This window comes from Pituophis catenifer, unplaced genomic scaffold (genome assembly GCF_029215685.1).
Source record: "Pituophis catenifer annectens isolate HBS135680 unplaced genomic scaffold, rPitCat1.0.hap2 SCAF_1, whole genome shotgun sequence".
Taxonomy (NCBI): domain Eukaryota; kingdom Metazoa; phylum Chordata; class Lepidosauria; order Squamata; family Colubridae; genus Pituophis; species Pituophis catenifer.
In genome coordinates this window covers 140,320,686-140,392,774 of record NW_027256881.1, presented here as the reverse complement: position 1 = coordinate 140,392,774, position 72,089 = coordinate 140,320,686, and the positions used below count along the sequence as shown (strand labels likewise).

At 42.0% G+C, this 72,089-nt stretch overlaps 1 protein-coding gene across 1 annotated transcript; it reads left to right on the top strand.

Annotated features, from left to right (window-relative positions):
- The first annotated feature begins 17,528 nt into the window (after positions 1-17,528).
- Positions 17,529-54,415, top strand: OSR1 (odd-skipped related transcription factor 1). The gene is made up of 3 exons (XM_070955672.1): positions 17,529-17,566; positions 48,869-49,549; positions 53,336-54,415. The coding sequence occupies exons 2-3, from the start codon at positions 48,903-48,905 to the stop codon at positions 53,469-53,471; spliced, it is 783 nt and encodes a 260-aa protein (XP_070811773.1). The 5' UTR covers positions 17,529-17,566; positions 48,869-48,902; the 3' UTR covers positions 53,472-54,415.
- Positions 54,416-72,089: the final 17,674 nt, after the last annotated feature.

Here is a 72,089-nt window from a genome sequence, read left to right as displayed (position 1 = left end):
GCTGTGGGTTTGTGGGTGAAGAACATGGGTGAAATTACTGGTTTGCTCGTTCTTCAATGTGCCAACCAGAATGAAGTTTTTCTTTGCTAAGTCTCTTGCCAATGGCATACGATAAAGAAGATATCAGTTGTTCCATCCAGACTCCTTAAACTTATTAGTTTCTCAGTAACTGTCTGGCCTTAATTTTGTGCTGCTGGGGCTCCTTCTTCATGCTCTACATATTAGTCTCAGTCATACAATGTTTTAGAACCGTCTCATGTCCAGAATTTAAAACCATGCCTAATTGGACATCTTCTTTCAAGGGCACGAATTGTTCATCAGCTATTACTTCCATGCAGTCTTGTATGGTAGTGTATATGTGTGTTTTTCTATAAAATGAGGTATAGTGACCAACATGTCTCTCACCCTGGCAATTTAACTATCATCCTCTTTCACTTATTATTTTTAAGATAGAGACACTCTGCTTCTGAAGCATTAATGGTAACCTGAACAGTGCCCAATTTTTCCTCACATTTCTCCACAAGAGGAGAAAAAATGTCATGTAAAGTTTGACTGGCTCCTGCTGTTAGGTCTGTCCATCTGCTCAGGCAGTGATAGGCAATATGTGATTCTGCAGAAGTTGAACCAAAACCAGGGGTGAAATGCTCGTGGTTCGGACCAGATTGCCTGATCCGGTAGCAATGGCGGCGGGTGGTTCGGAGAACCGGTAGCAAAAATCCCTGCCCTCCTCCCCCCCGCCCATTCCCAGCTGAGCTGCGTGATCATCAGAGGCTTTTTTTTTTTTTACTTTTAAAAGCATTTTTTCTACAACCTCTTCAGCCAAAGAGATTGTAAAAAAAATGCTTTTAAAAGGCTCTGACGATCCCAGCTGAGTTGCCTGATCATCAGAGGCTTTTTTTTTTTACTTTTAAAAGCAATGCTTTTAAAAGTAAAAAAAAAAAAAAGATTTTTTGATCACTCCCCCTCACGTGCTGTTCTACTTACTGCATGCCTCCTTTTGGCATGCACTGCGCGCACACACCTCACATTTGGTGCATGGTGCGAACTGCGCAGCCAGCAAACTGGTAGTAAACCAGTTCAGATTTCACCACTGACCAAAACCTTTCCAAGACAACCCAACAGGGTTGGGTTGAACAGGACAATACCCATGGTGAGGGACACAGAGAGTTTCCTACAACACCTACTAAGTTTAGAGCTAAGTTGGAAATGATTCATCTATTCTTTAGCAATATATAGCTAATATGCCTGGGATGGAAAGGTAGGTGACCTTGCCCTCTTTGGGGAAAGCCATGGATTGCAGGTGATTAGGCAATGAGATAAGGAGGCTGAGGCTGAATCATAGATATGGAGACTGTGATTTTGGGAAATGATGTGGACATTTTAATGAGTCATGGAAAGGGGCCGTATTCCAAAGTATCTCTTCCAAATCAAATCCAAAGCACCGTGCAGATCATTAGTTCTGGAATTTTCTCTTCGTATCTTAGCTTGTTTTCAGGATGGTCATTTTTAGAGAAAAAAATGTGTTAACTTTGTTTTAGACTATACGCTACAGTTTTTGGTGCATTTCTCTCAATGGTAGGAAAATTGTACAAATTATTTTCATTAAGAGAGCTGAAGGCTGGAAAAAATGAGGTTGTACTTGCACATGGTGCTGGATCAACAGGTTGCCTATCCCTGCCTTTCATGGACAGGAAGAGGTTATCAGTAAGTCTTATCTGTAACTGTGACTTCTCTACTGCTTATCACCCCCATATATTTGGAAGGAGAATCTCAAGAGTGATATGAAAAAAAAAATGGTCTTCAATTTAGATTCCAAATCTTTCAGGAAACTTTCACAACTACAGAAGGCAATTTCCACTACAGAAATCTGCTTTCCTAATAAGAGAGTAGTGACAAATGTGTTCTAAAGATACATTTATTTATTTATTTATTTATTTATTTATTTATTTATTTATTTTAAAATGTATTAATTGCACATATCAATTGAACTGAGATAAATTTGAGTATTTGAAACAGCAATTTAACATTGGAATAATTCAGCCCAAGTCCAAGCAGCAGAAGAAGGGATAATAGGAAGGACCCATAGGAAAGCTCTCATCCAGTCAGATCTGAGCAAATGAGAATGCTTGTAGAACCATGGGGGCGTGGTGGTTAGAATGCAGTATTGCAGGCTAACTCTGCCCATTGCCAGGAGTTCGATCCTGACCAGCTCAAGGTTGACTCAGCTTTCCATCTTTCTAAGGTCGGTAAAATGAGGACCCAGACTCATTTTGGGGGCACAATGCTGACTCTGTAAACCACTCAAAAGCACCATGGCGTGGTATAAGTTGCTACTGCATGTAAAGTACAGGGAGAAATATTGGGGAAATGTCATTTCTTCACATACTATTTATAGGTGAATGCCCTAACATGCTGGCGCAGCAGACTAAAGTGCTGTTAAGTAGGACTAGCTGCCTGCAATTACTGCAAGTTCAAATCTCACCAGGCTCAAGGTTGACTCAGCCTTCCATCCTTTCGAGGTAGGTAAAATGAGGACCTGGATTGTGGGGCCAATAAACTGACTTTGTATAAAAAGAACACCGCTTGTGGGGGCCGAAAGCCCTACTAAGCAGGTATATACAAAAATATGAAGGCTATTGCTTAAAGCATTGTAAGCCGCCCTGAGTCCCTGGAGAAGGGCAGCATATAAATCGAACAAATAAATAAATAAATAAATAAATAAATAAATAAATAAATAAATAACATAGGAGCCAGAAGCAAAAGGAGTGTGGATGGGTTAAGAAAAGCTTGATTCAAGTTCTTACACTTCCCCACAATTCACATTTCAGCTTTTCAGCCTCATACATTTCCATGACATGCCACACGGAAGAGATAAACCAGGCTTTTCTTCAAGAGAATTGTTTTTGAAAAAAAATAAACATCGTGTTCATTTGATAAGCCTGAAAAACATTTTTTTAAAAAAATCCTAAATGAACTGGTCATTTTCTATAAAGCCAGTCCTATTTCATAACTTAGTAGCTGTCTCCTACAAACAGATAAGCTTTAGGAAGTTCACCAGGAACTTCAGATGCATAGTTTTTCCTTTGCCTCATAAGCACACTGTTGACACATGGTGAATTTGGCCAAGCAACTGGATTCTGTGGAAGCGCTCTAGCCACAAGGCTGTGCCTTTATTGGACAACAGTGACTCAGAGACTATTTCATAGTGATTAATGTGGCTTATCACTCTATTAATAACTGCTGTGTTTTCTGTGGTGACCTTAGAACTGATGTAATAATTCTCGCATAATTGAATAATATTACAATGGATAACGCTGGCTGGATAACGTGTTAGTCAGGTCAATTGTGTTAGTTACTATGTCACAAGAGGAGCCAAAGAATGTCCCCAGCTTTCCGTTTTTTGTTGTCTCTGCAAAATGAGGAATTTTTGAGGAATTTTGCACCTGCTTCCAAGGAGCAGGTGTTGTATTTGCTTGGTGTTTTTATAAAAGAGTAACATTATACAAACACAAAGAAAAAGAAAATGCATGTATTTGTGTTTGCAACTAGATTTAGATGAAACAGAAGTAATACATAGGGAGGTGCTTGGATTCTTCACTAAAAGTGTTTTCTGATTCATTGGAAAATTTGTTTCCTTCCACTCCTCCCCTAATTAAATATCTGTAAATGAAACCAATATTTTGAAGGTATCTTAAATCTCTGATATGCTTTTGTCCAAAAGTTCCATAGTTTTGTACTGCAGATTGTTGGTAATTGGGCAGCATATAAATTTAAATAATAATATCACTTGAACACCATCAACATTGATAAAATCACCATCAATCAATTGCAAAAGGCAATTTTACTTGGTAAACAGCTTACATCCTGTGATGATACATTTAACAACAAACTGTGTGAGAGAAAAATTCCCTCACAGTTGCTATGCCTATTAATGGCCTTTGGCTTAGACAATTAAATAAGCCAATCAGAGAGCAGCTCCTGGCTTTGAATCTCCCGGGCTTTTCTATGCCCTCCCCTAACTGCCGCTGTGACAGTATAAAAGGAGATGCTCGCCAGCAGACATTTTGGCTTCGGGATCAGAGGCAGAGCTGAAGTCACTAAAGCCTCTTCCTTCTGAGGAAGAAAAGCCCGAACTCAAATCACATAGAGCGATTGCACCAGAGACCTGACAGGACACTTAAGAAAGAGAATGACATCTAATATTCTTTTTGAATAGACCTTGTTTTATTTTATGTAAATAAAAACAGTTTAGTGTAAACTGTTTGCGAGGCTCATTTGTTCTAGTAGATTGTAAAAGAGATAAGGTTACAGCCCATCGAGGCCCCCTCCATCATAAACTGCCTATTCCAGGTCCTTGGGAAGGACTCAACAGATGTACAAAAATGCCTAATCCAGACTAAGCATCTGGCCGACTGTGGAACAAACTACAAGAACAACAAGAACTGTAATTCTCTCTCTGGGATGATCCCACTTCTCATAAGGAAACTTTTTATTAAATCACCAAAATAAAGCATATTGATCTGCCATAGATTTTACTTCCCAGTATAAATAGAGTTTTCAAGAAACCAGAATGCATTTTATGATTGGCTTAATATATCTCTGGGCCCCCACATACCAGTTCATTCAAGACATTTTTAAAAATGGCATGTTGCAATATCCAAATAAAAATCTCTTATCAAAAGTACCCAAACCTTCTTGACTTTGATGGCCAGTTGTGAATTGGCTTTCAGATAATGTCATGACAACAATAGTCACTAAGCTCAGTAGCTCACCAATAGCTTTTATAAATGCTAGTCTTCTGATGTGAAATCTGGATTCATTATGGAATCATGTTTATTTATCCTAAAGCTACAGTTGTTTTAAGGCTGAGCCCTAATGGTTCTCTGATTCTCACTCACCTGCATTCAGTTCCTAAGCTGCAAAATGTACCTAGATTTCAGTCAGGAAGCTTCAGTGACTCCATCCAGCCACCTCATTCTCTGTCATCCCCTTCTTTTGCCCTCAGTTTTTCCCAGCCTTAGGCTCTTCTCCAGGGAGTCCTTCCTTCTCATTAGGTGGCCAAAGTATTTGAGTTTCATCTTCAGGATCTGGCCTTCTAAAGAGCAGTCAGGTTAATCTCCTCTAGGACTGACCAGTTTGATCACCTTGCAGTCCAAGGGACTTGCAGGAGTGTTCTCCAGCACCATAGTTCAAAGGCCTCAATTCTTTGGCACTAAGCTTTTCTTATGGTCCAATTTTCACAGCCACACATTGCAACTGAGAAAAACATAGCCTTGACTATACATACTTTTGTTGCCAGGGTGATGTCTCTGCTTTTTAGTATGCTGTCTAGATTTGCCATCTAGATCTGCTGTTACTAGAGGGTAAGTCAGCAATAGCCAATACTGCATTATAGCTTAAAGAAATCTTCCTGACAAATCCTAAAAACAATAATGAGGGAGGGAGGGGAGGGAGGGAGGAAGGAAAATTTTGGCTCCATGTTAAAAATAACTCCATGTTAAAAATAACAGGTGGGAATGGTATAAACGTGACTCTGGATGGAAGTGTATACAAGTAAACAAAAGGATTGTGCTGAAAATTCAGGAAAGAAATTAGCTAAGTGAAAATGTAAGCCACCCTGAGTCTCCGGAGAAGGGCGGCATATAAATCAAAAAATTTTTTTTTAAAAAAGTGAAAATTAAAGGTTTAAAGGCAGCAACAATATTCTGGCATGTAGTAACTGAACCCTCTATGACCAGCAGATGGCGCACATTCTTAAAGATTGTGATACTTGTGATACTTGAGATACCTCACTCCCTCCCACCCCTTCCTTTTTTCTTTTTACAATATGCAAATGTTCTTCTAGGGTAAATTTCTACACAACTGGTATCTTAAAGCAACCCTGAGAAAATAAATTGAAACTGCAGATATGAAGCATTTAGGCCCAGGCATTTCCTATGACTGATCACCTGGGGTCAGAGGCTAGAGGAACAAACTCTGGTAGATGACCTTTATAGGCACCGCTTCAAGCATACATGGCTATATTAAGAGTCAACTTCCTCTGCTTTTATGTGTTTCAGCTGGGATCCTAATATTATAGCCATGACTGTATCGGTGCATTTATTTTTATACTTTTGAAAAAGAATTTTCCTAGGTCTCCATCAAAAAACAGGAAATATGAAGTGATGTTACTAGGTAAATTTAGTCACGGCCTTGTTCAAATGCCTATCATTTTCAGCTCCTGGAATACTAGTAGAACCTCATTCAATCTCTTATACTCAATGGCTCCATCAGGTAAAGGATGTAGGACCAAACTCCACGGCATCACTTGGCAGACTGGGAAGAGGGCACCTAAACAATGACGATTCGGCCTACTAGATTTTGAAATAAAATTAGAACCATCAGCATTTATACCAGGGTTGAGTATGGCTAAAGTCCCAAAACATCTACCATTGTTTACACTGTACTGTGGAAAGCACAGCAGGCAAGGACAGCTCAGCAGTTACCAGGATGAGACCAGGGGTGAAATCCAACAGGTTCTGACAGGTTCTGGAGAACCAGTAGCGGAAATTTTGAATAGTTCGGAGAACTGGCAAATACCACCTCTGGCTGGCCCCAGAATGGGGTGGGAATGGAGATTTTGCAATATCCTTTCCCCAGGAGTGGGGAGGGAATGGGGATTTTGCAGTATCCTTCCCCTGCCATGCCCACCAAGACATACCCACAGAACCAGTAGTAAAAAAAATTGGATTTCACTACTGGATGAGACCCCTGGAAATGGCTACTTGCACATCAGAGAAAATGAAAATCTGTGGAGGCTTTTCAATGATTGTCCACTTGATACAATGTACAGTCAAAGAGAGTTCCCAAATTGTCCTTTGCTTTTTAAGCAGAATAAATATTCCTGTATAATTATTCCCTGGTATACAACCTTTGAGCCATTTTGTTAAAATGTCAGGATTTAAAAACACAGAATCTCTCCCCGAAACAGTGGCCTGAAAGTCTTCTTTCATTATTCTAAATTTATTTATTTATTTTTATTTATTATTGAATTTCTATACCGCCCTACTCCCGAAGGACTCAGGAGGGTTGCTCTATACATACTCTGATGCCTGCTGCTTTTAAGTCTTTAAAAAACAGCCTGATATAGCAATAGTACTTAGACTTATATATCACTTCACAGTGCTTTACAGCCCTCTCTAAGTGGTTTACAGAGTCAGCATATTGACCCCAACAATCTGGGTCCTCATTTTACCCACCCCAGAAGGATGGAAGGCTGAGTCAACCTTGAGCCTGGTGAGATTTGAACTTCCAAACTGCAGGCAGCAGGCAGTCAGCAGAAGTAGCCTGCAGTACTGCATTTTAACCACTGCGCCTCTGTGGCTCATATAAGTATAATACATAAATGAGAGAGTGAACCAATGGTGGATTTCAAAATTTTTTACTACTGGTTCTGTGGGTGTGGCTTGGTGGGCATGTCATGCTTTGGTGGGCGTGGTTTGGTGGGCGTGGCAGGGGAAGGATACTGAAAAATCTCCATTCCCACCCCACTCCAAGGGAAGGTTACTGCAAAATCCCCATTTCCTCCCGATCAGCTGGGACTCGGGAGGCAGAGAATAGGTGGGGATGGGGCCAGTCAGAGGTGATATTTACCAGTTCTCCAAACTACTCAAAATTTCTGCTACCGGTTCTCCAGAACTGATCAGAACCTGCTGAAACCCACCTATGGAGTGAACATATAACTTTCACCCATCAACCCATTAACTTTTCACTTTCTTGTTCTACTTTGAGATACAGAAATAGATTTTGTCCATCTGTGTGAAGAAGGCAAGAGTGCTTATTCTCTGCATTAGTTGTATCTGAAGATAGAAAAAAGCACTAAGTCCTAGGGAGGCATGGGACATTTAGGAAAAACAAGTCCCCTTAAGCCACTTGAGAAGAAGACTGAAAGCTTTGAGACCTTCCAGAAAAGCAGAGAGCTCACCTTCAATAGCAACTCTTTAATGGATTTATATTTCATGCTAAGCAGTTTAAATAAGAAATCCTCTTTGCAAGATAGTCTAAATTTCTAATTAGCATTACCCTTATTACGGTAAATGATTTTAAATGTGCATGCTGCTGGATCTTTTGTACTCAGTGCAACTTGCAAGGATACTAACCCCAATAAAATGCCCATAGGAAACCACATTGTGCAAAATAATTTCCCTAATCAATAAAAGAAGTAAGAAATAAAGTATAATGCAACAAGAGTATAAAATCTAGCTGCAGAACCTCTTTGAAAGAAGGGGCTTCTTATTGCCTTCGAGAAAGCTACCACTGAGAAGTACAGTGAAAAAAGAAAGAAAGAAGGAAAAAGGTTGCTCTATAGAACAGACTAGAAAGCAGTGTGGGTTATGATCAGGGGTGAAATCCAGCAGGTTCTGACAGGTTCTGGAGAACCAGTAGTGGAAATTTTGAGAAGTTTGGAGAACCAGCAAATACCACTTCTGGCTGGTCCCAGAGCGGGGTGGGAATGGAGATTTTGTAATATCCTTGTCCCAGGAGTGGGAAGAGAATGGGGATTTTGCAATATCCTTCCCCTGGAGTGGAGTGGGATAGGAGATTTTGAATATCCTTCCCCCAGGAGTGGGGTGGGAATGGAGATTTTGCAGTATCCTTCCCCTGCCACGCCCACCAAGCCACACCATGCACACCAAGCTATGCCCACAGAACTGGTAGTAAAAAAAATTGGATTTCATCACTGGTTATGTCGTCTCTACTTCACCCATTGGGGTTCTGCAAATGGCAAATTGTTGTGTTTCAGATGGTCGGAAAGAAGTTTGTTTTTAAAGCTTATTGTATTATAGACACAATAAGGACTTAGTACCACCAGAGCTTTAGCATTCCAAACATGTATGTTTAATCTGGATAATAACCAGGGCATATTTTTTTTACCCATTGCTTTGAAGTGCTTCTACTTCAGAATGTACAGAAAAGTCACAGTTATTTCAATATGCTGGCTGGCAGCACCTCCTCCCAACTCACTGAATTTTGGAACTCTAAGCAGTATCTTTATGCCACAGTATAAAGAAAAGCCCAATACATCAGGTATTTCTTGTGGCTAATTACTAGATAGGTTAGTAAAGTTCAGAGACTAAATTGACAGATAAGATTTAAAAAAAAACATAATCTGGTTATAATAGTTAACTTTTCATCCAGTTATGATTTTTCTGTTCCTTGATGAGCTCCCTGATAAATGCAGCCTGGGAAGGGGAAAGTGAACGAGTCTAATTTCTTCTTCCTACCCAGAAAGATGTCAGGATTTAAGCCCACAAAGGGGTTGCACCCTAAATGCAGGTTTAAATCACAGACAGAGGCTGTTCACCAGTGCCAATTCATACCCCACAGCTGTGACTGACATGGGAAAACCACCACCGAGGGTTTCCGATTATGGCATTAGGAAGGGTAGCTTTGTAAGATGGGAAGGTTTTGGTGGAGCTTGAAATTAAATTCTGCATAGTAGTTTTTTAAATTATTTGGTGCAACTTCCAAAGTCCCAGTGGTGGCTCTTGAAGGCATTTAAAAACATTTTTTAACTTTTGTGGTTAAAGGTTAAACCAACACTGTTAAGCAAAATTTGCTAAATATAGTATTTAAAAACAATGTGGGAGATTCAGCTTAGTTATGCTTAGACCACAACCACTGGTACTAAGTAAGGCCGTGTCTCACACCAGCATCAAACCAACCAAACTCTGTATCAGGGAGACTATTTCAGATCTGTTAAGATGCCTTCTGATATAGGAAAGCTACTTTCTTATAGTTAATGCTGAAATTTCACTTTTAATTCGACTGCCAGTCCCTTGCCAAAAAAATAAGTAGGATTCCAATTTCACTTTTTTTTGTCAGCAAAGTATCTTGGCCCAGTATTAAAATCAATTGCTTTCAGGGAATTCCTCAGGAGTCAGAATCCCATTCTAGAATCAATAATCCAATGGTGCCCTAAATTGGGATATATTTTTCCCTCATTTTTTTTCTTCCATTCAATCATGTCCAATTCTCAGAAAATGCCTGGACAAGTCCTTGCAGTTTTCTTGTCAAGGTTTTTCAGAATTAATTTGCCATTGCCTTTTTTCCTGGGTTGAGAGAGAAGGACTGGCCCAAGGTCACCCAGCTGGCTTTATATCTCAAGTGGGACTAGAACTCACAGTCTCCTGGTTTCTAGCCTGATGCCTTAATCATTACATCAAACTGGCTCTGTTCCTCATTTAGAATAAGAAAAGTATACATTTGGATTTGTGTAAATTCATTTGGCCTCAGCAAATCTTTCTTCTCTGCAATCTGCCATAAGATATAAGGAAGAGCTGTCTTACATTGCCATCCTACGTTCAAAAGAAAAATAGGGTTTGCTGACAGTTTGTTATCATTCGTCAAACTAATACAACTCTTTTCTGCGACTTGGAATAATATTACTATATGGATCTTTGATATGCGTGACTAGGAAATGAAAACTAGATATGTTTACCTTTTTTGCTAAGCAATGAACAGATTTCAAGCCAGCTTCCAGGAGCACATTCATTCCTTTCTACTCAGTTAATCTCTCTTTAGAATTAAGGAGATTAATTTTTTTTTAAAATAAAGTTGTATCTTATCTTTCTACTTTGGCAAACACTCCGGATGGCTAACAACAACCAGAACAGAATGTGAAAAGTTAAATTAATTAAATTTAAACTTAACATTTAAATTAATGCTAACCTTAATGAATACACTTAAAAGCATGGCAAAAGGGCAATTTTCTCTCCCAGGTTTTCTAAACGCTGAGAGAGGAGGAGCAATAGACAATCTCAAGAGAGCACATTCCACAGCTTGAGAGCAATCTAGGAGGAACCTTTTTTCAATGTGCTGTAAATGTAAGTTTCCAACAGTAAGGCTATCTTCAGAAGAACATTGAGTGCAGATCTTAATAGCTGGTAAGACTTGTCATGAAATACCCTTCAATGATTAAGTCCCAAGTTCTTTAGGGTTCAAAAGTCAATATCAAAAACGTTACATTTTGCCCAGTGAACAACTAGTAGATTTTTCAATGTTGTATGGGCACTGTGATTTCACAGCCTAGCTATTGCATTTTGTACTGGTTAGTACTTTTCATGGTATCATTGATTCCATTCTACTAACCAAGACATAATACAGGCAGTCCTCGACTTACAACAGTTCTGTTAGTGACCACCACTGCATCTGGTTCACATTTATGGTGGTTGCAGTGTCTCCGGGGTCAGGTGATTGCCTTTTGCAAACTTCTGACAAGCAAAGTCAATGGGGAAACCAGATTCACTTAACAACTGTGTTACTAATGCAAAACTCACTTAACAAATTTCTCTCTTAGCAACATAAATTTTGGGATCAATTGTGGTTGAAAGTTGAGGATTACCTGTACCCTCAAGTCAGGGGTGAAATCCAGCAGGTTCTGACAGGTTCTAGAGAACCGGTAGTGGAAATTTTGAGTAGTTTGGAGAAGCGGCAAATACTACCTCTGGCTGGCCACAGAGTGGGGTGGGAATGGAGATTTTGCAGTTTCCTTCCCCTGGAGTGGGGTGGGAATGGAGATTTTGCAGATCCTTCCCCTGCCATGCCCACCAAGCCATGCCCACAGAACCAGTAGTAAAAAAAATTGGATTTCACCATTGCCTCAAGTATAACTTGCACTGTTTTTAAGAGCCTTAATACAGTATGTGGCTACTAAGGCAACATTAATGATCTCTCTTTTTGCTGGATCTGTTAAGGAAATGACTGAAAGAGCCATTCAGCTGTATCTTGCCCAATAGGAGAACCTCCAACTGAACACTTCATGGAAGCCATTAAACAAGTAAACACTGGCTCAATGGAAGAGTGAGGCATGGGAGGTGAGTGGGTGGGAGGATCTTGGATCATTTGCATCTATAGTTCCTCCCGTTACTATAGCTCTTGTCTAACAACCCCTTTGGGGTATTTCTAAAGTTGGAAAACACCAGAACAGAGGCTGGTAAGAAACCATTTACTAAATTTCCTCAAGATTGGAAATAAAGGCCTAATTAGTTCTATGGTAGTTGAGTTGTCTGGCTGCAACCTAAGGTGGCAAATTTGTACATATTCACCTGGCTCAACTGAACTCAGTGTAAAGTAATTTAGCCACTGGGGAAAGTTGTGCTCTTAAACTGATTTGATCCCATAAAAGCTTTACACAGCTAACTGGATGTGGTGAATTCAGCAACAATTTAAAATGCATCATTGCTGCCCTTTGGTTTAAAGGCATTTTGAAAAGCTGGTATTTGACCTGATCAACCATAATGGCTCCAGAGAAACTACAGAGTCATTACAATCCATCATATAAATGGCTGCTTTGGGACATCTAAATCCTCAGATTATTTGACAGCTGTACAAGAACTTGGAGAAAAGAACCCCAAATCAGTATGCAAAGCATCTGCAGTCTTAAAGAAAAAAAATCTCATGCATATTCATACTATTGCACAGCCGCCTGATAGTACAGCCATTTTGATCTCAAAGGGATCCTGTTCATATTATGGATGATTTATTAGCAAACAAGAATTATTAGCAAAGGAACTCCTTAAAGAAAACAATTAGACAAAAGTGAGGTTTATAGACTGAATCTTGGGAAAAAGAAAACTTCAGATTTAATACACACTGATAGATTTTTGTCTTTTATTATTTCTTTGTTGGCGTTTATATTTTATATCCATTAAACCAAGAACTCTAAAATATACTGCACGTCGTTCCAATCACAGCATAGGCTTCTTGTAATATATAAGCAAAGGCAGAGAGGAAGGAAGGAAGGAAGATAGATTTCTGGACCCTAAGTTTGAATGTAATATTGTAGTTGACATACATTTCCAAATATATAGTATTGAACAGGAGCCATGTGAGGCATTACAGTACTGCCATTGTAACCACAGTTAGAACAATGTAGTAGCAAAATGAAAAACTCAAATCTGTTATCCTAAAGCAATGTCCAAGGTTTTGAGGACAAAGTATCTAAGGAGTAAGTCTTAAACATTTCTGCAAGAACTTGTCTCCCTGAGTTCAATAAGCATTTGCTCCTAATTTTCAGCCTGTTTGTAGTGGCTGAGAATTCTGGGAATTGCAGTCCAAAAATAGCACGAAAACACCATGTTAAAGAAGATTGTTCTTTCCTGATAGATGATGCTAATTAACCAGAACTATTTGTATGAAAGATTCAAGGTATCTAGTCAGGCTTTACAACTCTGCTTATTTCCCTTTCTTGATTTCCCATTCTCCCTATCACAATGAACTCATTTACTGTTCGAGGTTCACTGTAGGCTTTTTCTCTCAGCCAGATGGTGACTCCTAACTGATTTTGAGAAGCTTAGTTGGGTCAGATCTGGGTGGGACATCACCAGCAAATCTACAACTACAATACATCATGAATAAATAAAACCTACATAATAAACAAGAGCCTTGGTGGCGCAGCAGACTAAAGTGCTATTAAGTAGCACTAGCTGCCTGCAATTACTGCAAGTTCAAATCTCACCAGGCTCAAGGTTGACTCAGCCTTCCAACCTTTCAAGGTAGGTAAAATGAGGACCCGGATTGTGGGGGCAATAAGCTGACTTCATATAAAAAAGAACACCGCTTAGGGGGAGCCGAAAGCCCTACTAAGCAGGTATATACAAAAGTATGAAGGCTATTGCTTAACACATTGTAAGCCGCCCTGAGTCTCCAGAGAAGGGCGGCATATAAATTGAACCAATCAATCAATCAATCAATCAATAAAAAATAGATAAAACATTTTCCAAATGCCATATTTTTCAGAGTATAAGATGCACTTCCCCCCCCCAAAAGAGAGTGAAAATTTAGGTGCGTCTTATACACCAAATGTAGCCCTGCCCACCCACCAGCCCCCACCCTTTGGCCTCTGCCTCCCAGCAATTTACCTCCTTGCGGCAAACAGCAAACAGCCCGTTTCAGCTTCAGTACAGCCTGATTAGCACAAGTAGTTGATTGTCAGTTGGATCGGCCTCCCAATCCTCGGGTGTTTCAGGCTGCAAGGATTGCCATTGCCTATTGCCGTAGGGATCTCCTCTGTTTGCTGCAAGGAGGCAAACTGCTGGGAGGCGGATTTTTTTTTTCTTGTGCTAATCAGGCTGTGCTGAAAATGAAAATGAAATTAAAGTAGGCTGTTTGCTGTTTGCTGCAAGGAGGCAAATTGCTGGGAGGCAGAAGCAGATTTTTTTTTCTTTTTTTCCTCCCCAAAAAAGGTATAATCTAGAGCATCTTATACTTCGAAAAATACAGTAGTTTTGAACCTAAGTAATAAAGTGCCAGTCATGAAGGGGAGAATAGCGTATAAACATTGATTTTCAGACTTTGTTTAAATTCAGCAAGGATAACATTTCAAAGGGATTCAGCTTCAGGTACCGTAATTCTAACTAGAATAATTTCTATTTCTCCTTCTTTGGCAGCACCCAAGATGAGTGTGCAGAGAAATAGAGCTTCCAGTTGGTGTCATAATGACTAAGTCATTCCTTTAGAATGAGTATTTCTATGCAATAAAGGGGCTTGTAAATTAAAACTAACACTTTGCATTTGTAGAACAATGGGAGGGACAGTGCAGCTGAGCAAAACAGTAGTGTCACATGAAACACCCAGCAGAAGTCTAGTCAACATCTGGATATTCTGCTGCTTCTGAGTGTTCCTCAAGTCCACACAAAGCCCATTACAATAATATATTTGGAATTATTGGGAGGCAATCAGTGTGCAGTTCAGAGGCCAGGTCAGACCTACCCAGAAAGGAATGAAGTTGGCAAATGAAATGAGGATGACCAAAGAATGGCTGAGAACTCTGGACATGCACAGAGTTGAGAAGTCTCCATAAATTGCAAGCCCCTTCTTGGGGAGGGGAGCCTGTTCTAATTGAACTTGACTGGATTCTGCTTTTGTTTGTCATACCTTATCCAGACTGCAATATATCCAAAACCAGAAGACCAGAGACCCAGCATATCTGAGGTGATAAAAATGGGATGGAGATTCCTGAGCATTATCTGCATAAAAGTAGCATGCAGCACCTCATTCCTATATGGTTTCTCTGAGTAGCTTCACATAGATATTAAAGAATTTGTATTGTCCAGCAATTATTCCTGTGGTCACCTAAAATGAAAGCACTTAGTTAATACATTAAATACACTGCTCAAAAAAATAAAGGGAACACAAGCAGAAGACATCTGAGATCTGAATGAATGAAATAGTCTTATTAAATACTTTGTTCGTTACATACAGTAGTATGTACATACAGTACATATCAGTTTGATCTGAGAACAAATGTTTAAAAAATAAACATTTTTATTTATTTTTAAACAAATGTTTAAAAAATAAACATTTTCCTAATTGTTTTTTTTTTTTTTACAAATATGAGGGTTTAACATTTTATTTCATCAGTAACAATGACATTGTGAAGAAGTTTTGCAATGGGAGAATGAAGGACTTACGGCTTTAAATTGTTATTTACTGTATCAGTACCACAAACTGAGCAAAGTTTGTTGCAGATTTAGGGATAAGATGAATATGCATGTTTAATACTGCAATAATAATGAAAAGAGGAGGAGATGGAAGAAGCAATCCTTCATTCATGGATATATATCCAGCCTTATTTATTTTACTGGTTGCATTTAAAAGACGTAAAAAACCACACTGTGGCCTATGGGTGAAGGAGTTAAATTAGGGACATCCAAATACAAGCTCATCTGAGCCCTCAAAGCTCCCTTGGTGATTTCTACCCTTCGCCATCTCTCAGCCCAGCTATTTCACAGGGTTGCTGTTGAGACACAAACATCAGGAGGACTTGCTTCTCCAGGTTACAATGGCCTTAATGAAAATCTATGAGAGCCAGTTTGGTATAATGGTTAAAGCATCAGGTTAGAAATCAACTTGAAGTTCTAGTCCAGCCGTAGGTTCAGAAACCAGCTGGGTGACCCTGGGCCAGCCACTTTCTCTCAGCCCTAGGAAGGAGGCAATGGCAAAACTATTTCTGTAAAACCTTGCCAAGAAAAATGCAGGGATTTGTCCTCTGAGAATCGGACATGACTCTTTTAGAAAGAGACGCCATAGTCATACTCCATTCAGTATCAAGGATACAGCTGTAGAGATGGTCAACAGTATTAAGTATTTAGGGGCAGATAACCAACAATCTGAATTGATCTCTCCACACATCATCCTTAGTGAAACATGCAAACCAGTGTCTGCATTTCCTGCATAGGATGAGGAGAAGCAAATCTTTCTCCTTCTCTCCTGGTCACTTTCTAACAGAGGCACAATCGAGAGTGTTTTAACAAACTGCATCACTGTTTGATTTGGTGACAGCAGTGCCTCAGATAGAAAGTCCATTGAGAGAGCGGTAAGGACAGCAGAGAAAATTATAGGAAGCTTGCTTCCTGTCATTCAGGATACGGCTTATAAAGCACTATGTGCTTAGAGCTCAAAGCATTGTTAAGAGATCCCACACGCCCACTTCATGGTCTGTTTCTGGGAGGAGGTTTCAAAGTATTTCTAGCAGGACTACCAGATTCTGTAACAGCTTTGTTCCCTATGCCATTCGCCTGGTAAACTCGCAAGATTCATTTTTCTCGCCATGTACATGTATACATCCGGACTGGTCTGTTGTTTCTCTGTATCATATAATATATGTGGGTATAGGCATAATTTTGTATTCTTTCTTCTTTCTCTTTCTTTCTTTCTCTTTCTTTCTTTTCTTCCTTCCTTCTTTCTTTCTTCCTTCTTTTTCTTTCTATTCTTTCTTTCTGTTCTTTCTTTCTTTCTTTCTTTCATGGTTATGTAATATATATTGCAGGTGGTGACCCTTTGAGAGCTGTATGCAACGAAATTCCATTACCCCCATTAGTGTACATTCAACATGACAATAATGTTATTCTAAATCTAAGACTGAGCGGGAGGGGAGAGAAAATAAAAAACCTGGTTAACATTTTCCAAAGAGCTCCAAACGGCAACCGTCTGCCTTACTCTGTAACAAATAATTACCGTCTGTCCTACTCTCCCCAATCTCTCTAACTCTTAACAAATACGACAGGTAGTAGCGGATCCAGGATCACCTCCGGAGGGTCGCGGCTTAGTGGGGATTTGGGCGCCGATGGCCCTTAGAGACCGTCCGCCTCTCCGACGGTCGCCAAAAATAAAGGCAGCCTCTTCTTCTCCGAAAAGACAAGAGGAGACTGCGGGGGAGCGGGAGGGCGTAAATGGGCCGAGAGCCGAAAGGAAAGCAAGCGAGGGGGGCTCCGAAAACACGGAGGTTCCCGCTTTTCCAGATTTAAGGAGCGCCTCGGTTTAAGGGGCGCTGCCAACTCCGCCAAGGAACTCCGCCAAACTGCTTTCATTTTTGCAACGGCACCCGTTAAAGCGTGGAAGGAGAAAACGCGCTCCTTCGTGGACGGCGCCCGCCCGTCTCTCTCTGCCGCTGGCATTTTCCCGCCGTTCGTCCCAAAGCTCACGCAGCAAAGGCTATGGACTCAGCGGCTTCCCAAGGACCACAACTCCCAGGGGCAGAACTTCAGATTGGTAAAGTTAAAAGGTCATCCGTGAAGACTGCTGGGTAAGCAACCCGGGAGTTTGGCCTCGTTTGAGGTCTCCCCGGGGTTGTTCTGAGACCCCCGCGTGGTTTTGTTTCGCCTGCTCTGCCTTTCCTTTGGAGCAGCGTTTCCCAACCTTGGCAAGTTAATGGTGAATGAACTTCAACTCCCAGAATTCTCAGCAAGTCTGTACTATGGAATTCTAGAAGGTAAAATCCATATATATTTTGTAAATTGCCAAGGTTGGGAATCGCTGCTTTGGAGTGTCTGTATATGCTCATCATCAGCATATGCAGTTTCCCCACATACCTTATTAATAGCAATAGCACATAGGCTTATATGCCACTTCACAGTGCTTTACAGCCCTCTCTAATTTAGTATAATTATTTAGTATACTCTAATTTAATATAACTTTATAATCTAATTTAGTATGATTAAATAATCTAGTTTACAGAATCAACATATTGCCCCCAACAATCTGGGTCCTCATTTTACCGACCTTGGAAAGCTGGAAGGCTGAGTCAACCTTGAGCTGGTCAGGATCAAACTCCTGGCTGTGGGCAGAGTTAGCCTGCAGTACTGCATTCTAACCACTGCGCCACCAGGGCTCTCCTTTTTGTATATGCCATGTTCTCATGATGTTGCCTTTCAATTTTTCTGCAGGGGTGGGTTCTATTTACCTTTACTACCGGTTCGCAGCAGGGCTGTGCACTCTTCTGCGCATGCGCAGAAGCATTTTAGTGACATCGGGGTCAATGGGAGAAGCCTCCTGCCGGTTTTACTACCGGTTCTATAGAACCGGTGCGAACCAGGGGCAACCCACTACTGTTTTTCTGCACTGTCTTCAACCTTAAAGCCAACTTAAGAAATCCATTCCCGGATTTCAAGGGCTTCCTCCACTTTGGTCATGGTAATGGCCCCCTTCTGTCTGGGTCAGTGTTTCTTTTTTAAGTCTTCATTGCTGACTGGGGCATTCTGGGCATTGAAGTCTATGCTGAGAAACACTGGTCTAAATCATGTCTATGGATTCCTCTGTTGAGGCAATAGATGAGCCTTTTCTCTCATTTCTTACATCAATCAATAATATGCTTCCTTGTAATTCTAACCGTCAGCTGCTATCATGCCATCTGTGCAACAGGAAATAATGTGACAAGATTTTAGTTATTTGAACACACCTATCCTCTCTTCCCTCAGTTGCCTTTGTGTTGGCTATAATACCTAGTTTCTAAGTGTTCTAAATTTCAGATTCCTCGTTATTTTGATAGTTCGCCTCTGAGATCACTTTAATTTGCTATCCTTTTTGAACAGTGATGCCCAGAACTAGAATAGAATAGATTTCTTTATTGGCCAAGTGTGATTCGACACACAAGGAATTTGTCTCCGGAGAATAAGCTCTCAGTGTACATACAAATATACAGTGCACATACAAACATAAACTCTCAGTGTACATACAAAGTGATAAATCATAAATCATAAGATACAAACAACAAAGTGATAAATCATAAGATACCAATAAGAGAAGGTAATAGGAAATGTGAGAAGACAAGAAAGATGAGAAGATTAGAAAGATAATAGCAATATCGACCTATTACATGGGTAAATATCCTTAGGTATATTTACTAATATCCTGTAAGACAGTGCTGGGGGAATTAGGTGTTTAGCAGAGTGATGGCATGGAGGGAAAAAATTATCCCGTGTCTAGTTGTTTTCTCTGCAGTCCTAACTATCTGTTGGAGTCTGTACCTGTCCTGTTTGGACACAATATTCAAAGTTATTCAAACAGGAGAGATTCAAATGGAGCAATTTTTCCCATAAGCAGGAGTCTATGCTTCCAAGGTAACAGTTGACTTTTTAGTAGTAGTTTCACACTGTTGATTCATGTTAAACATGTTCAACAAGTTTACCTAGATCTTTTACACACAATGCTGCCAAGCCAGGTTTTTTCCCCCCATTCTATAAAAGCATCTGACTTTTTTTCTACTTAGGTGCAATTTTGTACATTTCTCCCTGTTTTATTCTATCCTGTTCATTTTAGACCACGGCTCAAGCCTGCTTAGATTTTTTTGCCTACAAAATATTAGCAAGTCCTCTCAACTTTGTGTCTTTTCAACTCCCTGATCCAAGTCATTGATAAAATGTTCACTAGCAAAAGGCTAAGACTGTGACTGTTCCTTCAATATAATCAATACAATACAGCCCCTCAGTCTTTACATGTGGTCATTCAGCCACCATCAGCCCATCCCACAGTATTATAATCTAGATCAGATTTTACCATTTTAGGAAAGGGAATAATGTAAGGCTTTCTATCAAAGGCTTTCTATTCTGCTAAACCTTTTGCCAAGATTTAGCAGAACAGTTGTACATACTATAAGTACCGTATTTTTCGGAGTATAAGACGCACCTTTTTCCCTCCTAAAAGGGGGTGAAAATTTAGGTGCGTCTTATACACCAAATGTAGCCCCGCCCATCCACAGGCCCCCACCCTTTGGCCTCTGCCTTGCAGCATTTACCTCCTTGCAAGCAAACAGCAAGAAAAAACAGCTCCTTTCAGCTTCAGCACATCCTAATTAGTACAAGTTGATTGGATTGGCCTCCCGACTCTCAGCTGATTTGCTCTCAGCTGTTTTGTGCAGGGCTCTGCTGCTTGCTGCAAAGAGGTAAATTGCTCAGAGGCAGATATAGATTTCTTTTTCTTCTTTTCCTCACCAAAAAAGGTAGGTGCGTGTTATACTCCGGTGCATCTTATACTCCGAAAAATATGGTATGTATGCTTTTTGAGAATAATGTAGAAAAACAGAAGCCTATTTGCAAGGAAAGAAAACTTTCAGAAATTTAGAAGATACTTTTGTATGCTTAGAAACCTGGAAAGGAATGCTGCCTCTGCTGCACAGATCAGCAATGTATTGTATTATTTAGATAATGTTCAGTTCTAATTTATCCCCTATCAAAGGCTTTCCTTGCTTCTGAGTTAAAGTATCCACCCATCCTTAAGTCATCACAAAACAATGCTGGTATGACATTTGATGTCCTGATTGCCAATTCCTATCCTATCTCTATTGTCACTGTTCTGAGTCACTGGGCTCCCTGTTCCTCATGGCCAGATATCCTCTAGTCTTTGGGCTGAAAGAAAAATATGCAGATATAAAATTTATTGCTCCGATAACCAAGTCCGCTTCTGACTCAGGAACAAGTCTGGAAAAAGTGCTCTATTATCATTTTAATGCAGGACAACTTGCATTAACAAGTTTTAAACAAGACAACTAACAACTGATAGGTTCTTTTAGCCTTGTTCCCCTTCCAACCAAGCATACATATCTTCAGGAGAAAAAAGCTAACATTTGCTTTCCTTAATGTATGTTGCATGCAGCAAGTCTAGCAAATGCAGGGCGATATCTTGAATGGTCTGGATAACAGGACACATTTTTTAACATTGCTAGCATGTGTGTCCAAAAGTAGCTAAGCTGACCAGTTGCAGACATGAGAGAGAACATGGGGTAAAATAGAGAAATATCTGATTATTGGTATTGTTAGTGACAGCAGTAATAATTTTGCAGAAGGTAATAAGTACAATAAGTAAAAAGGCAGTCATATAGCTGGGAGAGCCTTGGTAGTACAGTGGTCTAAAGCACCCTGTTATTAAGACCAGCTGCCTGCCTGCAGGTTCGAATCTCGCCAGGCTCAAGGTTGACTCAGCCTTCCATCCTTTCTAAGGTAGGTAAATTGAGGACCCAGTTTGTGGGGGCAATAAGCTGACTTTGTATAAATATACAAAAGTATGAAGGCTATTGCTTAGCACATTGTAAGCCGCCCTGAGTCTCCGGAGAAGGGCGGCATATAAATCAAATAAAAAAAAAAGAGCCACCTATTCATCAAAGACACCTGGTCCTGGGCAATGTTGACTCTGCCTCCTTAAAATTTCTTCCACCTGCCAGGATTTGTCTTCCCGCCTGCTAGGAATCCACTAGGCAGCAGCCTCACCACCTTGGCCTTGCCATCATAGTGACTTACTCTGCTCTGTGCTCCTAGATGCTTGGATTCCTCAGCTGAGTTCCCCGCTTCTTCCCTCCCCACAAAGCCCCAACGTAGTTGGTATCTTATCAGCTAAGGAGCAGTCAGTCCACACCCATTCGCAGGGCTGTCTTAATGCATGGGCCTGATAGGCACTTGCCCGTGGGCCCCAGGAGCATAGGAGCCCCATACTAATCTGTGCATATTAACCCTTCAATGCACCTTGTATCATATAAATACAGCAACATATTTATTACTTTTTACTGTTTTTTAAAATTAATACTAACAGGCAAATATATGTTTAATTTTATCAATCATTTACATTTTTATTCCTGTGAGTAGTTATCGTAGGGGCCCCAATACACTGATTTGCCCAAGGGCCCATAATGCTGTTAAAATGGCCCTGCCATTCTGCTTCCATCCTCACTAGCAACAAGGAGAAAAATACAGTCCTTGTAGAAGAGAAAAACCAATCCTACCCAGAATCAAGCACTTGGGCCAAAAGAACCAGGACTGAGAGAAGGATCCAGGTAGAACCAAAAAAAAAAACAAAAAAACCATGGAGGCTACAGCAAAACATGAAGAGGTTGTTCAGAATTTCTGGAGATCAGATAACTAAAATCCACAAGATTTCTTCCCTGCTGTGTGTGGGGGTCTTGCTTTCTCACTCACTTTCTTGTTTTGATGGTCTCGGTGACTTTTTAAAATAATTACCAACCCATATCTAGCACCATTTTTTGGGGGGGGAGATAAATCCTTGTTTTAAAACATGTTTAGTGAGCAATAAATCTAATCTATAAGAGTCAACAAGAGCTGAGAAGTACTTCAGAACACATTGGTGAGGCATTATGCAGGCAGTTATCTCAAACAGGAGGGATGCCTAGAGGAATGAGAAAATGGGAGGACTTAGGTATAGATTCCCTCTGACGGGCTGGATAGAAATACCCCTCAAAAAGCAGGCATCAGCTCTCCAGGTTCTCTTGCAGCCCAAGTCACAGTTGGTGCAGAGGTCCCTGCCCAGTGACTGGAAAGGAAGGAAGAACTTAACACTTGTTGACGAAAGGTCCTGGGTCATGTCCGTGGCAAAAATAGCACTGAGAGAAGAGAAAAATATGACTTTAAAATTTAAATCAACTTTAAACTGCTTCTGAAGTGGGCTGAAGAAGGACACATCACAAGGACCTATGATTTTAAAACAGCTACTGTGGCATGGCCATGCAGCAATTAGAGGGATTTAAGGATAAAATTACTCCAACTACTATGATGTGTATTTATTATGGCTGGCAAAGGTGGCTGGTTTTCTTTTCTGTCTTTGCTGCTACTTTTTTCAGTATATCACCAAGCATTCACCAGGCAGATCATTTGCCGCGGAAATGCAGAAAGTGGTGACTTCTTAGTTCCTATTCTGAGCTGAATTGCCTGCCTGGTCTTCTACATCCCATTTGGGCATCTCTCAAACTAAATTCATATAAGAAAATCCAGGACAGAAATTGCCTCAGTTGGGACGATAGACCTTACTATGATGGTGCTACTAGCTTGGACCTGGAAAGACTGGGAATTAAAAGTCTATGGAGATTCTCAGTCATCCAGGTTAGGGTTGTCCCAAAGGTGCTTTTTTCAAGAGGCAACTGGACTTTCTGGTTTTTCTTAGAAGACGTTTCACTTCTCATCCAAGAAGCTTCTTCAGTTCTGAAGAATTAAAGCTGACCGGCCACTTTCCGAGAGGAAAGTGACTGAGCCTGACAACCCCAGGAAAACTGACAAAGAAGCAACAAAAGCCCTATTCAACCTTCCTGCTTAGCGCCAGTGTGGTTCATTTCAGGAGAATGGTTGTCATGAACTGGACTGTCATACATGTTAGAGCTAAGCCAAAGCTGTCATGTTTCCTACTCTGCTTGGACAAGCTGGTTTATTCAGTCACAACATGAAGGAAAGCCAGAGCCCAGCCAAGAGGAATTGGGCTTTTCATGCAGAGGCAAATACAGAGCCTTGACAGAGCCTTGATTGGCTTTTTGAACAGCTTATCCAGGGAAGATGAGAGGGCTTGTGTGTGTGCATAAACTGAGTTTCTGTCTTAGCTCTAATTGGACTGAAAATACTGGGTTGTAAACATCTAATGAAGACTTTATTGATTCCCTTTTAATAGAACTTAATGTATGGAACTGTGGTTTCCTCCAAATGTACAGTATGCATCTGTGCATATTTACTTCTGTAGGACTCCGCTTAACTGTATTACATTTTCTTGGTTCTAAACAGAAGTATGGCCTGTGAGTTTAAGATTCCAGCTGGTGCCCCTTAACAAGTAAAACCTTTAAAATTATTTGCCATGTAATTGTAAAATATAATTTGTGTATTACTGACAATATCAAACAAGCACTTATTTTTTCCATGTTCACTCAAGAGGGATATCAAGTTCTATCTTGTTATATTTTTAGTTCTCTGAGTAAAAGAACCAGAGCTAAATTTTCTAACTTTTTATTATCGTGAAATACCAGCCAGCTCAAAGGGAATACTTTACATAGAATTTCTTTTTCTATCTGTCCTACATTCCAAATCTGCTGCATTTTGCAAGGGTTTCAAGTTAACTTGCATTGTTTTATTTAGAGCAGATTCCCGAATTTGTGGATACCAAGACAATGAGAAAAGTCAGTCTTGTAGAAAGGCTTGGGATTTGTAGTAGCACAGAGTTTGAGTTCTCCTGTTATATTCCCATTGTTGTGTATCATTGTGTTTTATCTTTCTTCAAGTAACTCAGTTTTTATAAAGAGGCAATTGTACATGCTCGTGTTTGATATTTCTCATTTTAAGGGCTAATTATGTCAAAATTTGACAGCCATTTTTGACAGGTAATTTAAAGCTCTGCTTTGTAATTTTCTGGACATTGCAAGGAGGAAACACGAGGCTGCTATATCTACAGGTGACAGTCAGTTTGGTGTATGGTTAAGGAGCCAGGTTAGAAAATGGGAGACTGTGAGTTCTAGTCCTGTCTTGAGCATAAAGCCAAATGGTTGACTTTGGGCCAATCCTTCTCTCTTATCCCTAGAAAGTAGGCAATGGCAAATCACTTCTGAAATCCTGCAAAAAATCCTACAAGGACTAATTTGGGCATCAAAAACTTGAGCTGAAGGCAGTTGCCTGTGTGCACGTACACACACAAAACTACAATCTAAAAATGAAGAAAAACAGTGCTCCTGTTTCTCCAAATAAAATGGTGGTAGTCTTGTCTTTTCAAAATAACTCTGAAGAAGAATTTTAACAGAAACAGGGAGGGAAAAGGTAATGGTTAGGATAGGAACTCTGGGAAGACACTAAATATGATATGGCTGTGAAGGGAAGGAGGAAAGGAATTCACTTCTGGCTTCAGCCATTCCCCTCTGGTTACACCCACACTAGATTGGCTAATCGTCTTTCCAAGTTATTGAGACAATAAGTTACAGGTTTTATACACCTGCGTTGCAATCTAGTCAAGTTGAAGGGGGAAATCCTTACAAATCTGATATCCCTAATGACAAAAGAAGGCTGCTTCTGGTCCTGGACTGGGGAGGAAAGGAGGGCAGCCCCATGGATGAAGAGCAACTTCCTCCCCCCCCCCCAAAGTGTTACTAAAAGAGTTCTTTTATAAGAGTCTTGGAGGGTTCCTGCTCCATGAAAACTTTTGAGGCTCATCTTCTGGGAGAGAGATGGTGGGGGGGAGGATTATGATGGCGAGGGATTCTTGATGCTCTCTGAGCTTGCACTACCCAAACTAGATCTGCAAATGTCTGCAAGAAAACCATCAAGCTCAGAGAATCCCTCATTTCAGCCCTGAGCTACAAATATACCTTTATCAATTATGGCTGTGCCTGGCTAGGACCCTCCTAGGTCACTTATCCAAGAAAGCAAAACACTCCCTGGAATTGTGTCCCCCTGCCACCCCCACCCCCACCCCGTGAATTTCCAGAACAATAGCAATCTCCAGATTGACAGTCACCAGGACAAGCCTCCTCAAGTCCTGAAAACCCAGGGAAAAGATGCCTCTCCCCAATGGCCTTTAAAGAGGGAGAGTTGTACCCCTGGGTAGTTTGGGCTGGTGCAGGGTTGACAAGGGTTAATTAACCCACACACCCTCTCCTCCGATGGGACTGGGTCAAAAGCCTGGGTCGGAGGTACGAAGATTCCCTACATACATAGTTTACACTCTACGAGGCAGCTGAGGATAAAAGCGCTAGGAGGGAAGGCTCGTGATAAACGCTGAATCTTGATTTATTTATTTTTTTAAATTTGATTTATATGCCACCCTTCTCCGGAGACTCAGGGCAGCTTACAATGCGTTAAGCCATAGCCTTCATACTTTTGTATATTTATACAAAGTCAGCTTATTGCCCCCACAAACCGGGTCCTCATTTTACCTACCTTAGAAAGGATGGAAGGCTGAGTCAACCTTGAGCCTGGTGAGATTCAAACTTACAGTAATTGCAGACAGCTGGTGTTAATCACAATGCTTTTAGTCTGCTGAGCTACCAGGCCCAATTGAGCGCGGTGGTCCCCAATGCTGTTCCTGTTACCTCGCGTCCATCAATACGAAATCTTCTCCGGGGCTGGAGGAAGGAGAAGTATCCATTGATCTGAACAGACGTTCTAATAAAAAAAATCTAATAATCTTGAAATCCCGCAGAATGAGAAATGAGCTGGTTTTGGGGTGGGGGTGGGGAGGGGGGAAGGGGGGGAAGCTGTCATGGACCCTTCCCGATCCGGATCCAGGGTGAGAAGGAAAAAGTGGGGAGACGCTAATGGGACGGGATCTTGTCCCCCTGCAGACAGATCCCCTCGGGAAAAAAAAATCTCTTCCATGATCCACAGCGCTCGGGCGAAACCGCCTTCGCAGCGGCTATTCAATTCAAACATTGTCATTGCACAAGATGTGTATAATGAGATTGGATAAGCCTGAAGGCCGGGCTGTGGCAAAGGACCCTCTGCCCCCTCGGTGGCTTTTCCGGGAATTCCGGTCACCCTCCAGTTCCTGGCAGTTGATTGATGGGAGGGGTCCCAAATTGTACAGCCCAGGTTGGATCAGCTGCCGACGCTTCCCGGGAGTTAATGGTTTCCACTGCTTACGAGGTAGCTCTGATTGAATTCTCCATCAACCTGTTGCTGCTAAAAGTCTCCAGACTGCTACAGACGCACCGGATGCGTAATGTGTGTGGATGCCCTGGAGGTGTTGCTTGCTTCCTAAACGCCGCTCCGCTTGCGGTCTTATGCCTTGTTGCAACGCCTGATCTTGAGGCTATAAATGCTTACATCCAGTCCCTGGTTTCAATCTGGGATGAGGGCTAAAATAAATGATTATTTCCCAAGGTGCGGGACAAATCTTTTGGGGCTAAAGAATGCATTCCGTTGGGAAGTGGGGGTTTTTGTTTTCCTTCTTTTCTTTCCCTGTTGCATATGGGAAGGCCGGCGTAGTAGCCCAACACTTAAACCTCTTGGGTTCTTGGGGCTCGTTTACAGTTTTCACTGAACGGAGTATCGGCGCTTACTTCGATGCCAACGTTTCAGGTACCAGGCTGCCGGCCACGCCTTTCTCCGGCTCAGTCTAAACAGGTGGCTTTTCAATCGGCGGCCCGATTTGCCCGCGAATTCGGACGATATTAATCACGAAAGAAAGCCCCCCCCCCTTCAATTAATTCAGGCCGCTCGTTATTGTCCCGGACAAAGATTGCGCCGCCTATCTGGGACACGGTATTTCCCAAAGAGCCAGGGAAGGATGTTGGAGGACTAAAAGACCGTCCACATCGGGAAGGGAGGGGTCGTTTTTTCCAAATGTATGACGCGGTGGCTTGTCGATCGAAAGGTTGGCAGTTCAGCGGTTCGAATCCCTAGGGCCCCGTAACGGGGTGAGCTCCTGTTACTTGTCCCAGCTTCTGCCAACCTAGCAGTTCGAAAGCACGTAAAAATTGCAAGTAGAAAAAAGGGACTACCTTTGGTGGGAAGGTAACAGCGCTCCATGTGCCTTTGGCACTTAGTCATGCCAGCCACATGACCATCGAGACGTCTTCGGACAGCACTGGCTCTTCGGCTTTGAAATGGAGATGAGCACCGCCCCCTAGAGTCGGGAACGACTAGCACATATGTGCGAGGGGAACCTATACCTTTACCCTATCACCCTCCACTCCCAAATCCACGTTTGAGCAGAGCGAACCTGCCTGCCTTTCCACCCACCCCAAAGTTATATCCAATAGAGACAACCCGATCCCCCATCATCCGTGACATATGCTCGCCTAGCCTAGCCTTGCCGCCCCTTGTTCCCCCTCTCAAAACTCTTTATCCGAGACCATCAAGGTAGAAAAACACTACAGTTGTTTTTTTTTTTTTTTAATCCTCGCTGCTCTCAAGAGGACGAGCTTCAATTCGCCCCGAGGGGCCCGGACCCTTATAACGTAACCGGAGGGGCTTTGAGGCCGCTCCGCTGCGTTTTCTTAAAGACCCGCCACTTCAAAGCAGAGAAGAGAGCGCAACGCGGTCTTTGCCCACTCCGGCTTCTCTTTCAGCCTTCTGTTTTCGTACGCGCCGGCTGGAGAACTTCAGGTGTCACCCTATTTGTGCCCCCGGGAGAAATCCCTTATGCCACTCAAACGCTCTTAGTTCGGGTGGTTGGGAGGCCTCAATACCCAGAAAGTCATGCTGCTTAATCGGCCGTCCAGAATACCAGAGGAGGTGTTGTAAGGCCCCGTTTGCTTCTATCCCAGATTCTAAACAACAATTTACATACATTTCCGCCGCGGTACGTATAACTACTAAGCAAATAATGGTTAGCCTCCGTGTGTGTGTGTGTGTGTGTGTGTGTGTGTGTGTGTGTGTGTGTGTAGGTTTATTTTTCCTTTATGGTTCTTTAAATACAAGTTCTTTCTTTTTCTTTTTCTTTTTCTTCCTTCCTTCCTTCCTTCCTTCCTTCCTTCCTTCCTCTCTCTCTCGCTCTCTTTTAATTTCCCCTTTTCTAACTTTCCATTTTTTTCTTTTCCACTTCTCTCTCCTTTTATTCCCCTTCCTTCCTTCTTTCCTTCCTTCCTTCCTTCCTTCCTTCCTTCCTTCCTTCCTTACTCTCACATTTCCCTTTTCGTTTTTTTCTTCTTCTTTCTCTTCCTTCCCTATTTTTACTTTTTCTCTCCCCCCCCCTCCTCTTCCCCTCTATCTTTCTTCTCGTGTCAGGAAGGAGAAAAGATGGTCCCGTCGTCTTCCTGGAGGCAAGCCACCGAAGTGAACCCAGTCCGAAGCCTCCTAAAACTCCTGGAAGAGTAGGAGCTTCACAGAGCAACTTTCGATTCCTTTACGACTCGGGAAGGAATTCACTCGGAATTCCTACCTAAGACTAAGCCCCACTAAATTCAGCGCGAGGGGACTGCAGCCTGCCACAGATAGTTCCCTTCCGTGCTCCGGTTACAAGCAATGCGGGCAACCCGAAGAACAACGGTTTATTTTTTAAACACTTTGGCAAGTTTCTTGTATCTCCGACTTACTAGCCATACAAGCCGCGAAGATTCCTCCGCTCTCATTCTCCAAACTGGGGACCGATTCGGTTAGCTGAGAAGGAACGAAAAAACACTGCTCTTGATTCAGTCTGGGTTTCCGAAATTTGAAAATTTTGTCTTTAAAAAAAAGGGGGGGAAATAAATTCGGTGACAACAACGGGCTCCAAATAAATGCGTTTTAGGATCAGCGCCTGTATAGATAGAGCAGGAAGTCAGGGGGTCCCTGGTGCTCTCTGAGCTTACTTGTTTTCTTGCAGACGTTTCATTACCCAAACTAGGTAACATCATCAGTGCTAGTTAAGGAGTGCAGTTTGCTGTCATTTTTTATTCTAGTGGCTTGCTCTGTCAGTGTTGGTGGGAGCAGGAGGTTCACCCCTACTTCCAATCTTAAACGCTTTTCAAATAATTCGCAGTGCAATCCTATTCAGATTTATTCAAAAGTAAGTTTCCCCCTCCCCCTCGATTCAATGGGGCTTATTTTCTAGTAAATTGGATAGGAGTGCAGGCTCAGGTATTTGGGAGGTATTTTCCTTTAGGTTCTAGCCATAAGGATACGTCACTAAAAATGAATCGAATTGAACGCAGACTTCAAACCAATTTTCACACACGGAAATTTGAATTTAGCTGGGTTATAAAGTTTAGTGCAATTTAGTTACTTTTAAATCTATGTTAGAGTTACAGTCTAACAGCCTATCCTATGCAGTCCTCCTCAGAAGTAAACAGGTATTCGATTGGCTAAATGAATTTCAGTGGCCTTTTCTTCCAAAATACTCTTATTTTCTTTTTATCTGTATTTTAGGATCTCACTATAAATCATCCTCATAAAGCATAATCTAATCTGCGTTTTTTTTTAAAAAAAAGCAAACGGCAAAATTATATGTTTGCGTTTAAAACACGTACATTATTTTAAAATAGGTTTTAGAGAGGAATCCAGGACGAAACAGGGAAATGAACACCAGCAGGTTGCAGGAGCCCCAGGTGTCTTCAGTGTGCCCTGCTCCTTCAAAGTGTTGGCATTTGCTTCTTAACAGAACAGAATAGCGGAGTTGGAAGGGATCTTTGAGGTCTTCTAGTCCAACCCCCTGCTCAGGCAGAAAGCATTATAGCAAACGTTGCGTTTCCGATTTATTATTATTATTATTATTATTATTTATAAATAATATTTATTATTAATATTATTGCGCTGGAAGAGGGAGTTAAAAGTGGGGTGATTACGGCACAGGCCAAAACTGGAGGGAAACTGGAAGTAAAACTCCTCACCCGTCCCTGTTACAATAAATTGCTACATATTGACAATTCCTGGTCAAATCCAACCTGCGCGAAACTCATTTCAACTTTCATAGCGCCGTCCCCGGCCGCGAGAGCGAAGGGAAAACTTGACGCCTTCTCCCTTTGAAAAGTTCTCGCTGGGTCCAGATCAGTGTCAACTCGTGGATTATTCAAGAGACGGCCAATCCAGCCACGGGTAGCGGGTAGCTTTCAGGCAGAGAGGGAAGGAAACGCTGCTATGCGATTCCCACCACCTTTGGAGTTTCCCCGCGGCCCGTCTTTTCTAGAGAAGCCTCTTAGGAGAAGGGACTTTTGAAAGCGGCCGGCGACTCGCTCCTCGGATGCTTTTTTGCCAATAAGGCTTCAAAGTAAACGGGCAACCGCGAGCCCCTATCTCAGGTAAGACTCTCGGCCAGGTACGTCCCCATGGAGTTGTTTCCTGGGTCGGGGTTTAAGAGAGCGAGATCTGTGCGTAACTCTCTAGAACAGAAACAAACGCTACTCCGGACTCTTGGTCGGTTGTGTTCAATGTTCTGGACAGGATGGGAAAGGTTTCGGGAGACAACAACCCCCCCCTCCCAAATACACACACTCCTCGCTTTTCTCCCCACTCCAAGGTCGGAATGTGTCATTTCGGAGCAGTTGTCAAACAGGCGACAAGTATTTGCAAAACAATAACCAGAGAACTTCGTTGAGGCTGGAGTCTCCTGTTATCAGAAGCGATCCGTCGTCACCTCCCGCTTTTAAGTAGACGTTACCTTGTTCCGAGCGGTACCATCAAGGCAGAGTAGAGCGCCTTTCGCCCGCTCTTGACGGTGGGGAACAAACAAACCGGCTGGAGGTGGGGGAGGAGGGACGGAGGTTCTTGGCTCTCCCTCTCCCTCTCTCTCTCTCTCTCTCTCTCTCTCCCTCCCGCTTAGCTTCACCTGAAAAGAAAAGAGAACATCCTTGAACCGGCGACTTCAGCGGCGATGCGGGGGAAGAGGACACGTGGGCTGAGATACTGGAATATATCCCGGTTTCCAGTCTTGGGGAAAATCCAGATTCCAGTCCGAAGGAATAGCGGAAGGGCAAATCCGGGGCCCACCGCCGGTAAAAGAGCAACGCTGCTGAGTTAGGGTGAGGATGGAAGGATGGAATCGCACCTCAGAAGGGAATATAATGCAGAGTGGGATCGCTTTCTCTCCATTCGCCCACCCTAAATCTTTCTTTTTTTTCTTTTTTTAAGCTCTAGTGGATGGAAAGGATCTCGCTCAAAAGAAACGTGACCCACTCGATTGTAGGTAGAGGGACAATCCCGAAAACGTCAAAAAGCAGAAGAACAGAAAAGTTATTCCTGGGGTGCGGGGTGATTTAGTTTTTCGAAGAGCAGAAACGGGATCTTTATTTTAGAAAGATCCGATTCCAACTTGCAGCTTCGCTTCCTCGGCATTAACGGCCGGAGGTGTGCCACGGCGATCCTTTGGGAGAGGGCATCCAATTCCAGCGGAGGGGGGGGGTAAAAAAAAGGTGAGCGATGCGAAAAAAGCGGTTTTTCCATTTCCAGGAGATACGGGAAGAGTCAGGATAGCTTCCGGGATCGTCTCGGGGATAGGAGGGACCCCCCTGCTTGTCGGAGAAGGTGCTCTTGACTTTCGCCCCCCCCCCACTCCCCTGCGGTCTTTGATCCCCCTCGGGCCCTCGGCGGAGGCGGGGTCGGGAGCACTGCCACCCGAGCGAGGTCAGGCGGGGCGGGCCGCCACCGGGATCTGAGCCGCAAAAGTGAGCGAAACTTTTTCCTCCCGCCAGTGCGCATGCCCAAGGGTGGGGAAGGCGAGCTGGGAGGGGAGAGGAGGGGGGGGAGAGGGAGGGAGTCCGGCAGGCAGGGGATTGAAATAAGGAGGCGGCCGAGGGAAGGGATCCGCTCAGTCGGCGCTCGCGTGCTCAGAGGCGCCTTCGCTCTCGCCTGGCCCTGGCGAGAGGGGGGGAGAAAAGCGACCTCTTCGGCACCTGGCGCGTCCTTTTCCTCGCTGGTCCCGACCCTCTTTCTCCCTCCCTCCCTCCCTTCCCACCCGCCTGCCTGCCTGCCTGCCTCCCTGCCTGCCTTAGGATCTTCTGCCCAGTCGGGGCAGCTCCACAGTTGAGTTCCAGGAAGATCTTTGTACTTGTCTGCGGACCAGGGGGGATCAAAGATCAAAGATTAGGTAAATATACATCCAGACATCCTTATCCTCTCTCCCACGCACCCTCCCCCCCCTCTCCGGCCCATCTGTTGGGGGAAATGGGCGCAGCGCATCTCTAACTGGCCTCTTTGCGGGTTGAGTCTCCCTCCCCGATCCCGTTGTCGGGATGCTCTGATCCTTGCTGCTTGGAAGGACAGCGGTTGAGCGGCCCCCCGTCCCGTAATAGCCCCTTTCTCCTGGTTCCTCCCGCTCGGCTCTCGGACCCGCGCTCTCCTCCGAAGCCCTTCTCATCCTTGAGATCAATGGGGGTTTGCTCTCCAAAAAATGGCGAGGAGGGGTAGTGGGGGGGGGGGGAAGAGAAGGAATGATCCCAAGGGAAACTTGCAAGGGAAAGTACCGCGGAGTGCGTTAAGCTTGGCCTTTGCAGTTCGCCAGCAGGGAAGGAGAAGGGGGGGAAAAAAGGCGCAACGAGTGAGCGCTGATCCAAACCCGGCGCTCTCTTTTGAAAGGAGCCCGTTGCCAGAACTTCGTCCCTTGAGATTAGTCTCGCATGCTTCGGTCTCTCTGGGTGGTTTTCCTGGTTGGCAGAACTACAGTCGCTCGCAGCCAGGCGGGCTTTGCTCCTGAAATGCCGCCTGATGTTGAAGGGCGTCCCCAGAAAGGAGAACAGCAAAGACCTTTTCCAGGTTTCTTTCCAGCTGCTTGAAATGCCCACCGGGAGAAGGCGGACACTGTTCCTTCCCCTGGCCAAAGGGATTGCCCGATTTTCTAGCCAGGCAACCCCACATTCTGCCCGGTTGTTCTATGAGGGGAGGGGAGGGTGAAGCAGGAGGCCGGATCCTAAAAATCTGGGGGCGGGAGATGTCTTTCGAAATATCTGCGAGGGTCTTCCAAGTGTAATAGAAAGCGGGGTGATGTGCCCGGGGAACTGTTATGTTATTTGTTATTCGCGGGGTCTGGGTTTGCAAAGGGTTAAGGTGGAAATTGCTCCGATTTCGGCACGGTTATTTAGACAGCCCTAAATTTTAAGCCCACTTATAGATCTACCTTGATTTTGTTTTCAGGTGGGAGGACCAGGAGTCTATTAAGATCTTTCTTTCTTTCTTTCTTTCTTTCTTTCTTTCTTTCTTTCTTTCTTTCTTTCTTTCTTTCTTTCTTTCTTTCTTTCTTTCTTTCTTTCTTTCTTTCTTTTTTGCAATAAGAGGGCCAGCGCTTGGTTTAACTTCTCCACAGGGGGTCTTCCAAGAGGGCTCCAGTTCTGGTATTTACAAGATGTTTCTGTCCGATGGTGATGATGATGATGACGATTGCTCTCCAATGGCTTGATTTTGCTAGGCCTGAACAAATCAGAGATGTCAGAATGTCAGATCTGCGGAGCTGAAAAGCTAGGCCTTCCGTTTAGCCGGTTGCATGATTAAAGGGGTCAGCTATTCTTTGGGAGGCTTCCGACTTGACTTTGGGCTACTCCGGCAGATATCTTAGCCCTTCATGGGCCCGAATCCAAGCAGGTGCATCCTCGGTACGCCTTAAATCTTCGCCTTGTCGCTTCTCTCTCTAGTGTTTTTGGCGTCTCCCTTAGTTTGCAAACGATACGGCTCGGTCTCGGTTTGCAAATAAGATTTAATGCGGGTGAAGGACTCTCAATCCCTCCAGAATGTGTCTGTGGCTTCGCGGAGGAATGAAAACTCGCGTGGGCACATTAAGAAATAAAAAAAGATGGGCGGGCACAGCCGCAAGTTGGCTCTGCGATTTTCCTTCCTTCGGTTTTGAACTGTTTTTCCCTCCGACTGCTCCATCCGTTGCCGCCCTCTCAAATCAAAAACTCTCGTGTGCGGCGACTTCCTATTGTTCGACCGTTTCTTCCAAAGTTGCTTTGACCTCGAACCTCTCTGGGTCAAATAGAGATAAAAAGTGACCGTCTGCATAAGCAGAAGGGAGGGGAGGGAGGCAATCGATGGAAAACGTACGATTTCATCGACGAAATATATTCCACCGAGTGGGTAAGATAAATAACTAATTGGCCCTTTTGATTTCTAACCGTGTGTAAAATTCGGTCCCCACCTCGATTCCGAGGCGAACGAAAAGGGATCCGGGCAATTCGAGTCGAAGCGTGGACCTTGACCCGGCCTAATTTTGCTGCCTTTCCTTGGTCTCTTCGCAAATCCCCTGGTTGCGTTTAGGAAGCCAGGCTACGGGCCTTGTTGTCGGGAGCCATCGCGCCGCCGCGCGTTGCCTTCCCGGGGCTTTCGGAGAGCAGCTCGGATCGCCTTGGAGAATAAGGTCAGCGCCCTTTCCTTTCGGAGGAAATGGGAGCAGGTTTCAGGTACACGTGTGTGTGAGAGTGTGTGCAGGCACTCAGACAGCGCGCCTCTTCTCAAATGGGAAAAGGCCCATTTGCCGGGAGATGCTGCGACGGATTTCGTGTGGCAGACTTTCTCAAGAATGAGTGGCTTTTTCGAGATACGGCGGAGGCCTTAAGTGCGAGGTTCCCACATAGTCTCCTCCTCACCAGGTTTACTCACAGGTAGATCTAAAATTGATCCGAAATTTGGGCTGCTTCTCCTCCTCGGCTCCCCATTTCTCTGCTGCTGCAAAGCTGCTGTAAAAACAGCTTTCAGTCAAACTCCAGGGTTTTTTTTCAGCAAACAGGCGAGCAGAGAGAAAAAAAAGCATTCTCCCGCTTCTGCACCGCAGCCACTTTCTCTCAGAACTCTAGGGGAACGAAAGGGGAAAAAAAACCCAACAACACCGCAAACCCCTATTCAGGAATGGGGTTGCCCGGAAAATGGGGTACAATTCGTCCCCGTCCCCCACTCGTTTACTTTGAAGAGAGGTGCATTTTTCATTGCTAGGAAAGCCAGCAAAATCAGGTCGATCAACGAGAACTTTTAGGAACTTAAACACAGCGTGTGTGTAATGGGTTACTTTTATAAGTGGCGCTGCCCACTTAGTAATTCCACCATTTCTAGGTCCATGTTCCCCTCACTTAAAGTAATTTCCACTTCGGCTGTTAATTTTTTCTTTTTCTTTTTCTTTTTTTTTTACTGAAAAGGGAAGTTCTTCAGCTTGAGGAAAACTTAGATTTCTTGCTCACTTGCTTTCCCTCTCCCCCTCCTCTCTTTCACGCCCCCCACCCCACAGGCGTAGACACGTGTGTCGTGGGCAGGTTTCGAATGGGCTCTTCCTCTCTGTCTTTCGCCTCCTTGTCCCAATTGGTGCCTCCTCCAAAGGAGGCCTTCAGATTTGAGAGGCCCTTGACTATTTCCCGCGTGGAAGATACTTTCTCTCGGAGGTGCTTGTGATGTCTAGGAGGGAAAGAGCGCGCCCTCCCCCCTCGTTACTTATTCGGGAGCGACCTTCCAACGAATTTGGAGCGTTGGGGGCCCCGCGGCAGTTTGCACCGGGGAGCTGGGCGAGGTGAGGGCGCTGTTGGGCTGGACTAGAGGGAGGGAGCCAGCCTTGCCCCTTCCCGGCTGAGCTCCGGAAAGGTGAGACGGCGGAGCCGTTGGACTCCTTCCAGCCGCTTCTCCGGCCGCGCAATTAACTACTCCACGCTCAATTAGAGCCATCCCTGACTTCCTTTGAGGCGATCCGCTTCTTTCCATTTCTCGCAAGCCGCTCGCTCCGAGTTGGAGCGCCGGCCGGCCGGCCACGCCAATTCCCTTTCCTGTTTGGCTTCCCGAAGGCAGGTAGGGGCTCGGCTCGACTTCCTCCTGGGGAGCCCGAAGCCCGAGAGACCTCTCCCCCCAAAAAACCCGCCGCTGCTTGTTCAGTCTGCTTTCCCCGCTGGAAAGGCAGGGAGCCGAGCGCAGAGGAGCTGCGGCTCTTCGGATCCCGCAGGAGATCCGCGCAGGTTGCTTACAAAGGGGCGGAGACCCTGCCCCGAGGACCTTACATCTGCTGTTGAAGCTGGCGGATGCCCAGAAGAGGAAAAAGCGTGAGGAAGGGAAACCTCGGATAGGAACTTAAACGCCCGCAGTTGTCATTATTATTCCACTTGACAAGGCGAATAAACGTTCGAGATCGATCGATCGATCGCTGGCTAGGTCTGCTTCCGGAGCTTGGCGCCAACCAAGTGGCGACCGAAATAACGCTGGTAGAACCGAAAATTACTCGCCTGGAGCTTAACAGTAAATCCCTGGCTCTATTTACTGGGAGGTAAGTATGGAGCTGGGTGTGATCCTACACTTCCCTAGGATTTGGGGTCGGTAGCATTCTCCTGCCCCCGCTTTAATTTTTTTGGGGAAAAAGAAGACGTGACCGTGTTCTGGCTACCAATCTAGCGAAGCGATTCGGCGAATGGATAAAGTTAACTCGCGCAGCCCCCTCACCCCCTCCCAACATTTCAATCGCTTATGCCTCAAGCACCACAAGGAGATAGACGCGCTAAGTGGGGTGGGGGGGGCTTTCTACTCTGCCCTGCGTTTCCCACCCCCACCCCCTTCGAATCCAGAGGAGACCGCTGTACGCCTCGCTCCTCTTTCAATGGACCAGGTTCAGCAAATCCCTTCTGTTCAGGTGGAACCGATTGAGAATAAAGGAGGATTCGTTCGAGGTTCTCTGTGGGTCCAGGTTTGCATCGGCGAAGGCCTGCTTGGCCGTTCCCACTTCGAGAACCCAACTCCGGAGAGAGAAAAACCAGATCTCCCCACCTCCCACCCCCGGAGCAGCAGCCGAAACCGGCTATTGCAGAGGGGAGCAGGAAGAGAAGTACCCTCCGTCGCCGTATCGGGCGTGGGGGGATTGTTTTTTTTTTTTAATTTGATTTATATGCCGCCCTTCTCCGGAGACTCAGAGCGGCTTACAATGTGCTAAGCAATAGCCTTCATCCTTTTGTATATTTATACAAAATCAGCTTATTGCCCCCACAAACTGGGTCCTCAATTTACCTACCTTAGAAAGGATGGAAGGCTGAGTCAACCTTGAGCTTGGCGAGATTCGAACCTGCAGGCAGGCAGCTGGTCTTAATAACAGGGTGCTTTAGACCACTGTACTACCAAGGCTCTTGTTAGTTAGTTTAGGAGACGGGAAGTATCATCTTCCTGAAGGGGTTCCCCTTCAACGACCGGCGTGTTTTACCCGCAGACCTGCACCTCGGAGCCTGCGATGGGGGAGCGGATCCGAGGGAGAAGAGCAGGCCAGAAGGGCTTCCCCCAAATTCCTTCCATTCTGAAGATCACCACCAACCCCTTCGCGTCCGGGAGGACCCCTTGTATTTCCTGCCCCAGTGGTTTTTGCGGGCCACCTTAACTCCCCAGGTGTCTTCTCAGAGAAGGTGTAAAGGCTGCCTCGGGAATTCCCTCCCTGGCTGATTAGCTCAACGACGTGGGGGACACAGCTTCCTCCCGAAGTCTTGGTCTGGTTTGCTGAGTTTGGGCTTAGGGTGCTGTATGAATCCAGTTCACGCACAGAGAAGTAAACCCCAACTGGCTAAAAGTTGCGGGAGCATCCAGGGTGCATAACTTCGCGAGCGTGGCCTTATTCTAACCACGGTTTAACTGAGACCACAATGCTGGGGGGGGGATTGGGAGTGACGCGGTGGGCGCGAGAGCAGCTCCTGTTCTTCGTAACTCCCAGATGGGAGTTGCAGTTCAGCGATGTTTAAAGGGCCACCAATCTTCACTTCCCTAATTCTTGGGCTATGAGATATATATATATATATATATATATATATATATTTCCCGATGCTGCCGCCTGATACTCTGGAGTTTTGCTTGCCCGTGTTTATTTTTATCCCAGAGCAGGTTTGCTTGTCCGTGGTTGACAATACAAGGAAGGCGCAAATTAGCCAGTTCCATTGCAACTCTGCCTGTTGTGCCAACCCAGCCCATGTGATGAGTTTATGATTCAGGCTGTCCTTCCAGAAAATTGGGTTAATTGAGCAAACCTTTATGGGTCAGTTAACCATGGATATGGCATGTCATGGGAATGCAGTCAGCCTGCTAAGCTCATTCCCTTAAAGCAAAACCAGAAGGAAGACGGATGACTTTGGAGTATGTTTTCCAGCCCAACAGGCGGAGGGCTAGCTATTCTGCGGGGGGGGGGGGGACACCAGCTTCTAGCTCCCAGGAAGGGGCGCCTATGTCTCCAAGCATTTTTCCAAGCTTGTGGGCAATATTGTTGGAAGTGCTGCCTAGCGGTCGAAGCAGAAAAAAATGGGTCAGTGGAACAAGAACGCTCATGGAATCGCATCCACGGGCCCGACCAGAACCAGAACTCTGGAAGGAGAAAACCACTTGCTGAGTTCATTAGCTAAAGCTCTCTCTGAATGCTTCCTCTCCATCTTCCCAACCAAAAAGGGACTTTGAGGCCTGTTTGAATTTAAAAGTGAAAGCTGCAGACTTGGGCAAGATTCAGTCCTTGAACATCCGGAAAGTAGATGTCTCTCTTTCCCCAATCCCTTCCCTTTCCCAAATTCTTAAATAGTTTCAGCAGCCTTTGTGCTTTCCCCAAACTAGTAGAACTTAACCTGAGCAATGCGGGGAAAGGAGAAAGAAATAGCTCCATTTCCAGATACTTGCAGCGCAGATGTTACAACACAGCTAATAATCAACTGCAACTCAGCCCTGACCTGGGCTAAGCTCCAAACGTAGGCAAGCCCTTTCTTGGCAGTGTCTGCTCTAGAAAGTGCCTAAAGTATGCTTAAAGTGGGCCTAGGACCAAGATGTAAATAGGCTGTAACCAGAGGTGGCTTTCAGCAGGTTCTGACCAATTCTGGAGAACCGGTAGCAGAAATTCTGACTGGCCCCACCCCCATCTATTCTCTGCTTCCTGAGTCCCAGCTGATCGGGAGGAAATGGGGATTTTGCAGTAACCTTCCCCTGCCACGCCCACCAAGCCATGCCACGCCCACCAAGCCACTCCCACAGAACCGGTAGTAAAAAAATTGAAACCCACCACTGGCTGTAACCTCACATTGATCTAGCTAGATTGTACACTCCCCACCCCCCAATAGCTTTTTAAAGATGGATTTCTTTCCCCATCCTACCCTGTAATTCATAGAGAGAGCTCTGTATCTTTTTTTCCCAGAAAGATGGGAAATATATTAAAAGAAATATTCATTCTCACCAAACTGTCCTCATAACAATATTATCAACTAAGTTGATCAGAGCATAGCTGTATTGGCATGCTGTGTTTCACCCATTATGAAGTTAACCGTGGCTTATTCAATTACATCAATGTTTTGGATGGGCAGTGAATCGTCAGTTGACCATGGTACTGTAGGTGGATTTCCACCACATCTTAGACAGAAGCCTGATCAAAACCAGAATGTGAGTGGTTAAAAAATCAAACTTAGTAGTGAAATTACATTTTCAATCCGAATCTCTACGAATAGAATAGAATAGAATAGAATAGAATAGAATAGAATAGAATAGAATAGAATAGAATAGAATAGAATTCTTTATTGGCCAAGTGTGATTGGACACACAATCCTGGTACTGTAAAAAGGTAATTCGTTTAGAAACAAAGTGTAACTAATTAAATAAAGCGATTCGACTCCCTCACTCTTCCGTATCTCAATTTCTGGGAATGGGCACTTCAGATGTCATAAACTCCCAGTATGCCTCACCATTGTCCATCCAGGTGAGGCTGATGGGAATTATCTTCAGGGTGTCTCCAAAAGCTAGTTACCTTCCCCTGTACTGGGTTGCATAGAAAATACAAACAATTTGGGATATAGGATTGCAACTTTAAAACTGGACAGTGAAGAAAAGGGGGTGGGTGAGGTAATCCTGAGACCAGGCAGTCTTGGCTACAAGCAAATTATGGCTATAGAGATATAATCCTGTCTTAGTACATGAGATATTGATACATCAGTAAAGCTGTACTTTTGATACAGTAGTGCAGAAACATTTAGGTGCAATATTTGCAGTTAAGAATGTAGGCTTTTAGACTAAGGTGAATTTTGCAGAGATCAGATGGGGCCAAATTAAGTCAGGGTGGATGGCTTCATGAATGTTGAATGGAACTTCTAATATTAAGAATGTTTAGGAGGGGGCCACAATCTCAGCCTTTCTTTTACTCGTATTTTCAATGTTGTTGGCTCTGTTGCCCATTCTAGAGTAGCCTGCAGTCTGTATGTCCCCTATTTATTCCTTTATTTCTCCATTCAACCAATCAATCAAGTTTATGCATTCCAGAGTTGGTTGACTCAGGGTTGTTTTGTTTGTTTGTTTTAGCGACCCGTGTGTTTAATTTTATTTTTTTCGAGAGGATTTTGCTTTATTGCCTTTGAGGGTAATGGGAATAGTAAGGGGCTGCAAACCCCCAGACTCGTTTTCTAAAAGAAAAAAAAAAGGAGAGACAAATCTCTTGCTGATAAAGATCTGTTGACACGAAACAGAATTTAAAGGTGTAGGTGACACTAAAATAAAAGAAACAGCTGCCTCTGTGTCAGGAAAGTGCGGGGACGAGCAACGAGTGTTGATTGTCCCCCGTGGCTTTGATGTCCTAACAGAGTCCCTGACGCTGCTTCTACCTCGGGGTATAACGGAGAGAAAGGGAAACCTACCGATTTGGACCCCAGCCCCCCTTCCAAATCCTTCTTCCAAACTCTTTCTGGTCACCCTCTCCCTCTTCTTCCTTCCTTTCCTCCTTCCATTCCTTCCTCTCTTCCTTCCTTCCTTCTTCTCCTTCTCTTCTCTTCCTCTTTTCTCTCCTTCTCTTCTTTCTTTTCTTCTCTCTTTTCTCTCTTCTCTCTCTCTCTCTTTCTTTCTCTTTCTCTTTCTCTCTCTTTCTCTTTCTTTTCTCTCTCTCTTTCTTCTCTCTCTCTTTCTCTTTCTTTTCTCTCTCTTTCTTTCTCTCTCTTTTCTCTCTCTCTCTTTCTTTCTCTCTCTTTCTTTTTCTTTCTCTCTCTCCCTCCCTCCCTCCCTCTCTCTCTCTCTCTCTCTCTCTCTCTCTCTCTCTCTCTCTCTGTCTCTCTCTCTCTCTCTCTTTCAAACTAAACTGCTTTTATAGCACCCAAAAGCTTTCCTGCCACACCGGAACTTTCCTTTTCTTTCGGCTTGAAAAAAATCGGTTGAAAGGAATTTCTCTAATTTCTCGTTCTGCTGCCTCTTCGCGTTTTAAAAGCGGAGTCATGGGATTAAAACGGCAGCCCTTGGATTGAATCCCGAAATCGGTTTCTCCAGTTTCCCGAAGTCGAGCGTACTTCCTTAAACAGGCTTGTCAGTTGGGAATAAAGTTGTCCTAACGTCTTAATCTGACTGTAGGGTAGCGCGTTATTGAGGGGGCATTCCCCCCCCCCAAGAAACAAAATTTCAATGGAATTTGTTACTTCATTATATAGAGCGGCGAATTCCTTTTTTAAAAAAGGAGCCGGGTTTATACACGTGTTTAGATAACCTAACGACTTTTAAGTAAAGTGAATTGGGCAGGTAAATAACTATGCGATATATATTTTGATTCCGCGACGATTGAAGTTAAGGGGAGCATACCTTAATGTGTCTGGGTTTTTTTGTTTTGGCTGAGATTTCTTTTTCTCTGCAATTAACGCTTTAAAGGCTCGCCTAAGTATCAGGCTTTCGGACGAAAGTCGCCTATTGCTGCGATTCCAGTTGCCACACGAAATCTTAAGTAGCCCGCGGATAATTTCTTGGAACCTAACAGTGTTTGCTCTGGAACCAAATAAGCACAGGAATAAACCTGCGAATTCCTAAATAATTGTTTATTGCTGTATATTCCTAAATGCTTACACCATCAGGTCATTCTTAAAAGCAATTTTTTTTTTTTTTTTACTATCGGTTGCTCGCCTGCCTACTGGGCTACTAGATGTGAGTTCCAAAAATCCGAACAAACACCAGATCCGTTCTCCAGCCGCCTCCCCCTTTCCCCTACCAGACTTAAAAGAAGGCATTTTTCCCCCCTCGGCCAGATCCAAATCAAGAGAATTCATAAAGGCTCTCTGAAAAATGAAAAGAAAGAGAAATACCCCACGACTGACCGGCTCTCAAATAGTTAACAGAGGCGGAGGGGAGGGGGGTGGTGGAGGGGGGAGGAATCTGGCTTACTAATGCGTGTGCATGTGCTTTAATCGAAGGCTACTCTGAATTTATCCAATTAGAAAAGGCAGATCTTGGCGAAATGTCACATTCGCTTATTCTGGGTCAACGCGATGGAATTCTAAGATTCACGATTCTCCTTTTTTTGAGGCCGATCTAGTAAAGTGTGGTGGAAAAAGTGGCCCTCAGCAGCGACCCTCAAGCCAACCCCGCAGCTGCCGAGCAGATCGCCGCCTTTACGTCGGGGCTGGGCAACGCTTTCCTTGGGCCAGCCTGTGCCACAGAGACCCCTACGCTGGTCCACGGATGACTCTGAAGTCATCCCTGTAAGCTTGTCTCCTCGTTCTCCTTTTGAAACTTTGCCTGAGTATCTGGGTGAAATCCAGCAGGTCCTGATAGGTTCTGAAGAACCGATAGCGGAAATTTTGAGCAGTTCGGAGAATCGGCAAATAGCACCCCTGGCTGGCCCCAGAGTGGTGAGGAAATGGGGATTTTGCAGTATCCTTCCCCTGCCACGCCCACCAAGCCAGGCCCACAGAACCGATAGAAGAAAAAAAAATGGATTTTACCACTGCTGCGTATCTTGGCTGCTGATATGATGTCCTGAGCCCTGTTGGGAAAACGGGGACACGAAAAAAAAGAGGGGGGGGGGGTTATATCCCAAGAAAAAGTCCCCGTCGTTCCGTTTATCTCCAGGCCAGTAGATAGCCGCCGACTCTCCTTATCAGGCAAAAACCATGTTTATATCTTCTAACCTAAAGCGGACGCGTGTCAACCCAGTGTAGAGCTCGCTGTATTAGCGCAAGAAGCGAACTCAGGACCCGCTGCCCAAATGGTGAGATCGGAATCTCACTTGCTGCAGCCGCCGCTCTCTTGGGTGTCAAAAGACCGTCTTGATCGTGGGCAGGCGGTCATCCGTACGGTCTTCCGTAACAGGCAGGGATCCGATCTCCGGGGGAAGATCCTGACTGAGTGCCGAGCCGAGATTGAAGGGCAAAGGTTTTAGAGCAGGGGTGGGCAACTGTGGCCCTTTTACAACCTGTGGACTTCAACTCCCAGAATTCCTGAGCCAGCTTGGCTGTCTCAGGAATTCTGGGAGTTGAAGTCCACAGGTTGTAAAAGGGCCACAGTTGCCCACTCCTGTTTTAGGGGATTCCAGTATGCGAAAAGATGGCGTGTGTTCAAAACAAACCAGGCCCAAACACAGTTCAATCTGAGATCTGTGGGTCTGTTTTGTTTCGTTATACACCGTTTCCCCCATTTCTGCTATTTCTTTTTGAAACGAGACTGCCTCCCTCAGATGCAATCTTAAAAGTTCATTTTGGCTGGTTTTGCAGTCGTCTGAACAGGCTTCTCCGTCCTTCTTTGCCACCAGGAGTTATTCGAGAAAGGGGGGGGGGAAGACCACGTTTAACCCCCCCCCCCCCGCTCGCGAGTCTGTGCCGTCATTTCGCTCTGCTTATTTAACCCGAAAGCACCGAGGCTGGGTCGCTTTATTCTCAGCCTAGAATTAACTTCAGGCAGCTGATGGACTACAACTCCCAGAATTGCTGGTAGCGGTTTGAATGCGGATAATCTCGTCAAGGAAGGCTCCGCCATTGGAGGAAACTGGCGTTTATCTCTCCTATTTTCCTTTGAAGGGAATGGTAAATTAGTGCCATTCAAACCGGTGGCAGTTTTGTTCACTGGCTGACTCCGAAAGTTGTAATCCCTTTGCTTCTTGAGATGCTGATAGTAGTTTCCTGAACTTGAGGCTTTAGACACAGAGGTCTTCAAACTTGGCAGCTTTAAGACTTGTGGACTTCAACTCCCAGAATTCTCCAGCCAGCTATGCTGGCTGGAGAATTCTGGGAGTTGAAGTCCACAAGTCTTAAAGCTGCCAAGTTTGGGGACCCCTGCGTTCAGGACTTGCTCAGTCCTTCTGAATTTTAGGCTTGCTGTGCCATTCCCCACCTCTGATTGGAGATGGGATTGAAAAACGTGGCTTGAAATAAATTTCTACCCTTCCACCCTACCATTAAAGGTTTAGCCTCAACTTCGGTTCAATCTCTGGAGACTTCAATCCCGAGTGATTTTTCAATACAATTTTTCCTCAAACAACAGATAAAAGATTTGCCTTTGTCGTCTTCCAGATTCCCCTCCCCCCCCCCCACAATCAAGGTTACATCTTTGGAATCTCCTAGTGGTGATCTCATCCAAGTTTTAATCTTGGATCCTCTTCTTTCATAACTGATTGGAAGAAGATAGAGGGCGTTGGGTCTTTCCATGTACAGTGGACAGCAAGAAAGAAAAGTGGGATGGGGGGGCGAGAGGCTGGGTCTTATTTTCTAGTCGTTCCCTATGGATTAAATTTGTGGCTCATAGCAGGACCCGGTTTGTGGGGGCAATAAGCTGACTTTGTATAAAATAGAACACCGCTCAGGGGGGCCCAAAAAGCCGTACTAAACAGATATATACAAAAGTATGAAGGCTATTGCTTAATGCATTGTAAGCCGCCCAGAGTCTCTGGAGAAGGGCGACATATATAAATCAAACTAATAAAATAAATAAAAATAAAAATAAATAGTTGGCAGTAGATCTCATTAAATTCCAAGCCCTTGTTTCATTGCAGAGTAGGTCAGCAAGGAATATCATCTATTTGGTTCGTGCCCCATGGTGGAGGAAAGCATAAGGGAAATGACAGCATGGCATATGAAGCAGCGCCTTGAAAACTCTTTCTGAAGGAAATTGGAGGTCAGAGTTGAAGCACGGTGATGGGAGGGAGAGAAAAGAGACAAGGAAGCTACTTAAAATGAAGGACCATCCAGGCATTTGGGGAGCAACTTGAGCAAATTGCAGCCTGCCTTCCTTGAGCTCCAGAAAAATTGAAAGGTGTGTTTTTTTCCCCAAAAAGGTAACTGGACTTTGTTCCGCCCCCACCTTTGAAAACGTTTTGCCTCTCATCCAGGAAGCTTCTTCAGTTCACAGTTCTTGGATGAGAAGCAAAATGTTTTCAAAAGAAAAAAACAAAGTCCAGTTGCCTTTTGGGAAAAAAGCACCTTTGGGATAACCATGACTTGGGTGATTGAGGATCTCCATAGACACGCCTTAAAAAAAAAAAAAAAAAAAAAGAACGCCCAGGAATTCTGCCACATTGTTTGGAGCAGGGCTCTCCAACTTGGCAACTTTGAGACTTGTGGACTTCAACTCCCAGAATTCCTTGGCCATCATGGCTGGCTGGGGAATTCTGGGAGTTGAAGTCTACAAGTCTTAAAGTTGCCAAGGTTGGAGACCCCTGGCTTAGAATGCAAGAGGTTTGCTTACCAGTTTGAAGTGTGAAATAATTCCCATTGGCTGTATCTTGAGGGCCTGAGAGCAAATGGGAAAAAAAGCATCTGTGAGGCTCTGCATTGCCTAGATGGGACAAAAAATAAAATGTGAACCATGAAGCCACTTCATTTTTAATAAATATTTTTTATTTTTATAAAAAATAAAAAATAATTTTAATTTTTAAAGTGGCTTCATTTTACCTCTCTATTCTGGTCCTGGTGGGTAAGGAAGCAGTCTTGGTTTTGTTATGCTCCTAGGTTCCTGTTATGCAACTTAGGGGAAATCTAAGGTGCGGGTGAACATCACCAAGCCCCCCTTTTTAAAGAAAAGAATGGCAAGGGATGTGGCTAATCTGCTCACCCTGAGCTGACAAACCAGGTGTGTGCCTGTCTAAATTTGCCAAAGGTAAGCTTTTTATTAAATATCCCATACACCCACTGAACGTGTTTTGTTTTTTCCATGAAACTCAGTGCCTCTCCATTATTGTGGCAAAGGCAGTAAAAGGAAGCTTTGAGCTGGAAGTTGCATCTCTGCTGTTCAGGCAGAACCTCCTCATCAGCTTGCCTGTTTTCATCCCCTCCTCCCTCTCGCAAGTTTATAAAAGTCAGTGATACAACAAGCTTAACCTCCAACTTTAACACAATGTGGTGTGTGTGTGTGTGTGTGTGTGTGTGTGTGTGAACATGCACATCCTCAAATCAGTGTTGACTCCTGGCTGCTGTCTGAATTAATCCCTGCAGTTTTCTTAGCAAGATTTCAGAAGTGGTTAGCCGTTCCTAGGGGTGAGGGAGAATTACTGGCTCAAGGTCACCCACCCAGCTGGCTTTGTGCCTCAGGCAGAACTAGAACTCACAATCTCCCAGTTTCTAACTTGCCTTTAGCACTATACCAAACCAGAACTAGAACTCACAATCTCCCAGTTTCTAACCCGGTGCCTTTAGCACTATACCAAACTGAATCTCCCATTTTCGGATAGGAGTTAACTATTATAGTTAACTAATAATTAAGTTAGTTGTTATTGTGCTGACAACGTTTATTGTACTGTTATTGTATTGTTAGTTGTAAAGGAACTGACACACCTTTGTCTTTCTTCACTAGTTGACAACTTTGTTGTTCCAGTTCTGCCCTGGAAGCCTTATCCTCTGTCTGGGAACATATAATTTAAGCTACTTTTCTATTCAACCCATCAGTCCCTGGGTTAAGAATGAGTTCAGTTCCTAAGTCTGTCTTTCACTCAAATTTGTATGTAAGACAAGTTACCTATTACTCCTCCCTTCTCCTTCCTCATGTCAATGAACCATTGAAGCGACACGGTGTTTTCATGAACCACTGAAACGGGCTGTATTTTAAAAAAACATGCGGCTTCAGCAGTTCCTGAAAACTTTGTGAGGCTTCAGTAGTTTGTCGGCTCGAGGAAGGGAAAGCTTTGTACCATTTTTAGCAATAAGCTAAAGTTGTAAGTATGAATTGTCTGTAAGTCGGAACTTCTTAACCTGGGGACTGTCTATATTGCATTCTATTTCTAGTCCTTTTATAACCCAGTGAATCAAAATGACATTGGTATAGTCAGCTATCCCTACCTTGATGTCTCCAGGATACCAAGGTCTATATCACACTGGGGCAAAGTTCAGAAAGTTTCACACATGATTGTACAGAGACGTTTTGTTGTACGAAGCAAAGAGGATGATGTGGACAGAAGCTCTCTGAAGCGGTAGCTGAATCTTATTCCACACTGCCATCAGGAAGAAGATTAGTTCTGGGATAATGGCCAGGCCTCAGAAGGAAAAACTAGAGGGGCTTTTGCTGTTACCCTTCAGGATTTCTAATAGCTGCTTAAGATTTTCCTAGTGGTTAGGTTACTCAGTTTCATATTTATTGTGAAGGTACAGCTGTTAAAACAATCTGTCGGGGAAGTCGTATTATGAAATGAGACTGATGCTGCAAGGTACCTTTTTTCATGTAGGGTGGCTTTGCCCAGAAATCAAAAGAGCCTTGGTGGCGCAGCAGACTAAGTGCTGTTAAATAGCACCAGCTGCCTGCAATTACTGCAAGTTCGAATCTCACCAGGCTCAAGGTTGACTCAGCCTTCCATCCTTTCGAGGTAGGTAAAATGAGGACCCGGTTTGTGGGGGCAATAAGATGACTCTGTATAAAAAAGAACACCGCTTGGGGGGGGGGGGGCAAAAGCCCTACTAAGCAGGTATATACAAAAGTATGAAGGCTATTGCTTAATGCATTGTAAGCCGCCCTGAGTCTCCAGAGAAGGGCGGCATATAAATCGAACCAAATAAATAAATAAAATAAAAAAATAAAAAATACTGGATTAAAATACAAAAATGGTTAAATGAAATTACACATTGCCAAATAGAATTGAAGCCTGAACTGTTTCTTCTGGGGATCATTAAAGGAAAATATCCTAAAAAGATTAAATATTTGATCATTCGTATTACTACAGCAGCAAGAATTGTACTCACACAAGCTTGGAAAATGTCCACTATACCGACAGATTGTGTAATAATCCGGAAAATTTTTGAGTGTGCAGAAATGGACAAACTTACTATAGAATTAAATAATAAGGAAGACTCGGAATATTACTCAACTTGGGAAAACCGGTATCAATGGATAGAAAATAAAAACAGGAAATATATAGATCAAAATAAGACAAAAATTGTGTTTACATATATTTGATCAAGTAGGAATATCTGGGAATATATGAATAGAGTTAAGATTTGTGTACTGTCAGAACGACGTTGAAGTGCACAATTATTATGGACCTATTTTTGTTACAGATGTATTTGTATTTTAATATTTTAAACTAATAAAGTTTTTTTTGGGAAAAAGAGACTGATGCTGCAGCTTACAATTGATGCTGTACTTATAATATCTGTACTTATAATTTCTTCATTCAGTATCTTAACATTCTCTGAACATTATTCTATGCCTGTTCTTCTTGATTCAGTGTCTTTGTGTCATCTTATTTCTGTTTAGGGATAATTATGTTAAATAGCTGCCTTGTTCCACACTTCATTTATTGAGCCCATTTTATTTTTCTCCCCTTCCTTCCTTTCTTGCAGGCCCTTTCCTTCTCTTTCAGACTTCTCTGCCAGTATGGGGAGCAAGACCTTGCCTGCCCCAGTACCCATCCATCCTTCCCTGCAGCTGACCAATTACTCCTTTCTGCAAGCATTCAATGGCCTCCCTGCAGTGCCTTCAGACCATCTGCCCAACCTCTACGGTTTCAGTGCCCTCCATGCTGTTCACCTTCACCAATGGACTTTGGGCTACCCTGCCATGCATTTGCCCCGCTCGTCATTCTCCAAAGTGCCTGGTGTGACCAGCCTCGTGGATGCCAGATTCCAGTTGCCTGCCTTCCCGTTGTTCCCACACGTCATCCATCCCAAGCACGAAGCCACAAATATGCCGCTCAAAGCCAAGCCTAGATTTGATTTTGCAAACCTTGCTGTGGCTGCCACCCAAGAAGATCATTCAAAATTGGGACAGATAGACAACCAAGGCTCTTCTGCAGGCCTGGGCCCGTTGCTTGAAGTGACCAAACTTTCCCCTGAGAAGAAACCCACCCGTGGGAGGCTACCCTCCAAAACCAAGAAGGAGTTTGTGTGCAAATTCTGTGGCAGACACTTCACCAAGTCCTACAACCTTTTGATTCATGAAAGAACCCATACAGATGAGCGGCCATACACGTGCGACATTTGTCATAAGGCCTTCAGAAGGCAAGATCATCTGAGAGATCACAGGTAATTGAATATGTTTATTTAACAAAACTCAGGTTTATTATAAAGGATTTTAGGGTGCATTGTATAGAAAATTTATCACAATATTGCTTGTTTGGGTTGCATCGTAAATATAAGCCACACTGCTTTGATTTAAATATAATACACCCATTTAAGTAATGGATATCCATTTTTTTGCAGATAATGTGATCTTGATAATGTAAGGCTTGAACATTTGCAAACAATTCTTAAAGCTCAGAAAAATGAAGATCTCTTATAGGCACTGGTCATGCAGTTCTAGAAATTGCTTTTCATGGTCTTATGTTCCCATTCAACATGAAGGAAATATTACTTCATTTAATTCAAAATGGGGTCAACTGGATTTGTACTCCAGGATGCGCCTCATTTTCCTGAGTAGAGGCTATGGACATTCATATCCTTCTCTGATGGCATCACTGATAACTTGATATGTCCCAGTCTCTCTCCTGTTCCATCCACCTTGCTATTATCATGCAAAAAATGGTAATGATCTTTGTTAAAGATCTCTCACATTATGGTAATTAATTACCATTGGTACCAAATGGTAATTAATTAATTACCATTAATGTGAGAGATCTTTAACAAAGATCATTACCATTGGTACCACTGTACCACTGTACCATAACCATGGCACAGTGGTTAGAATGCAGTACCGCAGGCTACTTCTGCTGCCTGCTGGCTGCTTGCAGTTCAGCAGTTCGATTCTCACCGGCTCAAGGTTGACTCACCCTTCCAAGGTCAGTAAAATGAGGACCCAGATTATTGAGGACAATATGCTGACTCTGTAAACTGCTTAGAGAGGGCTGTAAAGCACTGTGAAGCAGTATATAAGTCTAAGTGCTATTGCTAACTCCATGAGTCCAGATTCTCCTTTGAGAAGATGCCCAGGGATTGAATCTGCGTGCTTCCCCTTATTCTCCTAATCCATTGTTGATTGCCCATGCTTCTTAATTTGAGCATTGATGACCATTTGATGATGGCCATTTGATGGCTGAAATGATGACCATTTCAGTCTTGTATGCCTGCTTTCTCCATACTCATGCCCGCTAGATACCTCCCTGCTTACTTCAAAATGTTATGTTCTTTGAGGATTTTACGGATTGTAGTTGAACACATCTGGAGGGAAGATACGGTTTTAGAGTAAACCTCACTGAATTTTCAGCTACTTAAGCTTTATGGAATAAATATGCAGATGAACTTGTTTTTTAAGAGCAAGTTGGAATCACAACAAAGAAACGATTTTATCGGTAGAAATCCTATTATGCTTTTATTACTGTCTGGGAGAAACACCCTGTGCTTCTCTAGGGCTCGTTGAAATACAACTCTCATTGGTCCAGGCAACTAAAGTTCAGCAACATCTGGAGCAGCACAGGTTTCTCATTCTGGAATGATGTTTAGATCATCGGTTCCAGAGCTTTATCTCTGGCAACTTTAATTTACTAACTGGGCATATGGCTAGTAACTTATGCCAGGCAGAACAGATATCATGTGAATAACAATGGCAAAGCTAATCAAAACTGAATCATCTGTATGTAAAGAGTATACTTTTAATTGTATCCTCCCTTAAATAATTACCAATTCAAAGTATAACTGCATATTTCAAAAAGACAAAGTTTAGATATATTGGTTTCAAGACAGTGCAGATCAGGAGTTTGCTTTGTATTTTTAAACTCTTGTTTAGAGAGTATATCACTATTCTCTCTCTACCCAATTTTTTAAAATTATTTTTTACATTATGGTCTGCTCTAAATAATAGTTCCCAACAGTCCAATCAATGAACTCTGTTTTAAATCACTAAGCTTGGTAATCGAATGCCAAAACTGGATACAATTTCTGATTACAAAATCAACATTTCCCCCCAAGAGACTTTATGTAGCTTTTTGTGCACTCTTTCCTTGACATGTACACAAATAGAAAAAAAAAACATTAAATTTTATTGTAATGGTTCTTCATTTAGTTTGTATTTCTATATTTTTACTGGTATGATAAATACATGTCTACTAGACACACTTAAATCAGTTTCAAAGTGTAGCATTGGATTATGAAAACTATGCTAAAATCTAATAGAGAATTCTCAGCATGCTAATAAAATCAATACATAAACCATTATACCAGTAGTTAAGCCAACTGCAACCACTTTAAAGTTGTGGACAAAGGCCTGTTAATATCGTCTGAAGCTCCTTCGTGAATTATCTTTTTTCATTGTTTGTTCTGGTTTTATGATTTCTGGGCTTTTTCATCAATCGATGGTTTTTGTCTGTCTTATATTGGAATAGGAGAGACCAAGTGAATGTTAAAGGATTTAGAAAAATAACGAGGAACCATAAATAATTAGGATCCTTTGGTTATTTAATTTATAGACTAGCATACTACCATGACAATGTAACATTAGTATTATTTCCAATGTTAGAGATGGGAAATAAAAAAGGCTTCTATATTGTCTCCTGCAGGGCAATAGCAATTCTGAGAGACAGATTTAAAGATAGCAGAACTGTTAAAAAAATTCTTCCTCCAGGATTCTTCTGATTAAAGTTGGATACTTCCTTGGTCACTTATTTTAAACAACTGAAAAAAAGTTTGAGTCTTGGGATCCTTCTCTTTTTATCCAAAAGTCTAGTTAAAAATTAAGGATACTCTGTGGTGTAATCTGCTAAAAGTCCAAATGACCACCAGATGACTATCAAGATATTCTTAACTCTTTGCTGCTATCTGAGGTTTTTTCCTCCAGCTTAGATATGGTAATACTAATAGAAAGAGGACAATACTATGCGTTTAGAATTTAATCCTTTCTACTTTTCGCTACCAAACATAATGGGAGTTGAAAATATGATTTCAGAATTGCCTGAAAACAATGGGATATACTGATACACAACTGCTGTATAAATTCTACTGATACTATTAACATAGAACTGGATATTAAACTTTCTAATTCAATTATTTCTGGGGATGGTAGGATCTTTGATTTTTGTATTTTTCTATCCAATTCAAAGGGATGCTCTAAATATATCTTTTTGTGTTCAGTTTTGGATGGAATTTCATTCTGATATTAACAAAAATATTGCATGGCTATTTTTGTACTTGCCCGAGTTTTGCAGAGTGGGCCAGGGAGAGCCAATGGTGATATGTGTGATGACATAATCCCAAAAAGTGCTGCAATTTATGCCCTTGAGTTAGGTATCTTGATACAAGCTCTTAATCAAGGCCAGTTGCATCATGACATATTCATGTGTACATGGTGGTGCAGTGGTTAGAATACAGTATTGCAGGCTGACTGCCCACTGCCAGGAGTTCGATCCTGACTGGCTCAAGGTTGACTTAGCCTTCCATCCTTTTGAGGTCGGTCAAATAAGGACCCAGATTGTTGGTGGCAATAGGCTGATTCTGTAAACTGCTTAGAGAGGGCTGTAAAGCACCATGAAGCGGTATATAAGTCTAAGTGCTATTGCTAAAAGTGCCACTGTTTAAACCAGTGCTTCTCAACTGACCGAGGAATTCTGAGAGATGAAGTCCCCACACCTTAAAGTTGCTGAGATTGAGATACATTGGTCTAAACAGTAAATTGCAGCAGGATCAACATTAATTCTGCATCCAAATTCAGAGTGATTACCATTTTCTTTAGTTGAATAAAGCTCCCTTTACTTCCCCCCCGCCTCCCCCAGCAAATGTTTGTATTCCAGCAAGTTGAAACAGAATTGTATTTCCCTGGAGAGGTTAAATGTCTATTTAAAAAAAAATTTTTTTTTCTCTCTTTCTCTTATTTTCTCTTCCCAGATATATCCACTCAAAAGAAAAACCTTTTAAGTGTCAAGAATGCGGAAAAGGATTTTGCCAATCCAGGACTCTGGCTGTTCACAAGACACTACACACACAAGTAAAGGAACTCAGACCTTCCAAAATGAAATGCTAAAGATTTTAACCCCAACGAACTTCATCTCTCCGCTTCACTCTACATTTTAGATCAAATTCTTCACAGAGACAATGGGGAACACTCAACGTAATTAATTTAATACTTAAAAAAAAATACATCAAGAAAACTCACAGCCCGACATGCACAAAAATGCAGTCAGCCTTTCCGAAACCTGGGTACTTCCAAGTGTAAATCCTGTGTGACTTCACTAAACTTTACGTCAAAAGGTGGTGCTCATGTATTAGAGAGGAATTTTTGTCCTCAGTTCAAACACAAACAACAAATAGCTTTCTACCTCCCCGATTAAGTTTATTCTTTTGTGAGTGATTTGTTTAAAAGTGTCTCCTTTATAAACTTTGGAAAAGATCATCTAGAAGGATATTATCCTAACTAATTCTATATTTGAGGGCATGGTGAGATGGCAGGGAAGATCACTAATAAAACTGCTTGGAAAGAGGCAACATTCTGAAGGAGATTTGTGCTATAACAGGGGTCTGCCATCTTCTTCAGAAATTACCACTTCTGTCTTTGGTGGACAGGGTTTTTTTGTGTGTGTGTGTGGGGGGGGGGAATCTCTTCTGCACGCTCTAATGAGCATTCTGTCATTTCTGTTTATTCGTGATCTGTTGCCTTGGGAGGTAGTTTGTAATTTGAAAGAAAAATGGAAAGAAAAACCAAGCAAACCAAATCAAGCAACCAACCAACGAAAAATAACCCAAGTGACAAAAGGGAAACTTGATCATAATAAATCAAAGTGACTGCTGTGCACAGTGTGGCCTTGGTGGTACTTTCAAGTGAGCGGGTGCCCAGGTGATGGTGAACTGAGTTTTGTAAAAGGGCGGGTGGGAGAGTTTGCTGACAAATCTCAACATGAGCATTTTATCCAGAATCATCTTTATTTTATTTTTTTCCCTAAACAGTGTAAACTAAAATTTAAAAAAAAAGACAAGACAAGACATTCCAATATGTTTTTGGTTTAAAGTTATTGCTATTTGGCACTTTATGCTGATTCTTGATAATGAACATTTATCACTGGATTTATTATTATTTTTTAAGTATTAAAATAAATTGGTATTTTACAGGCAAATGTTCCTGAGTGACATTTAAATCTCTTGGTTAAAGCTGTTTTTGCAAAACTCTATGCTATCTGTCATGTTCTTATATCATTACTTGATGGTTTTATTTTCCAGAAATGGAATGAATTAATAATCGAGTTATAAAATATAACAATATTTTAAGTAATGTTGTTTAACAATTGATTTATTAACTATCACTGCTGTCCTATGTATTTACTGAGAAGTATAAATTTCACTGACTTCAGCAAGGCTGGAACTGATATTTTGGAGCCTGAGTCAATAATTTTAGATAAAACTGGAATTTTTTAAACTGGATGCAAGAAATTGAATTCATAGGATTGGGCTGAAAGGAACACGATGGAATTTATTAAAACACTCAGTGAGGTATTTTTGATTTTTTTTTTCTAGGAAAAGATAGAGAAAAAAATATTTCCAGTGTTAAATAAAGTAGGAACAAGGATCAGTCTCATAAAAAGGTAGGGTGGATTAGGTGAGCTTGTTATAATATAAGAAGTGATTAAAATTCTACAATATCTGTGTACAGGTAGCCTCAACGTCTGACAACAATTGAACCCAAAATATCTGTTGTTAAGTGAGACATTTGTTAAGTGATTTTACTACCTTTCTTGGTACAGTTGTTAAGTTAGTAACACAGATCAGTGAATCTGGCTTCCCTATTTGCTTGTCAGAAGGTCACAAAAGGTGATCACATGACCCAGGGACACTGCAACAATCATAGATATGAACCAGTTGCCAAGCATCCGAATTTTGATCATGTGGCCACAGGGATGCTACAACAGTAATAAATGTGAAAAACATAAGTCACTATTTTAACTGCTGTTGTAACATTGAATGGTCACTAAGCAAAAGTCAAGAGCTGTTATCTTTATCTATCTATCTATCTATCTATCTATCTATCTATCTATCTATCTATCTATCATCTATCTATCTATCTATCTATCTATCTATCTATCTATCATATATCCATATCTATCTATCCATCCATCTATCATCTATCTATCTATCTATCTATCTATCTATCTATCTATCTATCTATCATCTATCTATCATTTACGACTCAAGTAGAAAATGGTGGTCTGGAGTATTCAAGTCAATTCTTCTATTTTTCTTCTAAAGATTGATTAGGAGTCTTTTTTGGATGTTATTTCTTGGGGGAAACTATCTTTTAATGCTTCATGGAATCACATATCTACATGTGAAGTTACAGACGCAGGCCCAAGAAAAATGACACAAAAATAAATAATGTTGAATTCTTCAGGCTGGATGCAAAATCAAATAGGAAAGGTGAAAGGTAAAAAAAAATGGACCAGATGTTGAAATACAAACACCTGCACATTGGAAGAAGAAGTTGAGATGTCAAAAAGAATGGGCAGCAATAGCACTCAGACTTATATACGACTCCATCCATAATGCTTTACAGCACTGCCTGAGCAGTCTACAAAGACAGCATATTTCCCCCCAACAATCTGGGTCCTCATTTTACTGACCTCAGAAGGATGGAAAACTGAATCAACCTCGAGCCAGTCAGGATTGAACTTCAGGCTGTGACTAGAGTTTGCCTGCAATACTGCATTTTTACCACTCCACCACCACAGCTCCTAGTGAGATAGATCTCATTCAGTATTGTATAAACAGATTTCATCCAGCAGGTGAATGACAAAACCAGTAACAGTGCTATTCCTTAAAAAAAATTAAAAATATATGTTGCAGTAACATGAAAGGAGGGAAATCTCTCCAGAAAGTGTTATATATTTTCTTTTATTATCATATTCTCATCAGAGGATGAGAGTCATCATATAGCAGATACTACCAGATTCTTTTTATTGTATTCTCAGTGAATCTTAAGGCAATTTTCTAATCTTAAACATACATTATTTGGGAAAATAACCTAGTTTTACTTTCAGGGCATTTAATTAGAAAGTACATTTCTTTACACATTTGGAAATTTTTTTAAATGAACTAATTGATTAAAAAAAAAGTCAATTTTCATCAATTGACACTGTTAGCTAACAGTTGGAGGATATGTAATATTCCCTCCTCCCCAAATTAAGCATTTTGGCTGTAAGATACCTTGTATACAACACTGATATATGAGAAAGGTATTGCCAGATAAGGTATTTGTCATGCTATCACTCTAACTCTTTAACAGAATTGTACAGGATGACCAGTTATTTTCTTCTAGATCTAATTGTTTTCCCACCGGGCTTTCCATCTCTTTTCACTCAAAATATTGAAGAAGGAAGAGAGGAAAACTGCATATTGTCTTTTGAATAGCAACACCATGTGCCTCGTCTCAAAAAGCACCATTGAACTCAGTAGGTCCACAAGCAGGAATTCCAGGACTTATTCATTCAAAACCACAATTTTCAGGTTATTTGATTTATGGAAGGAGGGACAATCAAAGCATTTCCTATATAGGCTGGTTTGAAAATAAAATTCAGTAACTGTTCTCACAATATATTTAACTCATTAATGGATAATTAATGCATTTATCGGAACACCAAGAAAATGCAAATTGATCCAATCACCTAGCTCCAGTGGATTAAATTTAGCCTTAAACAGACCTGTAATGCACAGGATTAACCACATTCCACCTAAGTCAGTTGTGCTGTGGGACAAACTACAATAAGTCAACCGACCCATTTTGCTCACCTAGTCCTCCGAGAAAAAGAGGTGGAGAGAAAGAGTGGGTGAAAAAGTCTATCAGTTATAGAACTTTATTGGCAAGATGATGTGTTGCCAGTTCAGAACACATAATTGGTCCGAAACGTAATTGTGTTGACTATCCATGGCTGCCTGACCAATAGGGAAGGTGATTAGTGAGGTCATGAAGCTTTGCTAATCACCTATCATGACAACACAAAACATACCAGACACTCCTAGAGAAAAGGAGAATTGTGACTTTTTGACCTAGTTAGTGTGATTATGAGCTGCCAGACTACAAATAACTATTTTACAGTATTATGTTTTACTGGGTTTGTGATAACTAAATGTGTTGTAGAAACAAGGGTATTGTGTTTAATTAACTTTAATTCTTGAGTGCATACATATGATTACAATTTCAGGTACTTGGCTATTTATGTCAAAACAATCAGTGTGCTAAGGTTGGTATCTTGCAGAATTGAGATGAAGTTTATAATATTTAAATCCTATCTTTTCCCAAGGAACTTACTGTCAAGGCAGATGTTAAATTCCTAATTCCAGGTGTATTTTTAGCATCTGGTAAACATGTATGAATTATCCTATCATTGCTATATCTTCTATTTTTAGGTTTAACTTCATGTAATCTGTAGAAGAACAGTCATTTTAGTTCTTTGGAGAGCTGTGAAGAGTGGGAGAGAAAGGAATTATTTTTGATTTAAATAAAGTTTCCCCTACCCCTATCATTTTTGTTTTACCTGGACAGCTGGACTTTTAAAAAATTGTCATGAAAAACACTTTGTTTCAGAATAATGAATAAAATATTTACAAGGAGGTTGAAATTGTTCCTCCCACCACCATTGTTAGAAAATAGGCAGGGAAGAGTCATTTTTGTATATATGCAGTAATCATTATAATTGCTGCATGGAGGTCAAGCTATATCTGCAAAAATAATGTGCATTTCTGTCTCCAAGAGACACTGTCATTTTTACAAGAGAATGAAAAAGATTCAGTGCCTACTTTCTTTCTGGGCTAACTTGCTCACATTTTAAGAGTTTCTTCCTTTTGCCTTGCCAGCTGAAAAGGTAATAGAGGACCAAGAGGGCAATGGAGGAGGTAAAATCCATATATTGTTAGATGCTATACAGTCAGTCTCTATTATGATCTTACAACATCAATATATCAGGGGTGAAATCCAGCAGGTTCTGGCAGTTCTGGAGAACCGGTAGCGGAAATTTTGAGCAGTTCAGAGAACCGGTAGCAAAAATTTTGAGTTCGGAGAACTGGCAAATACCACCTCTGGCTGGCCCCAGAGTGGGGTGGGAATGGGGATTTTGCAGTATCCCCCCTGGAGTGGGCTGGGAATGGAGATTTTGCAGTATCCTTCCCCTGCCACGCCCACCAAGCCACACCACGCCCACCAAGCCACGCCCACAGAACCAGTAGTAAAAAAATTTGGATTTCACCACTGCAATATATCCACCACTATCTCCCTTATGCCTACCAGGATTTTGGCTCTGCAACATGCCAGCTCCTTTTTTTTTTAATGATTTTAACTAAAAATAAATGGAAGGGTGAAATTTAGCTATGCTCAAGTGCCAGTTGCCCACAAACCGGTACATGTATCTATTTGCCTTCTAATAGGTATTTTGTGACTGGCTTCCTACCTAGATCAAGATCAATGTTTTTCCAACCTTAGCAACTTTTAACACGTGTGAACTTCCCAGAATTGCCCAGCCAACACAGGAAGTCGAAGTCCAATGTCTTAAAGTTGCCAAGATTGAAAAACACTGCACTAGATGACAATACTTTTTGAAAGCATTCATCACACTTTTTCAAAATTCAAGATTGTTCTGGCTAAAATAGCTGTAGAGATTAGAAACAAGGAACTGGTTGTGATAGGGAATATTAAGACTATTGTTCAGACTGGAAATAATTTTTCTTCCTGTGCTCAAATCTATAAACGACTAGACCAGCTGAAAGGAACAGAAAGAAAGGTTTCCATAATTTTGTACTAAAAATTCCAAATTCAGTGTATCAAACTCTTATTAGCGCTACATTTATTTACCAGATTTATATTTTGCCATAATCAAAAAGACACTCAGTGGCACATATTTTCACATTCTTACTAATCTGATATATTATGACAAAATCAATTACTTAAGTGTCCTTTTAAAAGAATCAACTATACTTTTAAGTTTATTATATGATAAAATATAACAACAAGCAAACCAAGTTATGTATGAGGTATGTTTGGAATAGTAAAAAGTGCCTCATAAACGGCTTTCAGTTTTCCCTAATATTATTTTTCTCAGAGCAAACTTTTAGTCCATTTCCTCAACATTTCTAGAGATTTTATACCTCAGAGTTAATTTCCGTAGAGGTAGTTCTCAACCTACGATCACAATTGAGCCCCAAATTTCTGTTGCTAAGTGAAACATTTGTTAAGTGAGTTTTGCCCCATTTTACTATCTTTCTTGTCACCGTTGTTAAGTGAATCACTGTGGTTGTTAACGTTAGTAACACGATTGTTAAGTGAATTGGATTTTCCCATTGACTTTGCTTATCAGGATGTTGCAAAAGGCAATGACATAACCCTGGGACACTGCAACTGCCATAAATATTGGGCTCAATTGTGGTCATAAGTCGAGGACTAACCTGTAGCATCTATTTCCTGGTGAGGGGGTTCTTAGGTGGCTGCCTGCATCTCCTTGTACTCCCGAACCAATCCCACTGAATTCAGCAAACTCTGACTCTTAACACCAGCCTTTGCACTGGACTAACATTTTATCTGTGCCTCTTTTCTCAAGCAAATTGTTATGCTGTGCAGCTCCAGGGTACTCAAGCATACAGCAGAACCAAAACACTTTTAAAAAATGACTCAATCTTTCTTCCTTGATTAAAATTAGTTCAATAAAGGAGATTCATTTACGGGAGCATGGTGCCCAGAAAGAGATGCAGAAAAAGAAAGAATAACAGAGTTGGAAGGGACCTTGGAGGTCTTCTAGTCCAACCCCCTGCTCAGGCAGGAAACCCTATAGCTTTTCAGACAAATGTTTGTTCAATCTCTTCTTAAAAACTTCCAGTGTTGGAACATTCACAACTTCTGGAGGCAAGTTGTTCCACTGATCAATTGTTCTAACTGTCAGGAAATTTCTCCTTAGTTCTTAGGTTGCTTCTCTCCTTGATTAGTTTCCACCCATTGCTTCTGGTTCTACCCTCAGGTGCTTTGGAGAATAGCTGGACTCCCTCTTCTTTGTGGCACCCCCTGAGATATTGGAACACTGCTATCATGTCTCCCCTAGTCCTTATTTTCATTAAACTAGACATACCCAGTTCCTGCAACCACTCTTCATATGTTTTAGCCTCCAGTTCCCTAATCACCTTTGTTGCTCTTCTCTGCACTCTTTCTAAAGTCTCCACATCTTTCTTTTTAAAAGAAAAGGTGGGAAGCACACATTTCCCAAAACGCAAGAGAATATGGAGGGAAACCAGGAGAGTTTGGAGTCTGTGAAGAGGGAGCGCCCCCCCCCCCCGACTTGGGTGCAAGAACTGACCCTAAGGCCACCTCCCCGGTTGCTCGTTTGTTAGGAAGCCAACTTTGCCGCCTTTCGACAGATCCGCTTCCTCAGTGGAACAGGGGCCTGTCTCCAAAAAGCGAGCATCCCAGCCCCGCACTCAGGTTATGCAGAAAGCCCTCGAAGAAGAAAACTCAGCTCTTCAAAAAGCCGGCAAAGTGGTGGCGCGAGTGGACGAGGGTGGAAATGTTGCCCCTGACTCAAGAAGAAGAAAAATGCACGAATACATAGCACATAAAAGGTTGCCTTTTAGCCACCTCTAATGGGTTTGACCATGAACGGTGAGGCCAGATTTTACTTAGCAAGCTCTAATCTCTCTCTCTCTCTTTTTTTTTAAAGGAAATTGGCTCTCTTTTGCGCTCCCTTTTTTAGGTCTGAAACATGCCTACCTTATCATTTGGCTCATGTACAAATGTTTGGTGATTTACCTGTTTGATGAAAAGGTAAGACGATTAATCAGTTACACTTTTCTTAGGCCATTCAATTCAGTGAGACTTGTGAATATACAAGAGTGCTATAGTCATATTTAACTAGTAAATTACATTAATGAGGTTAATAACAATAACTAATTATCCTTATTTCCTTTCCTTTCCTCCCCATAACTTTAATTTATTTTGAAATGAAGAATGAAACCACAAGGAAATAAACAGCAAAGAATCTTGTAATAACTTAAACTTCAATAAATTTATTTTGTTTTTCAGATAAACGTTATTTAATAATAATTTTGTTTAACCTTTTAATTGCTCTAGAATGTACTTTTAGGCTACTTCCTTTAATATGTACTGGATGTACCCATATTTTGAAAACTGATAGCGAAACAGTTTACAGTAACTGTTAGCTTAGGGTGATAAAAACCTGGTTATTTACATTAAATAGGATATGATTTAAACACATATCAGTAAAATCCAGACATCTATACTTGACTAGAATTATTTGATTAGAATTTTGAAAACCTTCTGCAGAGGAAATATTTCTAAGCCCAAACCAAGTAGTATCCATATAAACAAGAATGCTTTACTTGCTATACCTGTTGAATGTTGGACACAATCATTGTCCCTCTTGGAGAGAAGTTCCTAATGCTGCTAGACTGGAAGCTTTCCCCCTTATTTGAAGACAAGGATTAGATTCTCACTAAAACAGTCCAGCAAAACAAAACTTTGATCAGATTACAGCTCTTTCTGAAATTTCTCTGGGGAACAGATTAGAGTAAAGCTCATTTGCAAATGCTCTAGCACACAACCTTGGGGAAGAAGGTCCAAGGATTGTTGTCTAGCTAGCTTGTTCTGAGCCTTGTTTAGGCTAGTTACCTTTTTAAAAATAAAGTAAAGGCAAAACAAACCCAAATATCTTGATTGCTCAAATTCAGAAATGGATAACATGGCTTGGGTGAACTGCCCTTGGTATTATACTTTTAGTAATCTCAAACAGCGAAATGCAAAACATTATAGGTTCCCCTTTAGCTTTCAGTTTGTTTACTCAGTGTATTTTATCTAACATTACGAGGCTTTTACATCTTTGATTTGTTGAAATGAAATTTAAAGTTTTACAGTATGGGGACAGGAAGGAAGAGGAAGGGGAGGGAGGGGAAGGAGGGCAAAGGGAAGGAGGATGGAGAGGAAGGGGAAGGAGAAGGAGAAGGAGGAGGAGAAGAAGGAGAAGGAGAAGGAGAAGGAGAAGAAGAAGAAGAAGAAGAAGAAGAAGAAGAAGAAGAAGAAGAAGAAGAAGAAGAAGAAGAAGAAGAAGAAGAAGAAGAAGAAGAAGAAGAAGAAGAAGAAGGAGTAGTAGTAGTTCTGTGTTCTGGAATGTTACAGAGAAACACAGGGATAGCAGAAGCATAGCATAAGCTAGAACAAGAAGGCTGGAAGTTTGTAGATACCACACATTTGCTTAAATATAAGAAAAAACTTGAGAATAAGAGCTGCATAACAGTGGAACAGTCTGCTTAAGGAGGTTGTAGAGTTTCCATCTTTGTGGACAAACTGTAGCTCACAGGGAGCATTCTGACTATTTCCAGCTAAAATAACCAGAAAAAAAATTCTATGATTTTTAATATTGCATTTTATACAGAACTTACAAAGCTCAAATTCTCTGACAGTTGCTTTGCAGCCATTTGCAAAGGATTGGTACATAGATCTCCCAAACTCTTAAATCAATCTTTGGAAAAAGTATTCTCTGGAAATTTCCTGGATCTAATCCTATGGTTTTCTTGTTGTACATTCAGTCATCCAATCTTACAGCACGATCTGTGTACTGAGTTAATCTTTCAGGGATAACTCTGACATGTCCTCCCCAGAAGTTGTAAATGCTCCAACACTGGAAGTTTTTAAGAAGAGATTGGACAACCATTTGTCTGAAGTGGTGTAGGGTTTCCTGCCTAAGCAGGGGGTTGGAGCAGTGGTGGGATTCAGCCAGTTCGCACCACTTTGGGAGAACCGGTTGTTAACTTTCTGAGCAGTTTGGTGAACTGGTTTTTGGAAGAAATCATTAGGGCAGAGAACCAGTTGTTAAATTATTTGAATCCCACTACTGAGTTAGACTAGAAGGCCTCCAAGTTCCCTTCCAACTCTGTTATTCTAATATCCATATCCAGCTTGCAAAATGAATATTTAATAGCTACAAAAGTCATTACAGGTTAAAATGACTATCATAGCCTCTGCTTCTAAGAGGCACACTGTGAATATCACTGCTTGTATTCTCAATATGGAAGTATCATCAGTTTTGCAGAAATTTCATAGGGTGCGAAAGATGAGAAATATTCAGGGAAACAAAGATAAGTTGACCACACATTATGGGCTTTTCTCTGTTGTGGTTGTATAAGTTTATCCATCTATCCATGGGTCAGCATGTGGGTGGGTGGGTGGGTGGGGGGTTAAGAAGTTCTGCTAACAGAACACCATCTAAGCATGAAGTTGCTGATCTTTGTCTTGCTTCATTGCTACTGTTCCCAGCCACTGCCGGCCAAGGTGACGAGTGACAAAGCCTAACAAATTTTATATACGCCAAGGCTGCCCTTGAAGGATGTTAGAGACAAGGTGAAAAACTACCCTAACAACTACCCTGCTTTACCGTTGGGCCAAATGGGGATGAAGGATGATGGATAGTTGTGGAATGCTGGTTGTTGGGTATAGAGCAAAACGAAGAAAGAGAAAGAAACACTAGATAAATCTGCAGGGGGGTGGAGTTCTAGAAATCCCTGTAGCAACATTTGATTGTACGGTCTGCTTATGGAAACAGTGAAGGGAAAGACATGAATTGGGAGGGAGCCCACAAACTATCTGTATGCCTGAAAGCATTTAAAAATAGGGAGACCAAGTAGATATTTCTACCTTCAATAAACTATGCCAAATATCTGGGAGCGGACTGCATTCAAGCGCCGTGGGCTGTGTCTTATATATCTAACTCTATGAAAGGAAGGAAGAGTTACAAATTTCAGAGGTGTCATGAAAAGACAGGAATACACACCTACCTACATAATGCTTTTCTTCTTTTTCCCAGTCATTCCAAAAGGGAAATATATGAGTGGGAAGGTTTTCCCTGTAGTTCACACCTGGTGGGGCCAAACAAGAAGACAAGATATCTTCCAATGTTCTGTCATCTTTTTATCTTAGTCATAAATAATTTTTTTTTTCTGATTCAGGTCCAAGGAGGTGATCAGTCAGATACAGCTTCCCCCAGATCACTGCCTCACGATCTTCTCAGAAACGATTAGGACTCTTTTCCTTTGAAAATAGATTTCAGAGCAAGTTATTCTGTTATTTATAAGTCCACCAAGGGCTGTTAATCCTGGGTTGCGGGGGTGGGGAGGGCAAGGCAAATGATGGGTATGGTGCAACTGAGGGGGAGAGCAGTGAATGCAGACCAGAATAAACTTTGCAAAGACAAAATGTGGAAATCGAACATCTTGAGCTGGGTTGTTTGACTGAATGTTTGACGCTGCCAAGAATTTTTGTTGTATACCATCCAGAGTTTCTTGTTTGTGAGATGGGCGGATACACAAACTGGTTTAAAAAATAAAATAAAAAAAATAATCCCTGTTATTGCATTTTTATGTGCTGCAATAAAAGAAAAGAGAAATAACTCTAGGATTAACTATTTATGTTTATTTAAAGTTCTATCAGCCCAAATTAATCCAAGGCAAAGTAATGACCCTTCATTGAAATCTACCACTTAATTGATAATCTATCACTCATGGTTAAGGCTACATCCTGGATTTCCCTTCTCCTGGCTGTATATAAGAGCCAATGTTAGTCTGATGCAGTGGTAGAATTCAGCCAGTTCGCACCACTTCGGGAGAACCGGTTGTTAACTTTCTGAGCAGTTTGGTGAGCTGGTTGTTGGAAGAAATCATTAGAGCAGAGAACCAGTTGTTAAATTATTTCAATCCTACCACTGATCTGATGTAATCATGAATTTGCTGGACTAGGGCTGGAGCGACCCAGGTTCTACTCTTAGCATGGGAACTGGCTGGATACTTTGGCCAGTCACTATCTCAGTCCTAGCCTGGGAAGTCAAAAAGCATCTATCTGGCAATGTACCGGTACATAGGATCAGCATACTGTATAGATAATTTACACATAACCTTCAATGAAAAGGTTTTCATTCTGCAGTGGATTGATTTGAATTGATAATAACTACTCACACGTATATCCACACTTGGATGCCCTTGCACAAGCACCTTTCTACATTCATGCTTATAGTGACAGAGATTCGGGAAAAATGCTAGAGAATCATTTCTAACCAGTTCCTTTTGGAACCATTCCTAGTTTGTTTCTGGGTTGTCCATGTCCATATGGACTTTTAGAGCAAGGTTTAGCTGAGTCCAGAAGACTCAACTCACAGTTAAAGAATATGGTCTGGATGTTTTAGATTCAGTCTTGGGCATCTTTAGACATGCCTTGGTGACTATTCCTTGTCACAGAAGATAACATGGGATTAGATGGACCAATAATTTCTCACAACATCCATATGTGTAATTCAGAGTTGATAAACCTATTGCCTTGTAGGTGTTCTGGAATACAGTTCCCAGTAGCGTTTGCTAGCATGGCCGATGATGATAAATGCAGGGAGTTGGAATTCAGCAACATATGGAGATCTGCAGAGTCTCCATTTTAGGTATGACTAGTTTGAGGACTTGGGTCAGAATCTGGCAAAGGTAAAAATGAGCAAGACAAGACACTGAACCTAAGGAAGAATCTGTGCATTTAACAGCTTTGTGCATTAGGGGGAAAGGCCTCGAATTACAAGTCAACCTATTTCCCACATGCTTTTCTCAATCAGCATGGGTAGCATATCTGGAGACATCTGGTTAGGGAAAGTTATACTATGTAAAAGTAAAAAACCCTTAAAATATAAAATACTTTTTACAAACACAGCAAGCGCTAAAATATTTTCTTCAGTTATCTCTCTTTTTTTGTGGGGAAATGAGTATGATGTAATATCCATTTATTTGTAGATGTTTTGCTTTCTGAACTGAACATTGTTGCAGAAATATCTTGATAAAACTCTCTTCATTCCAAGGCAGCTTCAGGATGTTTTGCACAAATGCTAAGTCCGTCCATCCATCCATCCATCCATCCATCCATCCATCCATCCATCCTCCATCTAACCTTTTTTAAATAGTGTTTATTTTACTAAATAAGGGACACAATCTAATTAAAGTTAACCTATTTAATTTATGCTTAGGAACAACACGACTTTACCAAGATATGGCCCAGTGTTACGTAACTCCATGCAATAAAATTAGTTCACAGATTTTTAACAGCCAAACTTGTAAACAATTATTTGCAACCAAACCCAAAACCCATACACATTTAAAACAATGCCTTGTAATATGACCGAGTGTTCCTACATTGACAAGTAAAAGAAAACAGGCATTACCCTAGGAGAGTAAGATGGAATAGTGAGGTCGAGCACTAACCTATTAGTCAAATAACAAAGTAGTTAAACCCATTTCAAAGGCCATCAGACTGACAGAGACAAAGAAAGGAGGGAGCCTTGAAAAAGATCTCTTCCAACTCTGTTAATCTGTTAAATCCAGGGGTGAAATCCAGCAGGTTCTGGAGAACTGGTAGTGGAAATTTTGAGTAGTTCGGAGAACTGGCAAATACCACTCTGGCTGGCCCCAGAGTGGATTGGGAATGGAGATTTTGCAGTATCCTTCCCCTGCCATGCCCACAAAGCCACACCCACCAAGCCACACCATACCCACCAAGCCACGCCCATAGAACTGGCATTAAAAAAATGGATTTCACCACTGGCTAAATCTGTTAATCTGTCTAGAATGAGGAGCCTCCACCCTTGGAGTGAGTAGCAAGAAAAAAAGGTCCTGCTTAGCAAGGTTGTCTTAATGCATGGGCCTGATGGGCACTTGCCCGTGGGCCCCATGAGCATAGGAACCCCATACTAATCTGTGTACGTTAACCCTTCAATGCACCTTGTATCATATAAATACAGCAACATAATTATTTCATTTTACTGCTTTTTAAAATTAATACTAACATGCAAATATATGTTTAATTTTATCGACCATTTACATTTTTATTCCTGTGAGTAGTTGTCGTAGGGGCCCCAGTACACTGCTTTGCCCGGGACCCATAATGCTGTAAAGACAGCCCTGCTGCTTAGATCAAACAGAATTGTAAGGAAAAACAATCTGCAGTGTTTGTGCTGAAAGGGCGGAGAAGAGAGGAGATAAGTGTACTATTAATATTCTCCTGCTCTAATCAGCGGGATGGTAGCATGCTTATCCTTGGATAGGAATATACTCCCAATTTTTGGAAATGGAGCATTTTTATATGGTATTCTAATAGAAAAAAAAGTTGTGGTTTTACAGGACATGGCTAATCTCCTTCACTAAATCCCCATTCTGTTGATTCCCATGATTTGAGCTGCAGCTGGATAGACTATTCTTGTCCACTGTAGTGAATGGAGGATCAATTGTTTCTTCCACAAACAGGTTCACTTGCTGAGCATGGAGTCTACTTTGACACATGAAAAATAGCATTTAAGACGCATTAATAGCATTTCATAGAGATGCAGGCATTATTATGCCAGAAATATGCAATCTGATGCTCTCTCTCAATGTTTTGATTCTACTTCGCACAATTCCTTGTCACTAGCAAGGCTGAGTTCGGTGATAGGAAGCAGCTGAAAAGTACCAAGCTGCTTATTCCAAATGTGTTTTTAAGTAGAAGTAGTTTTCCTATTTGCTGAAAATTAGCATAGAGTGTACACATGAGCACATGCCCACACAATCAAAAAGGATTTTGATTTATAATGATCTATATAGGAGTTAGGAGGATGGATGGATGGATGGATGGATGGATGGATGGATGGATGGATGATGGATGGATGGATGGATAGATAGATAAGATAGATAGATCAATAGAGATGGAGATAGACTTATGGACTTTAAAGCCATGGTCCACTTGGGATGGAGATCCCCCCCTCTCTCTGTCTCTCTCTCTCTCTCTGTCTCTGTCTCTGTCTCTCTCTATCATCTCTTATCTAGCTCTTATATCCAAGTGGACCATGGCTTTAAAGTCTCTTGGGAAAAGTCAGGATCCATGTTAGAATTTAGAGGCCATCTGAATTCTTTTTCATTTACTTTTCAAACATTAACTCTACAATCCTGATTAATTAGTATTATTAATTTATGAGAAGCATTTCCTGTATGTGTATATCTGTGTGAGAGTGTGTGGGTACAGGATTGTGCAAGCAGGTTTAAATTCAGAGGGATTAGCAGTGTCTGAAATAGAAAGCTGTATAACATTGATTTCTAGTCTAAGTCAGCATTAGGAAATCTTGGTCAACGGGGAATTCCACTCAGATTTCTAGTATACTTTTGGGTCATAACCAAATGTATTGTGGTTAGAAATGGATTGAGTATTGTGAGCCAAATTCATTCTTGGAGAAACCTAATTGAACTCAATAGTTTCTGCAGGAGGTTTTTGTATTGAAGTCCGTTGGCTCACTTTAGGCAAATGTATGCTGCTTTCACTTGTTCGTTTGTCTTGCTGTTAAAACAAAAGATAGTCTTTTCCTTTCATATGAAAAATCTCTGTGAGTGAGGTTGACATGGAAGAGCTCCTCCATCTGAAGAGAGATTAAGTTTGTTTTAAAGTTTTCTCTGTTCTCCGGTTGAAGTTCCTTTAGAGTGAGGCCAGATAAAAGACACACCAGCAAATCCAGCATCTTATATTTGACATCTGTAGGATGAGATTTCTTCTTGCGTTGGCTGAGGTCCATAAAACTGTTAAACCTAAACATGATTTGGATTTCAGCCAATTTAATCTGACAACGGGATTTACATTCCAATTCTAATCATTTGACCTGATGGATGTGGCCCGATATTTTTTTGCAAAATGAGTACAACATAGCATCTGGCAAAGCACTGGATCTTCTGATCAAGCCATTAAGAGGCCTAAATCCAAATGCCATGACTAATTAATTCATTTGTAGCAAGGATATACTCAAGATGTTTGAAAGCAAATCTATTTCTCAGTGAGGCATGGCGCTGGATCCATATCATTTCTATCCACTAAGGAGTTTGGCATCCTCTCTCCCCTTTTTCTTTTATCTCTGTAGAAGCTTTGCAAGATGGACTTAAATAAGAGCCAAACTGGATCAAGCTTCGTGGATGAGCAGGAATTTAGACTTTGCTATCTGAGAAATTAGGGTGGTACAGGAAATGAAGAAAATCTATAACTTTGAGCTGTTCTATTACTTTTTTGGGTATTTTAAATAAAATGTGTGAACATGTATATCATTGATTATTGAGAAATGAATGTTGTTGGGGAGAGAGAGGGAGGGAGTGGGGAGAGAGAGAGAGAGAGAGAGAGAGAGAGAGAGAGAGAGAGAGAGAGAGAGAGAGAGAGAGAGAGAGAGATCACTGATTAGTTCATTACATTTTCTCTTGTCCTGCTTGTGTGGTCTTCTTAGATGTATGTGGTTGGCCACTGTATGTTGGCCTAGATAAGTCTTTGGCTTGATCCAGTTGACATCTTCTCATGTTCTCATTATGCAACACATTAGCTTATCACTGATCTACACCATCAATTCTGTGTTTTGGGAGCCTCTCTCCAGTCAGGCAGAAAGCATTCCCACGTCTCTCCTGCTCAAATGAGGGTTTTTTAAAAAATGGGTAGAAATATAACACAAACACAGAGGCAATGTTGTGCTGGATCAGACCCTGTCCATCTGGTCCAGCAATCTGTTCTCACAGTGGCCAACCAACTGCCCCAGGAAACCAGCTAGTCCTCCAGCAGATAGAGGCAGTTACTCTGATTATCCATGGATCTTCCATGAATTGATTAAAACTTTCATGGTATGCGATTTCCTTGAAATTCAAGAAAGATTACTTCTGACTAGACATGCACAAAGTTTATGTGAGGAACTGTTTTTTCCTGGAAATTGTTCTTCTCTCCTTCGCTCTGGGCTCATCCTGAGACTTTCTAAAGCTCTGATAGTCCTAGGACAAAATGTTAGAAAAAAGTTTTGGTCCATTAGATGAAGCTCTAACTATTTGATGGGTCTGGACTGGACACAATATTTCTCTTTGAAAAAGGTCCTGCACCTACATATAATAGCTATTATATAATACTTACATAATTATAGAAGTGCTATTGTGTTGAAAAAAATGAATAATGTGTATCTGACAGCACCAAAAGCACCTAGTCTGACCTTCTCCTTCAATGCAGATGACTGTATTTTCTCCAGGCAGCTTTCCATAGAAAAGAACCACTTTTCTTTTTCAAAAGCAAATTAATATTATCGAGTCCAACACTGGTGCTTAAAGTAGAGCATATCTTTCAGAAAGTCATCCAGTCTTAATTTCAAGATTGTAAAGTGATGATGAATGTACTATTTCCTTTGTTGGGCTGCTCCAGCAGTTACTTATTCTTGTGGTCCAGACAGTTGTTGTCCTTTTTCCAGTTTCAATTTTTCTAACGTCAGACGCCAGCCATTATCTGTGAGTGTGTACCTTGTTGCTTTGCTTTGCTTTGCTCCCAGGCTTTTAAATAGCAACACTCCTTTGGCTTTAAATTTGTGTCTGGCTACATTTCAGGCTTGTCTTAAAAGTAATTCCTAAGGAGGAGGAGGAGAGAGAGAGAGAGAGAGAGAGAGAAAAAGAGGGAAAATATTCTGACTCGGCACTCATCAATCCTGCCTTGTAAATTTTCCCTTGGCTTTTTCCACGGGAAGATCAATCTCCACATCCTCCCAAACTTCAAAAGCCCATCCTACCTTTTACTTGTATCGATATACAATCATAACACTTTGAGTTTTAGATAGAGGAGAATGTATTTCATTAGGGAGAGGAGAGCAAGATTCACCAGTGTCCAAAGCCTGTGATAGAATATGCTAAACTAACAATACCAAGCTGAGAATTTTAGGACATTGGTGATTCTTTTCCCCTCGGAAAAAATAAAATAAAATCTAGTGATGTTATCTTTACAAAGACAAACAGGCAGGCTCTAGCATGCCTTCCTCTGCTAATAAAACACAGTCTGATTAAATCATTTGAAATTCCAGAAAAAGTAAAGTTATACATTGGTTTCATTTTGTCCCACTGTAACCACACGGAAATTTTGGAGTGTTTGGAATGTGCCCTTAGGGTGCACGAATATGATGTCCCTTCTGGATGTGTTAGATTAAAATGTGGACTATTGAAAGAAACCTTTAGCTATAAAGCTGAGGTTGATGCAATTTAAAATTTAATGTACCTGCAAGGCATTGGGAGAAGTCCCAAAGGTGCTTTTTTCAAGAGGCAACTGGACTTTCTTGTTTTTCTTTGAAGGCGTTTCGCTTCTCATCCAAGAAGCTTCTTCAGCTCTGACTGGATGATGGGGAATTGAAGGATTTATATTCCTTGCAGACAGCTGGTCATTTGCATTCTTTTAGAGAGTCGTTGAGGCCACTGGGAGGTTTATCTGTGTCCTCAGGGTCACTTGAGTAGTGCAAACATCCTGCAGGAAACACAGTTGCACAACACAGTTCTTTCAGCAGTTTGAAGAAGGCTCCACACCCATTGCATGACTCAGGTAACCCTGAGGACACAGACAAACCTCCAAGTGGCCACAACGACTCTCTAAAAGAATGCAAATGACCAGCTGTCTGCAAGGAATATAAATCCTTCCATTCCCCACCATCCAGTCAGAGCTGAAGAAGCTTCTTGGATGAGAAGCAAAACATCTTCAAAGAAAAACAAGAAAGTCCAGTTGTCTCTTGAAAAAGCACCTTTGGGACAACCATGACCTGGATGACTGAGTATTGGGAGAAGGCTGTTCTAAAAAAATAATGAA

Bases quoted from the DNA above. Each gene is read 5' to 3' on its own strand.
- OSR1 (XM_070955672.1), top strand. From the start codon at position 48,903: ATGGGGAGCAAGACCTTGCCTGCCCCAGTACCCATCCATCCTTCCCTG. The intron at 49,550-53,335 runs GTAATTGAATAT...TTCTCTTCCCAG, and splicing joins GATCATCTGAGAGATCACAG to ATATATCCACTCAAAAGAAA.